We start from the raw sequence: 72,089 nt of genomic DNA on the forward strand, positions 1-72,089 counted from the left end.
GAGTGGGAGGCTGAGGCAGGAGAACTGCAAGTTCAAAGCCAGCATCAGCAACTTAACAAGGCACTAAGTAACTCCGCAAGACCTTGTCTCTAAATAAAATATGAAAAAAGGCTGGGAATGTGGCTCAGTGGTTAAGCACCCCAGGATTCACTCCCCAGCACAATCACTCCCCCCACAAAATTAAAGTGTTGTTTTATGAAGAGGACACAAAAGTCTTGAACAATGATGGAAATAACAAGATAACTTCAAAATACATGAAGGAAAAACAACAGAAATGCAAGGAAAAATAGACAAAGCCATAATTATAGTAAGAGATTTTGGTACCCTTTTCTCAAAAGTTGATGCAGTATGTAGAAAATATATGAGAAATACAAAATAGATAATTTGATCTATTTAACACTTGCAGAAGTATTCACTCAAAAGCAATTAAAAATTGTTTTATTGAAGTACATATTTATCAAGATAAACCTTAGGGCTGAGGATGTGGCTCAAGAGGTAGTGCGCTCACCTGGCATGTGAGGGGCACTGGGTTCAATCCTCAGCACCACATAAAAATAAAATAAAGATGTTGTGTCCACCAAACACTAAAAAATAAATATTAAAAAAAATTCTCTCTCTTTAAGAAAAAAAAAGATAAACCTTATTCAGGGACATAAGATAATCCTATATGAATTTAAAGGATTCAAAGAATACAAAAAATATTTCCTAAACCAAATGTAATTAAATTAAAGGTTATTAATAGAGAGGGGTGTGGAGTATCCCCCCCAAATATATGTGTGTGTGTGTGTTTATATATATATATATATATATATATATATATATATATATATATATATAGAGAGAGAGAGAGAGAGAGAGAGAGAGAGAGAGAGAGGAACTCAACACTCAACATTAATGGATTAAAGGGAATCAAAAGAAAAATAGATATTATCTGAAATGAATAGGAAAGGAAAGAGCAAAAGTAAAATGTCTGAGCTTCTACTTATTAAAATGTCACATTTGGGAGGAATTATTGTGAATTGATCTATAAACATTGATGTGGCTGCATTACTATACTATGCTGATTTTATAGTCTGTTGGGTATAAATCGAGGAGTGGGATAACTAGGTCAAAGGTGGCTCCATTCAGTTTTCCAAGGAATCTCCATAATCCTTTCCATATTGGCTGCACAATTTTGCAGTCCCAACAGCAGTGCATAAGTGTGCCTTTTTCCTCACATCCTCACCAATACTTATTGTTATTTATATTCTTAATAGCTGCGTTCTGACTGGAGTGAAATGAAACGTTAGAGTAGTTTTAATTTGCATTTCTCTAATTGCTAGAGATGTTGAACATTTTTTCATATATTTGTTGATAGATTGTATATCCTCTTTGGAGAAGTGTCTGTTCAGTTCCTTGGTCCATTTATTGATTGGGTTTTTGTTTGTTTATTTATTTGGAGTTTAGCTTTTTGAGTTCTTTATATACTCAAGAGATTAATGCTCTGTTTCCCCCAATTCATTAAATACTATCATTATCAAAATACTTTATTCTCAAATGCATTTAAAAATGCAAAACATATAAAATAACCCCCCCAAAAATTGGAAAAAGGAACAATAAAGCTAGCCTATTAAGAGGTTTCATATATTTGCATTATTCAAAGACAATTTGATATTGGTATAAAGAGTGACACTTAGAACATTGGAACGGAAAAAAAATAATAATAATAATCCAAGAAAAAAAAAAAAACAAATCTATGTACAACTAATTTTCATGAGAGAATCTGAAACATTTTAGTGCAGAAAGAACAGTCTTTACAACATCCTATGCTAGAATAATCAATATCCATATGCAAAAATGAATATTTAAATCATATACAAAAATGAAGTCAGAGGAATCATAGATCCAAATGCTACCTTTTCTTCACACTATATATGAATATTTTGCCATGTTGCAAACTATTCCTTTAATCAGTTAATTATTTATAAAGAACTCTCACCCGATGCCCACATGTGGACAGTGGTGCTCAAAGAATTCCTTTGATTTTGGTGTCCTTTAACAACAAAGAAGGATCTTCTCAGTGATCTGGAAGCACCTGGTGCATTTACATCTTCACACTGCATTGGTCCCAGGAGCAGAGGTAGAGCTGCCACAGTTACCCACCTGGATGCATCCCACTTGTTCCCCTTGACACAGTTGCATCACATCAACTCTGTCATTTAACATTGCTCTGCACCACTGGGAACATCCACCCTACTGTGGGGCCACCTGGGACCCTGCAAAACAGATGGATGTGTAGAGCAACCTGGAGGTAAGATGATTCCAAGTGACTGACATGCCACAGCCCACGGTGCCTCAGAAAGTATGTGCAGGTAGGATGAGAAAAGAACCCCCAATCTCCACGTTGAAGAATCCTTCACTGCTTTGCATTTATTCCTTACATACTTTTTAAAAAAAATTAATATATTTTTAGCTGTAGATGGGCACAATATACTTATTTTATTTATTTATTTTTATGTGGTGCTGAGGATTGAACCCAGGGCCTTGTACATGCTAGGTGAGTGGTCTACTGCTGAGCCACAACCCCAGCCCCTCCTTACCTAATCTTAAAGAACCCACCAAAGTGAAGATCCAAAGATGACTTATATATATCCAATGTCTTCAGGAGACCTGCAGGAACATTTCCTGGAAACTCATACTGGGCCGAAATTTCTTCTAGAAGAGATTGTGGGCATTAGTCTTCATGTCTGTCCAAACTCCTCTCAGAACCCCCACCTCTGGAGTCTACTCTTCATGCCCAGAATCTGCATGCTCCCCATCTCTTCCAAACCCCTTTGAATACCTATAGTCCATCTCTGCGTTCTCACACCAGCTGCCTTTCCTGAAAAAAACACAGGATGCTCTTTTGCACTGAAGAAAAACTGTCTCCTTTATTTGGACAGCTAGAAGACTATTGTGTCTCTACTTAAAATTAATTAATTCTATTAATTTCCCTTTAATTGTAGCATCAGTCCAAGTCCTGTAATGGATCATTTGAAAACTTCCACTGCCTGATTTACCCAACCCCATCAATCTGGTCTCCCAAGTTCATGCACCAATCAACCTCTACTATTCCCAAAAGGCAACTGTAAAACTTTGCAAAAACAAACAAACAAACAAAAAAGATGCTAGGTATTCTGTATGTGGATGTTCCTCACATCATGCCTAGATCAGTGCTTACAAACCCTGCACCCAGGTTAAGTGACCTACCCTTTTGACAAATCATGTTCATTATATAGTAAATTTGAGCCTGTGCCCCTGTACCCAATACCAGGTAGGGAAAGGTTTCTTTCTTTGTTTCGAGGAGATTTTCACTTCTTCCCCTAGGATATTTTACATTTTAATCATATAATCTACTTCAAGGAAGAGCGATAATAAGGCTTAGAATTAAAGTAGTTTATACTTTACATATTTTACCTTATTTCAATTATTTGAAACTTGACAACTCTTGCCTTTCCCATTTTACAGACTGAAAAGAAATTAAAAATACATTATTAATTTTGAAGTACATATCAGGCAGTATATAAGATGTATTATAAAGATGACTCAATAAACATATAAATATGTTACTTAGTAGCATGTTACTTAGTAGACAGTCAAGAATAAACTAAATATACTGACTATAATTATCTTAGCATAAAATATACTAGTAGCCTAGATGTGCTTATAAATATATTTATACCTATTTATGTATTGATAACTAAGCATTCCGATCGATTATGTAAGATCTATCCTTATGACATGCTTTATATTGGTTTACCACTCTTACTCTAGAATAGTGTCTCCCTGAATAAAGCTATTTCTATTTAGCATTGAATTTATATGTAAGAATTGTAAAAAACAATGCTTGAAAATTCAATTAAGAACATAATGCCTAAAAATTTTCCATCAAGAGAACACTATATTTTGGAGATAAAAAGTAGGAGAAGGAACAGCAGAAATAAAGATTACTGGTACCAACACTGAGCACCTGTGGCTAAACACCAGACTTGATAGCTGGGTGGCACTGTCACCAAACCCCTTGGAAATTAATCCCTCTTTATCTTTTCTCATTATGAGCCTGGAAGAGAAACACTGAATGAGATCTCTGCCACAGGAGGAGGTATATGCAGGAAGCCCCGGTGGGATAACCCAGGGCTCAGCGTCAGGGGCTGCCAGGCAAGTAGCTTAACTTCTCTAAACAGACCTTCCCAGATTGTAAAATGGATATCGCTTTTACCTAGCATTCAGGGCTTTGGTGAAAATCAAATGACAAATGTAAAGTAATACAGTGTATCATAGATTTTTCAGCAAAAATTTTTATTCTGTTTGGATAGAATAAAAAATAAAACTCTTAAAAATCATATTAGATTAAATAATAATACATTTTTGTGTGTTTGTTGCAGTGCTGGGATTGAACCCAGGTCTCGGGCACATTAAACACACATGCTTCCACTGAGTTGTGTCCTTCAACCTGCAAATTAATTAACTGAATAAATACTAATCAAGTATCCTCAAGTATCTGAGCAGTAATCACAAGACTTTTGAGCAAGCCTTGCTTAATGATATCTGGGTCAGAAAGTTGGGTTGCCTATGTGTGTGGGTTTGCTAGTGCTATTCTAACAAAATGGCAGAGTGGGTGACATAAGCAACACACATTTATTTTCCAGAGCTCCAAGGCTGAAAGTTCAAGGTCAAGGTGGCAGCACATTAGGTTCCTGGTGTGGGCTCTCTTTCTGGCTTGCAGATGGTACCTTTGGGCTATGTCCTCACAAAATTCTCTCTTTTTGTGCATGAAGAGAGAGATGGATCTCAGAGATAAAACATGCCTATTGCTCTTCTTCAAATTTTATTTTTTAATTTAGATTATTTTAATTGCCACGTAAAAACATAAAATTATATGCATTAGTGAGGTACCATGTAATGTTTTGATACATGCATGCATTGTGTAATCCGGTTAATCAGACTGACTTCCTCAGACATTTATCACTTTTTCAGTGGTGAAAACACTGGAGACCCTCCCTTCTAGGCTGTTGAGATACTAGCCCCAGTGGCTGGCTGCAGTCCCCCACAGTGCAGCACCTGTTGATCAACCTTCTCCCATCCTGCCCTGCCCTCTACTCCCCCAGCCTCTGGTAACCAGCGTTCTACTCTCTGTTTCATAAGATCAACTTTATCATGTTCAACATGAGTGGGGTTCTGTGGATCTTGTCTGTCTGTGCCTGGCTTATTCCACGTTATAGAGCCATCTCCAGTTCCATCCATGTTGCCATGAAGGACTGTGTTTCATTCTCTTCTATAGCTGAACAGTAATTAACTGCGTAACACACCACATTTTCCCTTATCCATGCATCACTTAAGGGGCATTAGGTTGTTTCCATTTATTGGCTATTGTGAATAGCACCCCAATAAACACAGTGGTGTGGGTGTCTCTTTCACATACTAATCCATGCCCCTTGGATACATACCCAGGGGTGTGATTGCTGCTCAGAGGGTTCTCTATCTTTCATGCTTTTAGACCCCGCCACACTGTTTTCCATGAGAGCTGTCCTGTCTTCTTGTAGGACATTAGTCTTTTATTGAATTAGGGTCCTCTTGTGAACTCATTCAACTTTAACTCCCTAAAGGCCATATCTCCTCAAAACTCAGTCTCATCAGGAGCTTCATTTTCAACATGTCAGTTGGGGGCGGGCACAGTTCAGTTCCTCACAGCAGGTGTCCCAACAAGGCAGTGGCAAGGAGCTTGCTTAGAAAGAACTCTGAAACTCCAGAGCGCCACAAGGACCAAGGATTCACTCCACGGTGCTCACTCTCACCAAGACCTGGAGGATAAATTAGTGCCAGAGCCTTCTCCCAGAGTTGTGAAACAGGTTTTGTGTTAGCCATTTCATAATTCTGTGGTCAAAATTAAGTGATGTAGTACATACATGTTATTTCTTCATAGCGGGTGTGTTCGATTACTATTAATTTTCTTCTGAAGCACAGCTCTGTCAAGCATAACTGCCTTTTGAAATTGCCATTTCTTCATCGGATGTGATGTGTTTCACATATCACTCTCACATTACATTATTTTAATCTGAAATTTGAATAAAGAGGGGTTGTGTTTCTCTGTCAACATTAAGAAGTCTGAGTACATGCTCTGAAAGTGTAAAGTAGAATTTGAAAAATAAGTTCTAGAAGCAGGGGGAGAAACTTGTAGTCTTTGGAAATGTTCTTAAAAAATTAAGTCCATTACAACCTATTAATTGTGTTATTCATGGCACATCCTCCTGGTATTTTTTCCAAGTAACAGGTAGGAAAGAGCTAATCCATTCAAGTAGATGGAACGTAGACTTCTCCCCTGTGTTCCAGTTGCAAAGTCCTTTGTTAATTTCCATGTCCGTGAAACTGAGTAATATTCTCTTGGTCAAAACTGAACTACTGTTAATTTCAAGGAACAAAGAACCACTGAAATGGCTACTCTTCCAAATCCAAAGTAAAATATAATCCTGAAGTTAACCTTAGGTGAATGCTTTCAAAGACACATAATAAATCACATGGGACAAGGTGTGTAGGCTGGGCTGGGGTGGTGGCAAAAACAGTCCTACGATTTAAGGTCAAGTTAAAAGTGAAAGGCAAAGATACAAGAGATACAGAGGAGAGGATAAACCCCTAGCAGTTTGTTAGGTAACTGGGAGCATTTCTGCTTTTATCTGAAGACACGTCCAGGTCTAGCCTGCTTCATTTCAGAACCTTCACACAGCTGCTCTGAGTCTGCTCGACAGCTTTATCATGGGTTGGTTCTGCTCACAGTAACGTTGACACGCGTGCTCTTACCCCATCTGTGCAGCAGTCGGGGTGTGGACGATCATGAGTGTGGAGGGACACCCAGACTGCCCCTCTCTCTGCAGGGGGAAGGCTAAGTCCTTCTGCCTTTCTACTTGGATTGCATAAAGTAAATTAAGACTCAAATATTTTTAAAATGTTTTTATATGGATTGAAATATCACGAGTATCCAGTTTTCTTATTATAGTAATGTGTAAGCAGTAAGCACACATAGAGGTTTTCGCAATTAAACAGAAATCCATCAGGTTTCCTTGTGAAAACTCACCTGCCTGTGTAGGTGAGTTTGTGGACAAGAAGGCAGCAGGGCTGTTTCTCTGTGACTCCAGCTGCCCAGAGCCTGTGGGCCATTTCTGCTGCCTTTACGATAGCATCCCCCTAAGAGGTGGGTATTGGGCTCTCCCAGCCTCTTCCCACTCAGGATATTTCGTTGAAGCAATTTCCCACAGACCTCAAAGAACTGTGACTTTGATGGTAGAATTGTAATCATTTATGCAGAAAGTTGCTGGGAATATTTTGAGAGAAATCAATACTTAAATTCATTTATATCTTTATTAACCTCCTTTTCTGAGCCCATATATGCTTAGACCGTGCATACACAAGGAAAGCCATATTATAAAACATTCCCGATTCTTCTTACCCATCACACACATCCATAAGAAGCATGCGGGAAACTTCTCCCTAATCAGGCACTTTCTGTGGACCTCAAATTTAACCTGTTCCACGAAGTTTCATTTAATCATCAGAATAACTAGAAAAGGTGTATCGCCCTTATTTTGCAAATGAGAGGACATTTGCTGAGATGTTTAAGGACTTGCCCCAACCTCACAGGCATCATCCACGGTGGATATGAAATGCAAGCACAGGTTCTTGAGCCCAGATGATAAGAATCACATCCTTTTCACTATGGTGCCCGTCTCCAAAGGAGGAACTTGAAAGTGGAAGGGACCTCAGAAGCAGCGCCACTTCCTGTGGTGAACTGAAGTTCAGAGCTGTGAAGTGGTCTTTTTTTTTTCACCCTGAAGACACTTGGACAAAAAGCAGCAAAGCCAGGATCAGAACTCTCCTGTCCCCGGTGCCACCCTCAATGGCTCCACTGCAGGCTCCCTCACTGTGGGGCACGGCTCTCCTTTAGAGCCAGGTTATGCCCTGCTTGCCCGCTCCTGTAAGCTCATTACTGCACTCAGGCTGCCACGGCCTCTCTTTGATCTCTGGAACCCAGGAATCACTGAAGAAACTGCTGTGAAGTTGTGTTTCCACCTTCTTTTGAAAGAGCTGATCTGAGTAGAGCCACCTGAAGCAAGGAGGTCAGAAGGAAGACTTGAAACAGGACAAACAGGACGGCACAGCTGGAGAGGGCGGAGTCCTGGGTGGAAAGCAATGAAAGGCTCTGCAGGAAACAGGGTGTGGCAAGGGCCTGGTAGGTGGGAGGCACACTCGGGAGGTGTGGGGTGCTCCTCCAGGGGAGGGTGTAGCAGTCTGGGCCTCCCTAGGATGCCTTGGACGTGGGAGCCCCCTCCTGGGCACTTCCTGACCGCCTGCCACTCTCATCTTGATTTTCAGTAGCCAGGCCAATCTGCCTCTCAAGTCTTGATATCCAGTTCCTCCACTTTGCTCAAGTCACTGCTCCCACAATCACCCCAGGATCTTGCCTCCACACCTAGGTTAGCACAGACTTCTCCTCTCTTCCAACATTTCACCCCCTTCCTTCACTGTGCTGCCCACCAAAACACGCACACTTCACTTTGAAGATATGCCTCACCTGAACCTTCTGAAGAGCGGTAGACAGTCTTGCAGGGATACAACCTTCAATCTCTGCCATCAACCTCATGACTCTAACTGTTGGGTTTGAATTTGCATCATTCAAAGTGACTTGGAATGGAACTACCATTTGATCCAGTTATCCCACTCTTTGGCATATACCCAAAGGACTTAAAATCAGCAGACTGTAGTGACACAAACACATTAATGTTTATAACAGCTCAATTCACAATAGCTAAGCTATGGAACCAATCTAGGCGCCCTTTACAGATGAATGGATAAAGAAAAAGTGGTATTTATACACAATGGAATATTACTCAGCCATAAAGAAGAATGAAATTATGCCATTTGCTGGTAAACGGATAAAACTGGAGACTACCAAGCTGAGTAAAATAAGCCAGTCCCCAAAAATGAAAGGCTGAATGTTCTCTCTGATATGTGGATGCAAGCATGCAATAGGGGAAGAGGGACAGAAGAATAGAACTTCATTGTATTAGACAAGGGAGAATGAGGGGAAGGGAAGGGACTGGGAATAGGAAAGACAGTAGAATGAATCAGACATAACTTCCTACGTTCAGATATGATACACGACTGGAGTAACCACAGCATGTACAACCACAAGAATAGGAAGTTACACACCATGTCTGAATAATAGGTCAAAACATGTTCTACAGACGTGTAACTAATAAATAAATAAATAAATAAATAAATAAATTTAAAATTTTTTTAAAAGATACTTGAATCCTTTATAAACTCCTTTTTAAAAAAGATACTTGTTCTCTTCTGCCCTCTTGTAGAGGTGGGAAAGTTGTTCAGGCTCTATCCATTGATTCTTCTTCTCTGAGCAGACACTCTACTAAATGAACTACCAGGCATTAAGTAGCTCAACTGAGAACCCTAAAGATCCTCTTAAGGTGACTTTCCTCTCTGTCCCCCCCAAACCCAATCTGTTACCAAGTCCAGCAAATTAATTTTGGAAAACAAAAGGGAGACTTGGCATCCTTTACAGATCTAGGTGATTGGGGGAGGTGTAACCCTCAGTGCAAATGTGTTCCGACTGGAATATTAGGATGAGGAATGGGAACAAGTCTTCCAGAGCCTAATACACCAAGTCAGCATCGTGAGCCCAGGCCTCAAAGGGTTACAGCCTCTTGATCCTTAAAAGAATCATTTCTTCCCCATTTCAATTCCAGAGTCATTTCTGAAATTGCTGAAGTATTAGCTGTTCCCTCATCTCCGCTCTTAGGCATAAAGGAATGAGCATCTTATCTACGCCCAGTGACCACCAAAACTGACAGGTGTTGAACATTTATTGTCCCAGGTGGCATGATAAGCATTTTATGTGTTTTGATTCATTCAGCTTTCACACCAAATCTAGGAAATGGACACAGGTGAAGAGACTGAGACTCACCAATTAAATATTCTGCTCCAGGTCAGAATTAATAAGTGACATTTCACAGGGAAGTAGAGTGAGCTCAGCGTACTTAAGTGACTTGTTCAAATGCAAAAAAAAAAGTAGTCAAGGCAAGATTCAACCCATATAAGGGTGGTTCAAATGCCCCAACTCTCTGGAAGATTAACAAAATTCAGGAGGGCCTGGGTGTCTTGTGCCCATCTGAGATGAAGTCCATTTTGATCATTTCCTCCAGGAAGTTAGTGTTGAGGTGGGGAGGTCAGTGTGTGTGAAGAGCAAAGCCAAGGCAGGAGCAGGGCTGTAACTGGGATAAGAAGCTCCAGATCAGGAACCACAGAGGGTGAGGAGAGGAGGGGTGGGTGCAGGAACCTCTGGACAGTCCGAACACACTCCTTCACTTTCCACATACAGCAACATGTTCCTGATGATCACTTTAATTGCTTCAGTGGAGAAAAGCCAATAGCTGTGTTCAACTAGTTGAAAGGACAGTGGGGTTGGACACTGGCACCAAGGACAATTTGGAAATCATAAGACTCTAAAGACCTCGGCTTTGTCCACAGACATTGCAGAGCAAAGTTCGTTTTATAAGCAGTCTAATTCCTGGACCCCACACTTAAATCTTCCAGCTGTGCTTCTTTACTGAAAACAAGCAGTGTCTTACTCACCATGACAAAGGACAGCAGAAACCCTTGCGCATGAGCCAGACCCCACAGGTCTGGCACTTGCTCTGTGGGCCCTGGCAGCCCACCTCAGATGGAATAATGAGAGTGTTAATAAGATGGGCGTGTGCTGGGGGCTGAGAGGGTGGGCGCTGAGCGATTCAATACAGACACCAGGGTCAGCTAGTGACCACAACCAGCTGGAGCTCCCACTGTGAGGTGGGAAAGGAATGCATTTCTTCCCCTGAAACCAATCAGAAGGAAAGGAACAGAGACCCCATTCTTTCTACAGTAAGAGATGCAGGAGGGAATGGGAGGGGTAACTGTGCATATGGATCCGAGGGATTCCGATGCTTAGGTGAGGACAAAAGTGAACCAACTGTGGCTTGATGTTAGGAGAGCTGCCACTGCCCTCCAGACGCTGAAGGAGGACAGGCCACTGGAGAAGACAGACCCAAGTGACTTGCAGAGCGCCTCTCCAGGGTTTCCAGGTAGCAAAACTGCACTCAGCAGTTGCTAATCTGAGTTGCAGAACACCACAGAAGTCCATGAATTGGAATCCAAACTTCAGAAAAAATATAAGTGATATATCAAGTATGTGCTTATTAATACATACATTTTATGGGGGAGACAAGTTCAGGGATTTCATGAATTTCTGAAAGAAAATAGAGTCCCCAAATCTTGAAGAAATACTCATCCTAAAAGTATTCAGACATTGGTTTCTATTTCTTTTCCCCTCTGTCTGATTTCACCCTCAGGAACTGGGCATTTTATTTATTTATTTAGTTAGTTAGTTCTTCTTAATTATTCGTGATAGTAGAATGTATTTTGACATATTATACATATGTTATGCTGAGAGAAATACACCAATCTCAAGAAACCAAAGTCTGAATGTTTTCTTTGCTCTGTGGATGCTAACTCACAGTAAGGACCTGGACATTCTCATCCCAGCAAGATTCCTGCAGCTCAGAACTCTTTGTGCCAGCCCTTGGGCCTACTGGGACGGGCGGGGCTTGTAGAATAGAGGTCTCAGGAGCACAACCCGGGGGTCTCTCGGACTCCTGCTGCCTGCCTGCACCCCCTTCCTCTAAATGTTCTATATCCTTTGCCTTTAAACAAAGCCTCACATGAAGGTGCTTTATGGAGTCTGGTGAAGCCTTTCAAATTTCTAAACTGAGAAATCCTTTCCGAGTGCAGCTCCTGACCCTTGGGTCTGACCTGCTTTGGCCATGGGTATGGCCATGGGCTATTCATGGCTGTAATGCCGAGTCCTGAAAGCTACCTGAACACCATGGCTTGGCAGCCCCTATTTTGAGGTCACTCGTTGCCATGAGGACATTCTGGGAGTAGCATGGTGAGGGGAAAATGGCAGGAGTAGAGTTGGCTCAAGCCCTTGCCTCAGCCAGGGGGAGCCTCATCCAGTGCCAGCAACCAACCCTGCTCCTCCAAGACTGCTCAGTCAATCAAACGAGCCCCAGTCCAACCCAGCAGCCCCCAGACAGATGAGCAAACACTCCTATTGCCAAGTGCCCTGAGGGTCTGGAGTTGTTTCTTATAGCAATAAATAAGAAATGCAGAGGGTCTACACCAGCCTGTGGGGTCGGGATGTTACAGGAGGGTGGTTGCTAATCCACAGCATCATCTAAAGCCCTGCAGTGAGGGGCCTCAATTAAATCTAGATTTGTGCATGTGAAAGTGGACCTTAGACTTGAGAAATCCCCGGCCATGGGTACTCCCACTTTAGCAGCCACTTTCATACATAGAAGCCATTTTTTTTCTCAAAATAATTTATAATAATATTGTGTACTCACACAATAGATAATGATTCATATACGAGGAAAGCAATTTCAATACTAAAATAAATTGAGTGAAAAAATAACTTTCCTCCCCACCTGGTAAATAAGTTTCTTGCTTTTAAGGCAATCAGTTTTGCCAGTTTCTTTGTATTTTTACTCTTTAACAAGGCGATTAGCAACCAGCTTCCACTCTAAGAAATGCCACACGGCTCTTCCACAAACGCACCCTCTAGGTATATAAAATTACAAAAGCTGGAACACGGCGACTTCTGAAACCACTTGCAGTGTCTTTCTCTATGGTGTCTTTTTAATCTCAGCCCAAAATGATTAAACTACTCTCTTAGAAAGCCACCCAAGTTGAGAGGAACTGGGTCTCTCAGCCTCTCCTTGCTCATCTGGCTGAAATGCAATGGTGGGGGTGGGCAGCCCTTTGTACCCTGCAGGTCTCCTTTCCAGTTTGTGACAGGCACTATGCCATGGCACATCAGGGAAGCAACAAAGCCAAACTGCCGAGGTTCCCAACACTGGTCGGCTTGTGGAAAGGCAGTTGCAGCGTGCAGTCCATCCTGACTCTCCAGAGGAGTCTCCAGGAGCAAGGGCATCCTGGTCCTCGGCAGGGTGACCACTGGGCCTCCATGGCGCTGGGCCCTGCTTCTCACAATATATGATCATGCTCACGTGGTTACACGTGTATTACCCCCACCCACATAGATACAGCTTGACAAATTACCTGATCCACCTTGAGAACAGAGCAGAATCAACTTGACAGGATCATTTTGGTGCGATGCACAGGTGTCAAAGGATTTCTCTCCTCCTTCTCTCAGTTACCTGCTGTGAGATTTGGGCTCTGACGCCTGACTCCCCTGGGTATTGGGTTTTCCATCAATACAGTGGAGAGAGCATGGTAGTCCCTTAACACGTCTCTACTGAACAGTAATGATGCTGATCCCTGAGGACACGATGGCTATAAATATGGACACTGGTTGCTCCCTTCCAGGATCAGCAAAGGACACAGAATTTCATGAAGTCAGCCACCACAATAAAACAGATGGGGGCTGCGATGGTGGAAGTGCGTGGGGCTCCAGGAGCAGAGAGGGTTCTAACTACACTCCCCCGGAGAAAGGAACAGAGTCCTGCAGCACGGTTCACAGGTTCACCTGCAATGGGGAGTGTGGAACTGCTTCGAGGCTCCGGAAAGGGAACTTTTTAAGAGAGTCAGTTACAACTCTTCCCGGGCTCCATCTTTCCTATTAAAAATAGAGTCTCCAAGGAAGAAGCCAGAGTCTGTGATGAAACGTCCCAGGAGAGATCCCGTAAGGAAGCAAGGCTTCCCCAGCACGCTCTCTGGTCTACAGTGGCAGGGTACACCTGACATCCGGCTCCTCCTTGCTTGTGTAATTCTGCTCCCTCCAGGTGCCCTCAGAAACCTACCAACTCCGAGCTTCAGGTCCTGTCCTGGGAAAAGGAGAACTGAGAGCCAACTGGGGAGCCGGCAGCGCTGCTCCTAGGAATCGCCCCAGGGCCTCCAGCAGGGCCTGTTCCCCACGCGACCCCTCCACCACCACCGCACTTTGTTGCCCATCCTTGCTCCTCCTGGCCGTACTTACCAATCTCAATCCTGTGCTTAAAACGGAGCAAGAACAGAGGGCTTTCTAAAAATACTTGTGTAATATGCAGCTGCCCTCGGAGGTTCCTGAGCACATTTCAAAATGGAAACTGGTGAGGGATGAGAAGGGCTGGCACATCCAGGAAAGGACTCCAGCCTCCTGAGTCCTTGCACTGGGCCCAGTGAGGGTGGGACAGGTGAGAGCAGTTGTCTTAGAAAGGAGAGTCTGCTAAAATTCGTAGACAATTTGTCCCTTGTTTAGAAGAGAGGTAAGTGATTGGTGCCACTATACGGCCATCTTCATCTTACATACAATCTCACTTAGAAAATCCCTAAAGGCAACCAGGTACAGCCAAACCACCATGTTTTGCCTTTGTCATAGGAGCAGATGAGACTTAGTGACTGATCCCATCATACCTGTGTAAGGTGGACACAGCCAGTGTTCCTTTTCTGGATGTACAGTGCACATCCTTTCTGATAAGGCTAGGACTACCTGCCACGTCCAACTCCTGTGTACTTTATTATTTACATGTGTTGTTCTTGGTTCTACATCTCCAGTTCTTTTTATTTACTTATTTATTTTTATTTTGAGACAAGGTCTCACTAAGTTGCCCATGCTGACCTTGAACTTGATGATTCTCCCGTCTCACTCGCCTCCTGAGTTGCTGGGAATCCAGGTAGTGCCCTCATACCTGGAGTCTATAGACATGTGTTTATGTATATGGAACTCTACGTGTTCACTTGTTGTTGTTGTTCCACATCTCTTGAATAGGTGAGAGAAGGGTCATGAGCAAGGCACAGGAGAGTTCCAAGTGGACATCACCACAGGCCACGAGTCTCATCCTAGCCAGTAAATGATGCTAAAAGAAGGATCAGAAATGTCTTCTGCTTGCAAATATGCACACTAGTTGGGACCCGCAGGAAATCTGGATTCTAGTCCAGGTACAGATCCCTCTCCCTCACCCTCCATCTCTAAAGAATCAGACAGTCTCTGGAATCAGGGCTCCCGTGTGGCGGCCAAGTCCACCAGTGGTAGACGGCTGTCTACCTATCTACTGAAGGGCACCACCTTTTCCAGGAAATCGAGTACTTTGGTCAGCTTCTGTCCCTTGGCTATGCTGAAATTTCCATCTTGTTCCAATCAAAGAAACCAGAGCATGGTCCATCTTTCAGGAGAGGTGACAGTCTTAATTTGGGGATCTTTTAAAGTAACTCTTTCATTTTCCCCTGAGCTGGGTAGAGGGTAATTTGTCTTTTCTTTAGGGAAGTTCAGAGGCAAAAAGGTATTTCATCTCTCCAGCTCATATTTTTCCCCTCTGCTCTCTGGTCTAAAACTCCCCTCACTTTTCCTGAGGCAGTCATGCAAAGGGCCTGTTATGGTGGGCATAAGGCCCCCCTCGAAATTGAAATGAATGCTGAACCTGAAGCATGTAGGCAGTTAATTTAGGATGGAAAATTCCTGCTAGTTAGATCATTTGGAGCTCATCTTTGAGAGAGCAGGTTGTTTTTTAATGTTTAATTGGGAAGCTGAAGCCTGTCATTTATGTTAAAATGTGAAGGGTTTGGGGATGGGAGGGGCTCCGGATATGTCACCTGCGGAAAGACCACCTTGCTTGCTCATTTCCCTGCCATTTGGGAAAGCTATTATAGGCTCTCCTGTGAGACATTTAAAACCTCTTCAGTAATCTTTCTGCAAGTTCCAAAATTTGCCCCAATTAAATTGTCAGGCGGGGAGACATGGTGACAAATGCCTCCTAGTGGGTGCGCCTCCGACACCCAGCCCCCGGCCTCACCACGTGCTGTGGCCCCAGGAAGAAAGGCGAGGACACGGGGTCCTAGCCTGACCCCAGAGTCTGGAGAGGAACGTTGCCAGCCACCTCAGCAGCACCCCACAAACACAGACTTGGTCTCATCAGGCCCCTCACTGCAGGCACGTCAGGGAGGTGAGGGTCCAGGCCACCTTTGGTTACCCACAAATCCACAGTGACCTTGGTCAATGGAAGACAAGACTTGGCATTCCTGAGAGGGCTTCTGGGACGATCTAGGGAGCAGTCCGCCTCAGCCCCTCGCAGTGGCCCTGCTCTACCCAGAGTTCCCAGTCTTGGACGGGCGGCACGGCCCTGGCTCATGCTCCTGTCACCCTCCACTCTGGGGGTGGCCCCTTTGGGAAGCAGGTGAGTCTGCCCTGTTGGACTGTGGGCCTGGGTCTCTCCACAGGCACGTGTGTCTTCTTTTCAAGCTCCAGTACAACCTATCCAAAAAACGCTTCTATTTTAGCCCTTCCAGTCAGTGAGGCTGAACCAACTTCCCAGCTCTAAGAAGGACAGGCAGGTAGGGTCTCCAGTGGCTCAAAGCAGCTGCTCAGTACCTCCTCGCACCTTACTTCTCCATGCCGTAAGTCAGAGATTCGCTGTCTTCACTCCTCCCTAAAGGTGACACTTTCCACTATTATTACAGCTAAATTTAACTTCATTTCATTAGATATCTATTTTTCCCAACCATGAAGTTACTGAAATCAATACAAAACAGAATATGGTGCAGTCTCTTGCCAGAAATAAGGTGTAAACAACCCATTTAATAGTCTGAATTAAAAATTTCGACTTTAACGTGAACCACCCTGGAGGAGCCCTTACCAGCCCTGCAGCCTGGGCAATCCAACCCACTCATTGATATTTTGGTTCTCCTGAAAAATGGATATACCGCCCACTTCCATGACAGAGTTGGAGGCAATAGAGGCTGGTGAGTAGCAATGCTGGTAACGACTCTACCTTGTGGGGTTGGAGGCCCTCTGAAGGAGGTGGATGGGGCTGCCGGTCCACATGTCAATCTAACCAGTATGTACACCCAGAACTAGACAAAAGTTTACACACCCAGGATTTCTGATTTGGGCTGAAAATATTTAGTGAAAACTAATAATGTAGAGGGTCTTATAACAATGGGACTTGGATCAGAGATACATAAAAAGAAAGAGACTTTGAATGTTCTTAAAGAGTAGCTGCCATTTCTCGTGGGATGAGAACATCAACAGTAGAGAAGGGCTAGATATCACCAACATCCACTGTTGCAGGTGTGAGACCTCAAATAAGGCTCAACCTGACATGCTGCCCCAACACCTGCTGAAATGACCTCATGAACCCTCTGCCCCGATGCTCTGTTCCAAGGGAAGGCTCCCTTGCCAAACACCCTCTGTATAAAGGGACAGGCATGTGTTTGTTTAGGATTGAATAACTGGTTCCTTCCCCTGCCATCCTATGGGATGATGGAAACGAGCCAACCCGTCCTCCCCTGGGAAGAGGGGACATCCCCCTCTAGCAAGGATACCAAACCTGTCTCCTGCAGCTACCGGGGGTGCACCCTGTTCTCAATTGTACCTGCCCTTTGGTCCTCCTCCCCTGGGCTGTGAGTGTAGGTGACCCACAGATGGCTATGACCCCATGCACATGGGTTTGGCCACCTCTCGGACCTGGGTGGAAACCCTGGCTTACCAAGAGAGTGCACAGAAAGGGACTAAAATGACTGTTCTCTGATGGTTTTACACGTGCACATTTAATGTCATTTCCTGACTACCTGGATATTTTTCTTTCAAAACTGCTTGTTTTAAAGAGAACCTTAATATAATTTGCAGACAGAAAATTCAGCAATAGAAAGTTGGACTCCAACATGGGTACATGGATATCCCCCATGACAATTAAACCTATTTGTATAGGTGAACCCAAATGGGGGTATTTTCAGATTTCAAATATTGCATTGCTAATAATCCCCTCTTTTCATTAAAAAAATGATGAAAAAGACACAAATTATTGGGCTAATGCAGTTAAAATAATGTATTTTCTATGTCCTAACTTATTTCACATAGCATCATGCTGAATCCTGGATCTGAAATCATTACTAGCTGATTCTCTTTTTTTTGGTGGGGGGGGGGAGGAGTGATAATAGTCAAATCATCTACCTATGGCTGAGGGTCTTCTTCCCCAAACATAAAGTAGTGTTTAAACTGAAAACAGGCTTTTCAGCTTGGTATTCTGGTGAACACTGACATGTCATCTAACTAAAAAGTTCATCTGAAGTTTCAAGTACAGTGTGACCCTGGTGACCCTAGGACAACCTCAGGAAGATGGAGAGGGGTTGTGTGCTTTGCTCTGACCACCTTACACTGCCCAGAGGTTTTCTCTACTTGGCAGATCATGCCAGATAGAGTCCTGGATGTGCTAAACCTGGATGTGCCGATGGATTAAACAAGAACAAAGAGTAGGAAGGACAATCAGAAAGTACAGGAGAAGCAGAGTCCTGATTGAACCCCTGCTGGCCACCCTGTTGGTGGAGCACCTCTGTGACTGCCCATGCCATTCTGCAGGGCTGGCCCTCCCTCACAGAGGGGCACCTTTGTTTTGGTGGCTAGATTCGGTGGCTGCCACACTTCCAACACTTTTTGAGTCAAGCAAAATGACAGGCATAATCAGAGAGGCCATCTTCACCAGAGTCTGGTTCAAAATCAAAGCCCCATTTCCCTCACTTATTCCTTTGTAAGGATCCTCGTCTCCGTTCCACTGATGGTTGGAAGACACATGTTCTTCTTATTTGGTCTCCTCCTCAGATACACCCCAGGGCTCAATGGTGCTTTTCTAATTCAAAGGTCACATTTCTTCTTACACTTATCTCAAAACAAACACATATACAAAGCAGTTTTGGTCACTCCGTATAGAAGTACCCCATTTCTAGCATCACAGGTCCTCCTCACAGACACTTCTGAGCTCCGCTTCAGGGGAGTGCTGCCCCTGCTGGTTTTCCCTTCTCCATGTGGACATGAGTGGACAAGCTGCCTCCCCTGCCCTGACCTGCTCCACGGGGAGATTCACTTAGGGCAGAAATAAAAATGGCCCATGACCCACATGTGAAAGATTAGTCCGCATTAGTGGAGAGAAAGGCAAATTATTATTATTATTTTTTTTGCTTATGGGATCTTCCTTGCTGATGCCTGTGAAATCTTAGCTCTGTCCATCACTAATTCAAACATTGGCATCTCTGGACCCAGAGACAGCTCCTTTGCAACTTGACCTTTGGGATCCTAGATGAGAAAGGTCACAGAAGGAATGGTCAGCGTCGTTTCCCTCCTCAGCAAGAATGAACAGACACATCCTCACTGGATCATGGACATTGAAATCCGTCGGTTTTGACTTGAATGGTCTCTGAGTTCTAGAACCTGGGTGCTTAGCGTGGTCTCTATCCCCTGCGGGTGAGGGACACCGCGCCTGCGCCTGCCCTGCTCTCAGTGACGCATGTCAAACTTGGCGGCCCACATGGAACAGCACACAGGGAAAGATCTGCCAGAGTCTGAGACATCCCACAGAGAAGGCCTGGAAGAGCTGTCCTGGAGAAGATGTCTGACCCCAAAGAGACAAACCATCAGCAGCATCCTAACAGCCCCCTTCCTGAACATTTTTGGCTCTGATAAGAATCCCTCCCCCAATGGCACATGTCTGTCACTTATAATGGAAATCCACAGCAAAATCATATCCACCTCATATAGATTAACTAGAACCTTTGAAATCTATAGACTAACATCGGGGTTCTTTTTCATGTTTTACATACAGTCAATACTTTCAACTAAGATATATATTCTTTGCACTGCCTTTATTTTGGGCTCCAATTAGACTGCAAGCTATTAAAAGCCAAAAAGCCCAACCTCTCATCTCCAGTGTTCTTCTCTGTGGAGTCCACTATATTAAATGCATTAACCTGACTGACCTTTGGTAAATATATTGATTGAATCAAATTAAATTGAAGGACAACCTCTCTCGGTGTGTGTGATTTCAGAATTAAAAACATAGTGCCTATGGGGTGAACTTGGGGGCATATTTCCAGAGACTGGAGCATGGGATTGAGAAGAGTGAATTGTATCCCCTGTAAGTTCAGCAGCTGAGGAGCTTTACCTCCAGTGCAAGTAAAGGGATAAAACAGGACAGTCATCCCGCAAATACCGAGCTCTGGTCAGCCAGGTCCTGAGTGGTCGTCATCTCTGACCTCACTCCCTTACAACTTCCATACAGTTGGGGTCCTGAGATCTCCATGTGGAAAGAGACATGGCCCCAAGTGTGTTCAGAACTCAAACTCTCATCTATCCCCCAAATCTGCAGCCCCTTCCCTCACCCACCCTACCTTGGTCCACTCCCAGTCCCTCCACTGTAGACTGTCCTCGATCCTCATCCTCTGTACTCCTCACTCGGATCTCAATATCTGAAACCTGTGCAGCGTCTCCCCATTGTCATTGAGATGATTGTGCCATGACCTCTAGACTTCTAGATCCCCCCAAAAGCAGGGTCAGCCTGTCCCCATCCCCTTGGCTACAGCAAGTCCCATGCTAACTCCGGCCATCCCCCAATGCGGCAGGTCCCTCCCACCCCTGGGTGCTTGCGTGTGCTGATCCCATACGTGGGTTGCCTGTGCCCTTCAGCTCCCCGTCAGTCAGTCACTGCTCTTCTTCTATAACCACCAGCATGACCTCAGGAAGGTGTCCATCCCACACCCCAGGCGGCAGCCAGCCGCCCACTAGAGACCGTGGAGGCTCCGCCACTGTCACCGTGCCTGGTTGCTGTCCTTCTTCACTAGAGGTCACCTTTATTGCTTGTCTTTTCACTTTCAGTTTTCTGCAAGTGTTCTGGCGACGGGTTAGGTGGTCTCTTAGTGGTTCATAGTCTCTCTTCAGCTTTGATTCCACCCAGGGCTCCCTGTGGTTTGCATCAAGTGTGCCTCAGGGATCCGCCAATGTTCTCCTAATCTTCATCTCTATCATCTACTGATTGAAACCATGAAGCCATCTTGAACTGTAGTTTGTCACTCTGCAAGGAGCTCACTAGTGTCCTTCAAAATATTATAGTAAAAATAGAAATAAATGTAATAATGTTAATTAATTAAGCATCTAATTAACTTAATTTTGTTATGGTTAATGTTCAATAGGCCATTCAGTCATTTGTCATTCTTCAGTACCTACTCTGGAATAAGTATGTGAAAAGTCAGGCCCAGCTGTGACCTCAGTGGGCACACAGCTACCTGGGACAAATAAACACACATCCAGAAGAGCTGGGGGGTGGCACACTCCTTCAGCAGCCTCCCCTTGACTCCCACTCCTCGTGAAGCCTCACGACTTCTCACCCAGAGCTTCAAGTGCAGCCACAGGCTCTCCACTAAATCAGCATTTAACAGTAACTAGCTCTCCTCCTCCTGCTCAGGATGTGCAGGAACTTACTCAATTGACATTTGAGGACTGCTGTCCACTGACAGGGTTCTGGGGAGACTCTGAGGATGAAAAACAAGGAAGGCAATGTCTGTGTCCTTGGAGAGCTTCACATTGCCATGGGGGACCAAGATGTGCAATTAGGCCAGAGCGTGGCTGTGCTGGTCGGGAGTCCTCTGGGTGATTACCTGAAGTGCTCTCTGGAGGACAAAGCAGCTCGCCAATCACAGGCAGGATTGTGGGACTTGCCCTGATGAGCTCTCAGCATTCTCCTGTTCCTTGGGGGAGCTCAGCCCTGCACACTGCCGGCTACCTTCTCACTCAGAAAAGTATACCATGGATCCCCTTCTGCACACACCTCGCACACTCAGGCTGCGGCATGTACCAACTAGCCGCACTTGGATTTCCTAGGGAATCCCAAACCAAGGCAGAGAAAAGAGGAGAGTTAAAAATGCAATTTCACAGGCTGATAAATCAAGCAGTGGCAATATATCATTGGATTTTTTTTTTTGCCTTATTTTTTCAATCTTATACTAGGATAGTTAAAGAACAGGATAATATGATCAACAAATAAAAGAGTTTGTCAAAGAAAATAAAACTTTCTCACTCCTCTAAAAAAAGGAAGGAAGAAAGAAAAAAGGAAGAAAGAAAGAAAAAGAGAAAGGAACAAGAAAAAAAGTTAAAAGATGGAAATAACCCAGTATCAGTGGAGGAATCAATAATTTTCAAAAGGTCCAAATGGACCTGCCTGTGTCCTTTACTGTGGACCAGTTAGAACCACCGTTTGTCCAGGGGACTGTGCTTAGAACAACTGAAGCAGAAAAGGAAGTGTGTCTGTGCGGGGTGGAGAAGACCTTGGGGAGCCGGAGGAAGCCCTTTCATCTGCAAGAACACAAAGTGCCTCAAGGGCTGAAGGGGCTTCAGGGGTCCTTAGGTGGTGGGTGCTGGGTCTGAAGACCAGAATGGTGTGGCTGAGAGAAAGGAACAATCCAAGAGCTGTTCAGAAGCAACAGGGTTAGGTATTGTAAAGTCAGAAGGAGGAGTCTAAGATGATGTTGCCCAAGTTTCTATTTTGGGTGATGGATGGATAATAATGTTGTTGTAAAGAATATATTATATGACAGAAAAAGATTTAGAGGAAAATATAATGAGTGCCTGGGGAACTATCGAATTGAAATATTTAACTCTGCAGGGAACTCCGTGTGTGTGTGTGTGGGGGGGTGTTTCTGTGTGTGTGTAAAGGGAGAAAGACAGAAAGAGAGAGTCTAAAGTTCTCTATAGAACAGAGGTTCTCCATTGTGTGTTCTCCAACAGGAGCAACTTGATTCCCCCAAATCAGGGGATTCTCAACAGTGTCTAGAGATGACTTGGTTGCAGGTTGCTACTGGCATCTAGTAGGAATAGGACAGAGGACCAAGATGCTTCAAAACATCCATTTGGTCCAATAAATAATTATCCAGGGTTGAATGTCACTAGTGCAGAGGTAGAAAAAGTTAAATTAAATTAAACAATTAAAAGAAGAGGGCTGAAAGAATACCAACCTTGGGTAAGGTATACCTAGATTCAAATCTCAGATTGCTAATGACTTGTTCTGTGACCTTGAGAATGAGATTTATCTTCCTGGAGACTAAATTTCTGTATATAGGAGCACGGAGATAATGCCATTGTTTTAAATAATGCTTGAAATCGTGTCTATTAAATGGTTGGATGCATAATAAATCCCTAAAATACCTCCTTTTTTTTCCTTATATCTAAAATTCATAAAGGGTTAATAAAGCAGGTCTTCAAATGGTATTGACAGCTTACATTTGCCTTTCTGTTAAGTAGCTGTGTCCATGCCAATTGCTGTGGCATGGAAAGTCTACAGAAGAGCTGAGGTGGCACTTCCCCACCTCCATGAGTGATAAGCACCATCCTGGCTTGCATGGCCCCCTCCCTGGAGCCCCACTTGACCTCTCGCAGTAGCAAGGTGGGCTGGTCACTCCGGTCAGTCTCCCAAACTGAACTGTGGGCCCACGGAGCACCGTGTACTTTATGCAAACTTACATCCCACAAGTCTTACTCCATATCAAAACTCCACCCAAGTCCACATATGGCCAGACATCTGGACCCAAACCAAATGTGCATCTCATCCTCGGGCCCCTCTGGTCTTCGCGTGCTGCTCTCAGGGCCAGATGGACCTTGTGCCTTCACTCCCTGCGATGTCCCCCTCCAGGTCTTTGACAGCTCATTTCAAGCCTCAGAAGAGCTCCCCTCATCCCTTCAGCAGAATGTCACTCCCATTCGGTTGCAGGGACCTTTCCCACCTCCTCTAATCAGGGCTCGCCCTGCGGTTGCCACTGGCCTGCGTTCCTAAGATGCTGTTGGCTTCTCTAATCAGACTGCGAGCTCTCTGAGGCAGAGGAGGTGGTCACCCAATTCTATACCCTGTCTCCTGGAGAAATTTCTGTCACATGTTCTCCACATCCTTTTGTTGAACATTGTTGGATGATTATAGTTTGGTTATATCCTTTTTATAGTTTTTCATTGAAATAGTGGCACTTTGATAAAAGTCTGTTTTCAATGATCCTCTTAAGAGTCCCTCATTTCCCCAAGTCTTTCCTTCTCTCCTCTCTATTCTCCTGATAACTGGTTTGGGGAGGCTTCATTTCCAGACCAAGGGTGCAGAGCAGTAGGAAGGAGCACACTGCACTTTCTCTTCTTTTACCTTAACCCTCAGAATTACTGTGAGATGATTCCAGGGGATTCAGAAGAGAAAACTAGTGACATGGGGTGGGAGGTAGCTTGGTTGCATAGTATGTGGGAGGGCCTGGTTCAATCCTCAGAACCAGGAAGGAAGGAAAGAAGAAAGAAAGGGAGGGAGGGAGGAAGGAAGGGAGGGAGGAAGGAAGGAAAACAATCACAGGTGTTTCATAGAAAGTGCTCCATCATTTCCAGCAGGTAAACATGGAGCTGGGGCTTGCCATCACTGGCTGGACCAATGTCTGCCTCAGGGACAGCTGCCCTCCTGGAGGACACTCAGCCTCAGCCAACCCTGCAGAGCTAGAACCCCCAGCCCCCATTTTAACATCAGAAGGAGAAGCCAAGGTCCCTTAGCCTAATCCTTTCCTGAGGAGGAAGGTTCCCCAAAGCAGGAGGGAGAACCGTGGGTGTTGTGTGTGAGTAAACTGCTCAGCACCCAGGATTCAGTTCAATGTCTCCCCCAGTGCCCTGTCTACTGCTCCAGGCTACTGACGAGGACTTTCTAATAAACACATCTCTCCGTGGCCCCCTTACTTCCCTAACCATCAGCCTAACTGAGCCTATCTTTTGGAGTGTGTTATTCCTGAATTCTGTCTTCCATGCTATACCATAAACCATAAGAATGGAAAACACGTTTCCTCCTCACGTACACTCTTCCAGTGCGCTCCGTGCCTCCTGCAGATTCTCCATGACTACTTGTCTTCCTCTCAGAGAGGGCTCAGCTCTCCTCCTGAAGTATCCATACAGAAGAGTGTGTGAGAGCGTGTGCATCCTGGGGCTATCCAACTTCATCAGCAAGAACTCCGTATTTAACAAGGACCTTCATTATCATTACTGATTTGCAGTTTGCCTGGGGACCTAGAGGCAGAGAGCTACTGTTTGAAAATCAGATGCCACCTGAGATAATATATAATCATTTTGGTAAATTTTCTCCAAATGGTCCCAAAGTCCCTGTCTCCTGCCCTGTGGGATTTTTTTTTTTCTTCTTCTTCTTAGGCAATATTAATAGATTAAGACTACTGTTCATGAGCAAGGCAGACTAACTTCACAATGACCTTTCTCTTAAAATATGTGCATATTTGAATTAAAGAAAAATGAGTGTTGCTCTAACTCTTTAGTTAGTTCCCTTGCTTGAAGTCCATATTTCTATATAGTTTAGGGACAGATCTGTGTCTTTAACTCCAAAAACGGCAAAAGGAAATTAAACCAGGAATTCTCCACAACCCCACCGTCTCCTCTGGTGATAAGTAGAAGTAGGGTCCCCTGGAGACATCAGGGTCTCAATCCCTAGACCCTGTGGCCTTCCTGCCTTATGTAGAAGGAACTTCACAGACGTTAAGAACTTGACTTGGGGGACTATCCTGGAGTGTCCAGGTTGCCCCAATCTAGTCCCATGAATCTTTAAAACAGAAGAACTTTCATGTATGTGGGCAGAGGTAAAGGCGGTCAGGGATAATGGTTGGAGAGGTGAAATGCTGCTGGCTTTGGGAAGGATGGCATGAACCAAGGAATACAGGTGGCCTCCAAAGCTGGAAAAGACAAAGCAACCTGTTTTCTCCGGAGCCTCCATGAGGGAATACAGTCCGTCTGACACTGTGATTTCAGCTCTGTGATCCCATGCCAGGTTTCTGGCCTAAAGAACTCCTAAATAACCTGCAGTGTTGTTTTAAACTCCAAGTGTGTGGCAATCTGTTACAGTCATAACTGAACACTAATCCAGGTGAGCGATGAAAGCCGCCAAGGGAGCTCTTCCCAGTCCGCCCAGACACGGTTGGTGTGCAGCGCCGGGCTGTCGGGCTGAGGACGAGCTCTGCCACCATCTGCCTCTGAGCACCAGGCCTGGCCCAGAACCAAGGGGCTGTGTCAGCAAGCTCCCTGTCCCACAGAAGCCCGAATGCAGGCACTGAGACCTGACCAGGTGCATGGAGAGCGCTTGCGCACACTGCCTTCCAGAGCCCGGAGGGAGACCTCAGTCACCTGCCTCCACTCCCCAGTTTAGTGCCAGTTGGAGGAAACATTTTTCTTTTTTATTTATTTTATTTTTTATTAACATGCATTAATTGCACGTATTAATGAGTTTTGGTGTGGTATTCCCACCCCTGTGTATAGTATGCCTAGTCAAAGTTTTTGAATGAATAAAGTCTGTGGACACTCCCGTGGACCTCTAGTGGAGGGATGATAAACACTTTGAGCGCTGTGTCACGGGATGTCCTGACAAAGTGGTCTGTTTATTTTTAAGAAAAAGCAAAACGTATAATGTCCAGAAAAAAAGCAATCTTCCCACCAGCCTAACTACTCAGATGTCAAAAAATCGAGACTCCAAGGAGGTGACGTTTTATCTGGGGTCGCCTAACACATTTGGGAGAAAAAGAGGCCGTGGCACAACCTCTGGGGCTAGCAGGCCTTTGCTTGCAAGGAACCGGCCTGCAGGAAACTAATGGCTCCCTTAAAGAGGTGGTCCCTCTGCTGTGCACGGCACAGGAGCTGCTCAGAGCACACAGCAGCAGGTGCTAGGTAAGGAAGCTGTGATGGCAGCTCCCAGAAGTTCTAGACAGATTCATGGAGGGCCAACCTGTGTGTGTGATGCCATCATCCACTTCCCTTAGGGACAGCACCTCTTTACAGGAAAGGAACACTATAGCCAGGTACAGGTGGGAGGGACATTCAAGTCACACTGTCAGTTCATGAAACGGGAGGGCACGGGATTTCAGTTGAGATCATGTTGACATGAAAATCAATGCAGACTGAGAATTTAGGAGAAGCACATTCGAATCCGCACTTGACAGGCTTAAGAGAATGTTCGAGGTGGGCTTTGGCCACAAACTCAACCTCCTGGATCCTTGGTTTGCCCTTGATAAAACAGGAATAGCAGTGCATGCTTTGCAAAGAGACTAACTATAAGTAGTATTCATTACTTAACAAAACATCAAATGAGAAGACATAAATGCACAGAAGATCTTATGGTTATTCAATCAAAAATGTTTCTTTATGGATTTTTCCTAATATCTGAAAAGAAGACTTGATTGACAATAAGAGCACAGTGTAGAGGGAAAAATGGTTGAGCAGTGTACGTTCCAATGCCAGGCCCCAGGAGAAGAGCTCTACGAAGCCTAGAGCAGGGTCTCAGGTGTCCCCAAGCAGCCGGTGTCACTGGCACAGTCTTCCAGGGCTCCATTAGCCTGCACTCCCCTCCTCTGTGGAGAGTCACTGTTCACTGTGACCGTGGACTTGTAGCTCCATCTTGTGGCCGTCTTCAGAGTTCCCGTCCTTTCTTCTCTCTCTCCTTCCTTCCTTTTTTCTTCTATATTATAAAATTCAAACAAAATATCTCCTGTCTGCTAGTCACAGAAGATTAAAAAAAAAAAACCTTTCCTGACTTCAACAAGTAAAGCATTTCCTTGGAGAGATGTGCAAGGCCACAACTAAATGAAAAGCAAGGCGAGGCCCGGTGAGTCTTCCAGGACAGCCTCCGGGAGGCAGAGCCTGGGCAGCCTTCCCATAGGAAGTCAGATCCCAGTAACAGCAGGTGGCCAGCTCTGCACGCTGGGGTGGGGGTGGGGGGCTGGCGTCCTTCTAACTCCTCTGGGTGTTCACTGGTCTCTTCTTCACAGAAACACGTGCACCTGTGGAAAGCTGGCCTTCACATCCAGGGCCTGCGTCCCAAACTCTCACTCAGCCGCAGGTGGTAGAGGCTACTAGGGGAATGGTGGTTTCAAATGAGAGAACCAAAGCGCCTACTAAAGACTAGAATCTAAATTCCCTGATTCCAAATCCCATGGTCCCATATGAGGAAGCTCCTTTCATTCAACAGAGACTTGGTCACTGGACAGAACTTTTAAAGACCAAGTTGAAGCAGCGGTGGGTGCAGTGGTGCCCTCTGTGTCTAGGGGGCTGGGCGTTCCCCTGACAATGGGCCAACTGTGGCTGTAGAAATGGAGGTCAACAGAGAGAAAGGGAGGCTGTCAGAAAGGGGCTTGTGCCACTAGCTTTCAAGGAGGGAGTGCAGGGGAGCAGGGAAGGGGGAGGTTTAGTAGAGTGTCAAGTGCCCGGGACACAGGACAGGCACAGGGAGGACAAGAGCTCTCATTAGGAGAGACTTAGGCTGGACACGGGCTGGACCTTTTACTGAGTTCAGTGAAGGAAGTCAAGTCACACTTAGAAACTGAGCATCACCAGAAACTCAGCCTCGGGACTTCACATGCCAGATGCCTTCTGAGTACAGCCTCAAAGGAGCAAGAGAGGGAGACAAGTAGGGCAGGCCCTGGAAGAGGTGAGCACCTGGCACCAAGGGCAGAATCTGATAGACAGCGGGAGAGAAGCTGAGCAGGGAGTAACCTGGCCTGAGTATGTTTCCTAAAGAACCTCACGTACTACAGTATTCACCAATCTCACAACACAATGGAGAGGGAGAAAAGCCAGGCACAAAAGAAAACATAGAGTGCTCCATGGTTACAGAGCAGAAAAGAGGGTGAACCTGCCTGTGCCTGCAGAAATCATGCCGGGCTGCTGTGAGACAGGGCCTGACTCTGCCTCTGCACTCTGGTTACACTGAGGGTGCAGTATGTAAAACTGCGTCGGGCTGTGTGTTTAACGCAGGAGGACTTTATCATCTGCTGATAGAAAGTTCACAGTGAATCACTCCTGTGCCCTGTGTGGGCAAGAGATGGCAGAGGAAGGGGACAGAAGACCAGTTAAGAGGACTCAGCTATTCATGAGAGAAAATGGGGGTGGAGGACTGTGGTGAGGTGACAAGGATTGAACTTTCACAGGTCTGTCCCCTCCTGACTCCAAGCCACTGCCACCTGTCTCCTCCCTTGCCTCCTGCCTCTGTGGCAGCCAATGAGTGAGGACGCAGTGCCCTCTCCTGTTAGGAGGTTCCAGCAATCTCCTGCACCTCCCTCTTCCTGACCCACTGTGACTGCCGCCCTGGGGTGCTGGGCTCGGCTCGCCAGCTCCACGCTCGTTTCCACCTCCCTCTTACCTTTCCCTTCTCCGCAGAAAGTTCCTCCCCACAGATCTCTGTCTTCCTGTTGGCGTAGTGTTCAAATTGTAATCCTGAAAGACATTTCCTGAGCCTCCCACCTCCGTAAGCAGCCTCCCCCTTCCCTTCCTCCACATCCCTTGGTCCTCTTTGGCCTGCTTTAAAGGCCCCAGTGTTTCTGAAAATCCTTTGCAGTCTCTGCTTTTATTCGCCACCCTTGCCGACAGGAGCACCAGCTCTGCACGAGAAGGGACTGTACTTTCCCCAGCCATATCCCCAAATGCAGGAGTGATATATGGCCCACATTAACTGCTCCATGAATTTTTGTCATGCACCTAGACGTGGATTATAGGAAGGAACAAGATGTGCCACCAATAAGCAGATGGCACCATAGGAAGAAAGTGGCTCAGACATAAATAAGATTGTGATTCAGTCTCTGAGGATGATGAGTGAGATGCCGCTGCTGGAGTGATCTTGGGTTGCTTTAGAAAGGAGGCGCACCCTGAGCCAGGTCTGGAGCACTGGGCAAGGCTTAGACATTTGTGAGCAGAAGGAATCCCCCTGGGCTGTTGGAAGGGTGTGCACAACAGCAGGATGCACCCCACACTGAAACAGCCTGAGAAGGTCCTTAGACACATGGACTTTCCTGCTGACCATGGGTCACTATCTGGCACCAGAATAATCCAAACGCTTCCTCAGTGACCAGGTCTCAGGCACACAGAGGTATGGTGCTGATGCCACCAACACAATGAAAGCCCCTGTCTCCTCTATGCACCCTGCTCTGTTGACAGGAAAAATACTAAAATTGCTTCTGTACACTTTTTAGAACATTTTCCCAGCATATGCATGAGCCAAAGCCACCAGAAATGATACACTATTTATTTCCAGGACAGCAGGAGCTTGAAGAGTTGCACATCATCCTGGCTCTCAGCGCCCCCACTCGCCATGCCAAAGACAGATGCAGACCACGGTGGTAGTGTCAATGAAGCTGGTGTACTTCTACTAATGTGAAAGCACCTAAGTAGTTCCCGTGTCAGAGTCGACAAAAAAGTTCATGTTCTGAAGCTAGAAAGGAGGCCCGCGTGTTATACTTCTTAAATGAATGTGTCTGTGGTTCACTCACTCCAGTTTTTATTTGCATTTGGCTCTGCCTGTAGTATGTTTCCATAGAAGATCTCATTCACTGAAACAGAATGAAGCACATTCTGATGGAAGGTCAGAAGGGGTCCCTAGTTGATGGCCATCCATTACCCAGAGGATGGGCGTCTCCTCCCATGAAGGGAAGGAGCTGGCACGAGGCAGCCGCCCAGCAGCGCTGCCCCTCATGTCTTCCTTAGAGAACAGGTGAAGCCAGCACATCTCCAGGCCACAGCATCCCAACTAGGTAAAGCTACTTCAAGACTTCTCAAAGTGTAGGAGGGTACAAATATTGTAAAAAATGGACTCCAGTGTGGATTAATGCTGATAGAAGCAGATTGCTATTTCCAGGATGCTGTGAGTGGGCCGCTTTGAATCTCCAAAGGGGACCGATGTCTACAGGGGCACTGACAGCAAGACCCCTCCCTACTCCTATCTACAAAATATTTTCGGTGGTTACTTTTCCTGGAACCCACTAGTGACCCTTACATAAGAGCCTAACTGGATTTTATCACCTAAACTTTAAAATATCTCTATTGTATTTTTATAACTAATATGTGCTACCACCATTTATCTCATAGTTCCTGAGCTCATATTGCCATTTTAGATAAGGTTGAGGCCCAGATTGGTGCAAAGATGTGTCTGAACCTGAGTTATCTCTGTCTCCTGGCCCAGTAGCATTTAGTCTTTAGCCATTGTCCCAGCACCCTCAAATGGGTTTATATGGAAAGCAGCAATAGAAAATAACTAAGATCCTATACTTGAAAAACATTTTTATCAATGTTTTGCATTGATATTGCACGTACTTATGATGCACAATATGATGTTTTAAAACATGTTCACATGTGTAATGATCACATTAAGGTAAATGAATCCATACAGAGAACGAATGGCATCTCAACACCAACATTCAGTTGTGTAACTTTAGGTAAAACATTTAAAGTCTCCAAACCCAAGCTTCCACATCATAAAAATTGCAAAAAAACTACATTAATAGTCATCTCTATGGATGACATAATAATGTCAATAGCTACTTAGTGGAATGGATATGAGGATTATTGGGAAAACCTTTGGTACCAAAAATACAAGTTGTCACCTAAAATATTGTTTAAATGTAATAGAGATATGGTTTAAGATAATTATACCATAAAAGTGGATTGATAATAGAACCTATTATAGAACCTAAATAGTGGTAAAGTTTCTATACTCCACTCAAAATGGTAAAAGAGTGATAGAAATAGCCTGGTAAGTTCTATATGTGTAAGAAATACTTGGTGAAACAACCAAAATAGATAAATAAAATACTCTAGAACATTACATAAACCAAAACAGAAAACTAAAAAAACAAAAACAAAAACAAAATATGAAATTACCGTAAAAATGGCAGAAAAATAGGAAGGAGACACACACACACACACACACACACAAAAAAAAAAAAAAAAAACAGAAAAGAAAAAGGAAATAATCAAATGACACACTTAAAGCCCAGCAGGTCAGTGTCCGCATTACATGTAAAAGCTAAACCAACCAACTGAAGGGAAAGATGGTCAATATGAAGAATTAAAGGGCATGATTTATTTATGCAATGTCTCAAGAAACTAATTTCAAAGATAATATCAGAGTTAAAGTTACAAAAGTAGCAAAGACATGCCCTATAAATATTAACCTAAGGAAATATGTATAAAGGATATTAGTATCACATAAAGTTTTCATCAGATCAAAAATGATTACCAAGGCAATGAGCACATCACATACTGATCCCAAATCTGTATTCTGAATATGTTCATACCACTCAATAAAACTAATAATGAAACAAAAACAGAAGGTGCAGAAAGGGAAAACAGAAAAATCTAAAGTCATAACCTGGGACTTTCAACCACCCTTTCGGCAATCAAAATCATGTGAAACAGAAAAGTAGCAGAAATATAGAAAGACTGAACAAAAACAGCAACCAATGGGACCTCACTGCTTTTATATATATATATATATATATATATATATATATATATATATATGAAATTCATTACAATTCTTATTGCATATATAGAGCTCAATTTTTCATATCTCTGGTTGTATACATAGTATATTCACACCAATTTGTGTCCTCATACATGTACTTTGGATAATAATGATCATCACATTCAACCATCATTAATTACCCCATGCCCCCTCTTTTCTCTCCCACCCCTCTGCCCTATCTAGAGTTCTTCTATTCCTCCCATGCTCCCCCTTCCTATCCCACTATGAATCAGCTTCCTGATATTAAAAAAAATATATTCGGCATTCAAGAATCAATGAATGGGATGGACTCAAACTAAAAAGTTTCTTCTCAGCAAAAGAAACAATCTGTGAGGTAAATAGAGAGCCTACATCTTGGGAGCAAATCTTTACCCCTCATACCTCAGATAGAACACTAATCACTAAGGTATATAAAGAACTCAAAAAGCTAGACACCAAAAAAAAAAAAAAAAAAAAAAAAAAAAACAAATAACCCAATCAATAAATGAATCAAGGACCTGAAGAGACACTTCTCAGAAGATGATGACAATCAATCAACAAACACATGAAAAAAAAATTCATCATCACTAGCAATTAGAGAAATGCAAATCAAAACTAAGATTTCATCTCACTCCAGTCAGAATGGCAGCTGTCATGAAGACAAACAATAAGTGTTGGTGAGGATGTGGGGAAAAGGTACACTCATACATTGCTGGTGGGACTGCAAATTGGTGCAACCAATATGGAAAACAGCATGGAGATTTCTTAGAAAATTGGGAATGGAATCACCATTTGACCCAGCTGTCCCTCTCCTGGGTCTATACACAAAGAATTTTAAACAGCATACTACAGAGACATTGATAAACATCAATGTTTATAACAGCACAATTCACAATAGCTAAATTGTGGAACCCACCTAGATGCCCTTAGATAGATGAATGGATAAAAAAAATGTGGCATATATTCACAATGGAATATTACTCAGCAATAAAAGAAAATAAAATCATGGCATTTGCAGGTAAATGGATGGAGTTAGAGAAGATAATGCTAAGTGAAGTTAGCCAATTCCAAAAAAAAATGCTTTTTTAAACAGCATTACTAAGTATATTTCGCGAACCATAGAGTCACATTCTCAAGATGTAAAATCCAAAGTTGTTCAGTGTATTTAATGCACTATGAGAACTTTGCCTTTCTAAGTTTAGAACACTTCTATCACTTAAAAGACAACAAAAAACAAAACCTGAGAATATAATGTTTACTCCCAAACTAGCTCCTTCACACCACTGCTGGCCTTTGACAACAGTAATTTTGCCAGTTCTCTGTAGTTTTTCCAATTCTGGGAATTTGATTGAAATGAAATAAAGCAACATGAAGCCTTCTGTTACTTGTTTCATTTATGATAATGTTTCCAAGATCCATGCACATTGTAGCATGCACTCAAACTTTATTCCTTTTTAATGCCAAGTAGTGTTCAAACATAGGGATGGAGCATATTTCATTTTTTCAGTGCTGTATTAGTGTGCATAATAATGCCATAAACACTTATGAACGAGAGACTTTGTGTGGACATGTGTTCATATTTCTAGTGAGCATAGACCTAAGAGTTAAATGGGTGGGTCATATGGTAATTCTATTTTTTTTAATATTTTTTGAAACTGCTAACATATTTCCCAAAGTGGCTGTGCCATTTTACATTTACACCAGCAATATGTGAAGATTCAAATTTCTCAGTGTTCATGCCAGTGCTTGTTATTTATTATAGCTACTTGGTGAGTACGATGGTATCTATTTCTAGGCTATACCCCCTCCCTGGCTGAGAGAGAGAGAGTGGGAAAGGACAGAGGAACCAGCAAGAGGGGTCCAGCCACAGTGGATAGCCTGGCCGAGGATGCACCTTTATCCTGAAGGCCTGAGACTCCTTTCTCTGCCCAGGGGCAGCAGGGCCGCACAGTGGAGGGGCCCCTCACATCAAGCACCTGGCTGCAAAGGTGTTCTATGTGCTCACAGACAGGTGCATCCTACCAAAGCAAATGTTGGGCTAGGAATTATTATTATTTCTGGAATTTTCCTTAACTCCCTGGAGACATAGCAATAAGAGAGTTGAGCATCTAAGGAACCCAGTTACAGCAAATGGCTTTTTGGTCCTCATAAGCCTGAGAATTTCCTCATCAGAGACATCTCGTCTCCTGACTGGAGAATAAATCTTCCCAGCCCTTCGGCAACACCAGAGAGAACCACTGGCCACCCCACGAATGTCAAATAGATGAAGAAGAACAAAATAAGCATCAAAACTGCAAATTAAACTATTGGTACCACAGATCGCCTGATTCCTAACCCTAAACATAATCACTGCCAAAATAAATGAATATTGATTCATAATCGTAAATGGGAAAACATTAAAAAGTCCATGCAAGACTCCCAACTTAGATCAATAGAGAGTAGACCCACTGCTCCAAGGGCTTCCCTCTCAAGCCAAAACCCTGTACCTCACATCATCATAGGGGGACTGAAATGTGCAAGAAGGTAGACTTTCAGTGACCTTGGAACTTGAGAAACCATGCAATGGTGGTTTCTCTGTGGATAGGCCCACCACGTACCCTAGATAGGGCCCAACAGAAGACTCTCACTAGAAGCAACTGGTACAGGCGATGAAAGATCCCCCTCCCCATTCCCCTGACACACAAAGGACTGAAAGAAAACATGGTCCTAACAAAGCAGAAAACCTTTTTGGCAACCAGAAATCAATAGACCACTGAACACCCATGTGGCTGCAGGAGTAGACAGATAGCAACACCCCATTCTTCCACAAAAGGTACTGAGAAGAACCAGCAGAGAGCAAATCTTACAGAGCAGGCGTATTTCTCTTCTGTTGGTATGTTGGTATGGAGTCCATGACTGAGCGTGGACTTTAACCCATAACCTCCACCTAGCAAGAGCAGGAAGTGCCCCCGGTTCCTCTGCTGGGGTGTTTCAAGCTACTGGGGCACTGATCTCTGTTTCCTGCCTAGGAGAAGCCAATCAGGCTCTGAGTGCCCTGCCAGGGTAGTATCAGCATGGCACAGTAGGGAGCTGTGCCTTGACCCCCACCCAGGAGCAGCAAGACGGACGGAGGAATGTGGGACAGGCCTGGTTGCAGACCCGCTGGATGTCCTATTAAGCATCAAGAGATCCAAGGTAGCTGGGCCTGCACCTGCACCAACAGGAAGGTAATTCAGCTTCGCACTCTTCCATCCCCTTCCCTGGCACTAATTGGGACCAGAGGAGAACCAGGCCACCTGCCCCACCCTTCAGCACAGTGGTACCAATGCTCCTTTTTCTTCCCTTCCCTTGTCAGCAGGCCCAGGGGAGATAGAGCTTACCCTATCACTCAGAGGCAAGGTGGGGCCACCAGCTGTGAATGGCAAGGTGTGAGGGGAGAACAGGGAGGGGCTGAAGGTCCACCCTACCAGTCTGCCATGAACAAGGATGAGTCAGCACTCCAGTTCTGAGATGCTAGGGTCCTGTTAAAAGCAAAACTGAGACAAGTTAAATTTGACAAAGGTTACCTGAACAGGAAAAATACCGCAGAAATGGGCAGCATTCCTGACCAAACAAAGGTTCAGAATGCCCACCCCAACCACCTGTGCAGGTTGTATTTATAGCCAAAGTAAGTGATCTACAGAAACCACCTGATTGACTCTTCCAGCAGCTGCCATATATGGACATGATCTGATCAGTGGCAGCCTTTGATTGAAGGAAGTTTAATTGCTATGATTGGCTTAGACTCAGTTGCTTAGTGACAAGGATGCTCCCACATGGAGTTCTGTTAGGGTTTCCTATGTATGGAAGCAGCTTTGAGTCAAAATACATCACCCAGGTACAGAGGCAGGCTTACCTTATTTCAGCTTAACAATACCAAGGGGAAGTTGAGTCTGTACCTAGACTTCACGCCTCATATCAACATGAGAAATATTTGCCAAAAAAGATTAAATGAGCTCTAGAGTCTCCTAATGTAAAGCCCTAAATGCCAAGAACACAATTAGAAAGTCACTTATACAAAAAATCTGAAAAATTCAACTTGAATAAGAAAAGATCATCAACAGACGTACTGAGATCAATCTGTTATTAGAATTATCTGATAAATATTTCAAAAAAGATATCAGAAAAATGTTTCAACACGTAATTACAAAAATCTCTTGAAACAAATGAAAAATAGAAAATTTCAGCACAGACACAGAATGTTTTAGAAAGAATAAGATAGAAATTGTAGGATAGAAATGTGTATTTTTAAAAAAGAAACTAAAAATTTGCTGAGTGAGCTCTAGGATAGGGTGGAGATGACAAGAGTTTAGAATCAGTGAACTTGAAGACAGATTAGTAGACTCCACAAAATCTGCACAATAGAGAGAAAATAAACTGTGAAAACAATTGAGCAATCTCAAGGTGTGTAAAACAGTTGCAAAAGAGCTAACATTTGTGTGATTGGAGTGTCATCATGTTAGGGGACATAGAGATGAGGATGGTGGGACGTGAGGTTCAGAGAATAATTCTTTAAGATGGGCCACTGTGCTGACCCCCACATGCTTCCTTTTCCAAAAAGCAATATACCTGAAGCCCTGCCTGGCCTAAGTGGACAGGATATGTCACATTCCTTAGCAAACTACCTGCTATCTGCAAGGAAACTCAGGCAGAAAATCACATTGAAAAGAGGAGCCCGAGTTACTTTGAAGGGAGAGACATTTGTGACCCTTTTCACAGACCAGATCGCAGAAGATAAAGATAATTCCTCTTAATCATAAAACCTGTAAAAATGATTAAGAATCCAATTAGTACAAGTCAGCAGGAGCCAAGGTGACACAGAATTTTTATTTCAATGGGGACTTAAAAAACTGTCAACGTGCTGTCAGTCAAAAGTCAATAGGTGGGGATCCCCAATAAAACTGGGTGGGGATCCCCAATAAAACTGGCCTGCAGGAGAGGCACATGGTCCCTCTCCTCTCTGAGAGGACCCACTATTTCCCTTGAGAGTAGCCCCATTTCCTTTTCCCACCCCTTCACTAAATTACTCCTGTTACCCTGAGCAATACTTCTGAGATCTTTCTGACTTGATTGCAAGAACAGGAGTTTGAAGAGAGGGTCTTTGTGCTGCCTCAGTTTCTTAGAAGCCCCAGCCCCATAACAATCAGAGGAGAGAATGACCAAGGCATTGAGCACACAGGGGCTTCACACTTCCCAAACTTGACAAGAGACACCCACATACAGACTCAAAAAGCTGGGAAATCCCAAACAAAAAAACATAAAGACATGCATGCCAACATACATCATAATCAAACTTCTGAAACGAAAACAAAGAAAGCAAAACTGAAAGCAGCCAGAGATAAATGAAGCATTTACAAAGGATGCAAAACAGATGTCAGCAGATTCCTCATATGAACTGCTCCCCCCAGCCAGAGAGAAATGGCCTGATGTTTTTCCAAGTGCCAACATAAAACATAAAAGAACTATCAACTGTGAATTCTACCATCCAGGAAGGAAAATGAAACAAAGACATTCTTTGATAAAATAAACTCAGAACAATTTGTGTGCAAGTATACTCTTAGAGAAAACCCAATGGAAACTTTCTAAACAGAAGGGAAATGTTAAGAGAAAAATATTTGAAATGTTTTGTTTGGAAGGACATTGGAATGGTAAAAACAATTGAGCACTTTTCTCCTCATGAGGTTCTTAAATAATACATTACAGCTAAAGCAGAAATCATGCCACTATTGGCATGATTTAAAAGTTGGGATGGTAAAATGAGAGTAAGTTTCCTGCAATCAAAGTGTTAAGATGCCAAAGTATTGGTAGACTCCAATAAGCTCAGCATTCCTGTGGTAAAAACACTAAATGACTAATCACAGCAATACACTCAGAGTACTGTGAATAAATCAAGGTGCAATCCCATTACACACTCTACGTAGCCGTAATTACCTTAAAATTAATAGTTCTGAACATGACAGGTACAGGCAGTTAGCAGAGCAAAAGGACCTGAGCAGGAGGAAGCAGGAAGAGCATGGGATGAACTGCAGGGGGCGCTGTGTTGACAGGTGAAGGGACAGGGGCCGCCGAAGACTAGGGAGACCACAGGGAGGGAGACCCCAGGGTGGTTTTGTCAGGTTGTGTTTTGAGCTACATCTTAAAGCTGAGGAGAAGTTAGTGAAGGAGAAAGTCCTATAGTGTTTACATTTGCAAAGGTACCTGGAGGATGGATGGAGGGGTCAAGAATGAAATAAGAAAGAACAATTGTGCAGCTATTCAGACACTTCAGTTTTCTTTCTTTCTTTCTTTCTTTCTTTCTTTCTTTCTTTCTTTCTTCCTTTTCTTTCTTTTTTTTTTTTTTTTTTTTTTTTTTTAAGTATGAGGTTCGGATTAGAAGGTGGCCAGGGCTAAGGGAAAGCAGTAGGGTTATAGAGAATGGGATCTGTTTAGGGACTACTCAAAGCAGAGAATGGGCGAAACCCAATGATGGAGTATGTGCTCCTGATACGGACACCACTGCACATTCTTGGGTGTGGACACCCCCAACCATAGGTTTCTGTAACCTTATTATACAACCAATTCCTATCTTTTAAATCATGAATAATGTGATCCTTCTTAATTTTTAAATATATTGGCCAAAACCCTCATAATATTGTATAACATTATCAGTAACAAAATATTTTGGTTTAGACGCACATGTGCACACATACACATTAACACACACACACACCAGAAATAAAAATATAGGAAATGATATTCAACCTTCTTAACTTGGAAGTGTTCTGAATTGTATATGCTCATGTTAATCTAAACGTTTATGTCATGGCGTTTTGGTCTCCTGCATTCAAAGCAGCCTTTCCAACTTATTAAACACACAAGGAAGGAATGCTAATGTGTTTTTGCTCTTCATTTGAATAATCCTGCCGAATACACTACACATATGCTTTATACCTACATCAGCATGCGAGATTGAGAGAGCCTGCCAAATGTTCTCTTGCTAATCCACTCCCACTTCCAGAATAAATTGCTTCAGTCCCTGAGAGTTTTGATATATTTATATGATGACAGGTGAAGATCTGAACGTAGTCCAGCCTCCATTGTATTGAAGCAAATTTTCCTCCAACGATTTTAATATGATAAACATAATGAGGAGAAACCCTGTGTCAGCATCAGTCCCACACAGCCCCTTTCTGTATGTACCAAGGAAAATTTCTTTTCTTTAAAAAAAAATCAGCAGTGAATTTTCAAGACATATAATTACATCTCTATTCTATGATTTATCTGCCAGCATATCTCAAAATATATCCTCAAAATATATCATAAAAGATCAAATTTCTTAGGGAAGTTGCTTTGGGAATCTCTGGTCTAAGTAATGATTTAGCAGTTTGTTTGGCTGCACAACTTCTTAGGCTTTAAACAAGCTAGCAATAAATTGTATATGGATGATATTCTCTATAAATTATGAGTCTGTATCAAACTCAATATCTCTTTTAAATATTTAATAAGATCTCAGGTGTAACACAAAACAACATAACTTTTGATTCTGTCTTCTCTGATGCTTGATCTAACCTTGTCTTCCTAATTAGCAACAACATTTCCCAGGGACTCAGGGCAAAATGTTTGTTTTATCCTCAACTGACCTTTTCAAAAATATACACTTACACTCCAGCAATCATCAAATCCTGCCATTCCATACATGCAAAATAGATTCCCAGTCCATTCTTCCTCCTGCAACTGCACTGGCCAACTTACCAACAGTCTAGTCTGTGTTATTAAAGTGACTTCTAAACAGTCCACCTTCTTCTGGTTCTGGGGCACAATGGGGATGAACCCAGGACCTGGTGCATTCTAAAAAAGGGTTGTACAAGTGAGCCACACCCCCAGCCCTGGTCTTTACCCAATTTCACATGTTTTTTACCTGGAACTCAGACTTTTCTAAAATGTAAGACAGAGCAGAACCTTCCTTCACTGATGAAACTCTTCAATTGTCTAGTTTGTTGTTGTTGTTGTTGTTGTTTTTGTTATTTATATTTGTAATGGTATCTAAAATTCTCACCCTGGACTTCAAAGACCAATATTGTTTGGCCCCTTGCTACCCTCCCACTGAATTCCCTATCAATGATCTCCCAGCTCTTCCTCCTTCCTCTTTCTCAGAGGTACCAAGTGCTCTCCTATCCCAGGGTTGTTTATTTTTGCCTAAATACCTGCCTGTAATGCTCCTTTCCTTGATATTTTAGTATTTTGCTCTCCATGCCATTCCAGGGGTTGTACGGGTACTGGCCTTCCTGCCCTCCATGTCTAGAAGGGCACCATCCCTCGCTGTATCCCCATTCCCTGCTGTCGCTCTGTTCTCAAGGGACCTGTCACGATGGTAGAATATTATCACCATTGCAGGTTGGTCTGCTGTGTCTTCACAACCAGGGGGGTGCTCCACCAGGGCCAGGGCCTTATTTTTCTTAACAGCCACCTTCTCAAGGCCTGGAAGTATCATATGGCAACCACATATTAGACCCCCAAAAATAGATACTTAAAAATAAATGAATGAATGTGCTAATTTGAATTATTTAACGTAGGATTTTCTCAACAAATCTGTAATTTTTGTAAAATTACATTTTTCCCCACAGGACAGCTCCCTGACACTGCACATCCTTCTTTCAACTCTTCTCCCACAAAGTCCTCACCTTCTACTTCAAATGAAAAACAGATGAGTGTTTGGAAAGGAAATCAATTTAGGACTTCCTCCGGAGTGACCACAAGCCTCAGTCCAGCTCTGCCTGTGCATACCAATGTTTGCTTATGCCGTTACCAAATGACGCACAATATCTTGCCATGGTCAGACCCAGCCACTTTGCCTTTGATGGCCTTATTTAGGAATAGGGCTGAGAACGAGGTGGTGGTTGGACGTAGCTCCTTTTTTGTGGGAAATGCTTTCTTACCTTGAGTGACACTATTTGGGAATAAGGCTGGACTCAGTTTTTCTCTGTCCTAGGTCATGGACAGGGTCACAATGAACACTCAACTGTGTGGGAAAACAATGAGGAGGGGAAGGCAAGGAGCAAAAGGTGAGAGGAGGGGAGGGAAGAAGCAAGAAGATGCTCCTCTCCTAGTCCACGTGGAACCACCTTGGTTTGTCCTTCTGTCCTGCTTCACATAGCATTATGTCTTCCATTTCATCACTGTTGTCTCTGATGGTTGGAAGTGTTTGTGTTTAAAGCCTCAATAAAAACGAGAGTAAAAATATTAACAAATACTTCATATACTTTTGTATACTTCCTTGATACACATCATCTGTATCAATTGAATTTTACCCATTCATCAGTCATTTGCATGCTTAGACTGTTCCCATATCTTGGCCGCTGTGAACAGTGCTGCAGTGAATCTGGGAGTCAAGTATCTCTTTGAAGCATTGCTTTCATTCCCTTTGGGGATATAAGCAGAGGGGGACTACTGGTCATTCTATTTGTAAATTCTGGGGAACCTCCATAATGTTTCATAATGTCTATGCCAATTTATATTCACGCCGCCAGCAGCACATAAGAGTTCCCATCTCTTCCTACCCTCACAACCCCTTGCTATTCTTTTCTTTTTAATAATTACCACCCTAATAAGTAGGAGATGATACTTAGGAGTAGAATGGTCATCAAGATGGGTAAGAGAGGTAACCGGTGAATGTTGGTCAGAGGATGCCATATTTAGGTCATGGAGGGAGATGTGTTACCCACCAGGAAGGCTACAGTTAGTAGCACCGTATTGTATATTAGAAATTACTAAAGCAGCAGGTTTCATGGGCTCACAACACACAGACCAAAGGTTACCATATGAGGAGATGAATATGCTAATTAGCTTGCCTGGAGTAATTATTTCACTATGTCTATGGATAGAAAAACATCAGGTGGTACATCTGAAACATGCATTTTTTTATATTAACAAATAAAAAAATAAATAATTAAAAATTTTAAAAAATTTTAAAGGGAGAAGTAAGGAAGCAGGAAGGAAAAAAGTAAAGAAGGAAGAAGGGAGGAGGAGAAGGAAGGGGTAGGAAAGTCAGAAGGTGGAGGAGGAAGACAGGCAGAAGCCCTGAGGGGAGGGTGGAACACCGTGGTGGGGTGAAGTGCAGGGCACCCAGAGGCAGCAGGAGGGACTGGGTGACTCAGGAAGTGGGGACAAGAAGGTTCAGGGATCAGGAGACCTCATTTCACCAGTCTCAGCTTCTTTGAAAACCATTTCAGAGGTTCCAATGGACTCTTGAGTGCTTTTGAGAAAGAAAACAAGTGGGAGGAGGATGGTGATCATCCCTGTCTGGCAGGAGAAAACTAGGCTCAGAGATGCTACTGTGGTGTCTCTGTGGGCAGCCTAGAGACAGGACGGGCAGCAGGGTCCCCCCAGACTCCTGCTCCTAGCACTGCTGTATTCCACGGCTTCCTTCCTGTTTCATTCACAAACAAATATTGACCTGGATTTCCAGAGGCAGCATCTCTTGTATAATTAGTAGGAAAAACCAACACAATAACAACCTTCCAGGGAGGACATAAAAAGTGGAGTCACACCTGGTGGGATAGAGGAGGGAGAGAAAGGATCAACAATTCCAGACCCAGGAAGAGATGCCTGCATCATGAGGAGGGGTGACAGAAAAGCCCAGAACACCTAGAAACCAAGCAGGCAGACAGACTCCTTACCCAACCTGTGCTTTAGGGAAAGATGAGCGTGCAGTATTTTCACTACAAGTGAAGAGTGAAGACTTAAGATTGAGTCCTTGCCATGTGCTTATCTGTAAGAGCCGACAGTACTGCCCCTCGGGAAGTCACCGTCTCACCTGGGGAGGTTCCTACACAAGTCCTGGCTGTGATACCTCTTTCTCTCCAGCCGCCTCTTCCTTCCTGGAAATGCTGGTTGTGAACACTAGCGGTGGAACAGAGATGAATTTTCTGCATGGATACAGGAGAAATGTGGGATAATGTTGAAAAAGAAGACTTGGATTCAGATGGCCCACCTAGCACCTGCAAAGAAGTGGGAACTGTTTTCAACATACCAACGTTTGTTCTCTCATCATTAAAAAAGAGAACGTACTTCCTCCCATCCTGCACTTAACAACACTCTACTTTCCCTGATCCTCCCTGCTAATTATGGAGCCTCCCTCAATCCCTAGTCTCACTTTCTGTGGCTTCAGTTCCCCCAAAGCCTGAAAATATTAAATGGAAAATTCCAGAAATACACTATTCATGTGTATTAAATCATTTGCCATTCTGAGCGGTGTCATAAAATTTTACACCATCCTGCCCTCACCTTCACCCCACCTGGGACATGAATCACCCCTTTGTGTCCTGAATCCACACAGGTCACGGTATCTGCATGTCAATCGCTCAGCAGCTGCTTTGTTATTGGACTGAGGGCACAGCATGCTTGTGTCCAAGTAACTCTTATTTTACTTAATAATATGGCCATAGAGCCCAAGAGTCATGATGCATGCAAATTTAAGGTGCATGGTTATAATTGTTCTGTTTTCTTATTAGTTATTATTCTTAATAGTTTGCTGTGCCTAATTTATAAATTATAATTTATTATCAGTGTGTTTATATTAGAAAAAAGTATATAAGATCTGCTACTCTCTGAAGTTTCAGATGTCCACAGGGGCTCTTGGAAAGTCTCTGCTGTAGAAAAGGAGAACTACTCTCTACCCTGAAAGGAATAAAAGCAGCAGCCAAAGGAGAATTAGGAAAGGTGCTAAGGAGAAGACGAGCAAGTTTGGCATCCCATGAGCCACATCCCAGGATGAAACAACAACATAAAAATGGGGTTCTTTAAATACAAATACAAAATTGATAAACCTCTACCAAGAATGGCAAAAATAAAAATACAAAAGACACAAATCTCCAATGTGTATATTTAAACAGAGTATACCACTTCAAAGACTAATTAAAGATAGAAGAATGGAAAACTACTACAGTAAGCTGAATGGTGTCCCAAAAGAAGTGTTCAAGTCCTAAACCCAGTTTCTGGGAATATAATCTTACTTGAAAATAAGCTGTGTCTAAGCCAAGGATATTTAAACACAGTTGTCATCATAAAAGAAAAAAACTTTAATCAAGATATGGAGAAACGCTGAGTTGCGAGGTGAAGATGAAGCAGAGATTGAAGTCATGTAGCCTCATGTCAAAGAATGACAAGGTTGCTCATGACTGCCCAAACCTGGGGGATGCAAGGGGCAAATACTCCAGTGGGAATCAATATTCCAGAGAGAATCACCTCTTCTTAGCACCTTAATTAGGATCCCTGGCCTCCAGAACTACCAGAAAATAAATGCACCATGTTTCAAGCCCCAAGTTTATGGAAATTTATTATGGCAAACCTTGGAAACTTAAACAATTATGAATATATTTATGCTTATATATTCAACAGCCTAAAATAAATGGAACAATTTCTCATAAAACTTAAGAAACCAAAATTCAATTAACATAAAATATCCAATCTGAGTATTCCCATAACATTAAATAAATCATATCTTAATTGATCTAGCAATGTATAAAATGTATTAGATGATATTCTTGACTGAAATTTATTTCAGATATACAAGAATGGTTAAACATTTAAAAATCCATTGATGCACTCCAGTATATTTTCAAGTTAAAGAGAGTATAGTCTTAGGATAACTTAATTGATACAGAAAGGAATTTGATAGAATCCAACTCCATGATAAAAATTTTCAAAGAGTTAGAATAGAGATGAGTCACCTCAATTCCTTTAAAAAAACTTAAAAATCTACATTTAATATAATGGTGAAAGACAGAATCCTTTCTGTAATATCAGTAATGCACAGATGTCCACTATCACAATTTTATTCAACATATCACTGAGAGTTCTAGCTGCAGGAAAAAAAAAGAGAGAGAGAGAGAGAGAGAGAGAGAGAGAGAGAGAGAGAGAGAGAGAGAGAGAGAGGGAGAGAGGGAGAGAGAAGAAAGGCAGATTGCACAGGAAGAAAGAAATAGGATTGTCCCTGTTTGCGGATGAGTTCCATAAAAATCTCAGATCTTACAACAGCATCAAGTCAGAATCCATCACATACTCCAAGGTAAAACATAAATTACCAAACTTTCATAAAATACCTACAAGAACGTCTTTGAGTTCTTGGGCTAGACAAACAGTTCTTCACCTTGGTACAAGCACAGTTGGGAAAGGAACTTGATAAACTAGAACTCATCAGACTCACGATGAAAGGACAAACTTTAAACAGGTGTGAACATTTACACACCACCTAATAAAAACACTAGGATATATGATTTGAAGGGGGAAAAACTCTCAAGACTTCAAGATAATAAAATGAATAAAGAAACTTTAACAGACACTTTACAGAAGAGAATGAACAGGTGGGACATAACTACATGGAAATAAATCCAATACTGTTCCTTATCAGGAAAACACGAATTAAAGTCACAAGGGGCTACCTCTACATACCCATCAGGAAGCCTGAAGTGAAAAGGAAAAGTTTCAATATCAAATATGGGCAAAGGCTGGCAAAAACACAGGAAAAGTGGGTCCCTCCTACACTGCTGGAGAGAACCCGACATGTCTAGAATGCAGCTTGGCACACTCAAGCAAAGTGCACAATGACCTTTAAGTTGATAGCTCCAATCTTGGACGTTTATCCTAAAAAATAAAAGTATATGATCACACAAAAATCTACATATGATCCTTCAGAGCAATTTTATTTAATAACCCCCAACTGGAAATAGCCAGGTGTCTTTCAGCAGGTAAATGATTCAATAAACCATCAAATAAACTTTAGTATTTATACCATGGAATTCTATGTATCTATAAGAAGAAACAAACTATTGATAGGTGCAAAAAGTTGGATGAGACATTAGGAATTTGTTGAGTTAAAAAAAATCTCTTAACATCCCATACTGAGTGATTTCACTTGTGATTTTTTGAAATGTCAAGATATCAAAAATGGAGACAATGTTATGGGCTGTCAGGGATAAGCAAACTGGTGAGTAGAGGGATGTGTGTGATCATAAAAATGTAAGCCACGGGTTCTTGTGGCAAAGTTACTGTTCTGTATCTTTAATGTAGCAGTAAATACATGCACCTACCTGTGTGGTGCAACTGTAGTTACTAAATACACACACGTACACAGACACACAAATAATGCAAGTGGGACCCGGGAAATCTGATTAAGATTGATGGGTGATGTGAATGTCATGGAGAATCTTCCACACCTAGATCCTGCCTTTTGAATGACTGGCTGAGTCTCTGATGGTGTGACATTACACTCTAGTTTTGTGAAATGTTACCATTGGGGAAACTCTATAAGGGGTACACAGGATGACTTTCATTGGTGTCTTATCTAATCCAAACTATTGTGAGATTTATATTAGACTATAAATCAATTTTGCAAACTTCAAAATATTTCAGCTGTATGAGACACACTGAGATCCAATCCTTGTATGCTCACTCCCTTTGAATTTGGTTGGACCAGTGGTCTTCATGAATTTCTCTGCTCCCTTCCTACTTGCTGATAAGGCACAGCAGAGAAAACTCAGAGAGGCTGAAGGGGAATTTCACACAACTCTCCAATCTAGGCATGGAGAATCTTCCACACCTAGAGTCTGCCCTTTAAATGACTGGCTGAGTCTCTAGTGGTCTTTAAAGTTTGCTAGATCGTAAGGATTTGTTGTGGGGACTGCAAGAGAGTTGGATGTTACTCTGATCTGAATCTCACTCCACATCAGAAACTTGAGACTCTTGCTTTGTTCAGCCTAGAACACAGGTTAGAGAAGTCCAGTCTCTGGAAAAGGAGAAATCTCTCAAGTTCTCCACTGCTTCTCAGGAGAAGAATGCTCATCCCACTGTGTCAGAGCCAAGTTCTCTGTGCATGCACCACAGTGAGTGTCGGGTGAGCCTACACCCTGGCAGGGAGCAGACCCAGCCATTTTCCCTTTCTGCCTTTTAAGATCTCAAATTTCTACCTGTTTAGATGTCTCCTGTTTCACCACTGTGCACAGTGATTGATCTTTGAAGCACCAAAGTTTTCTATCCCAGCGCAGTGCCAGAGATGTCATGCACTTCCCAAGAAGAAATGGATGATAACGTTTAAAGAAGCATCGAGTAAAACATGGAAAAGTCTTTAGAGAAGATCTCCGATTTTAAGAATTTCTCCTTTAAATATTGGCCAAGTATTGACTAGAATATTTTCTCTCAAATTCCCATGTATATATTCAGAAGGAAATTAGAAAAATTCTTATCCTATAGTTAAACTTGTAGTGCCTGGTGAAGAGAATAAATCAGGGTTAAACTGCAGGTCTGACCTGGGGATCCCAGGGACCTGTAGGGCCAGATAGTCATGGGGAAGAGTCTCTGGGCCTTGTTTCCAGGGGTGCTACTGTCTTCTCGCCCAACCTCTCACTCAGTTCTTGCCAAAGAAGGGGAGAAAAGTAGCTGTTTGGGGGCTGGCGGTCACTGGTCACAGGACTCCTGTGTGCCTGTTTTCTGACCCAGGCTTCTCCTAGGATGGGAGCCCTTCCTTCTAAACTCTGTCACTCAGGGACAGGGGAGGGATCATGGAGGGGGTTGTGCTGAGACCTTTTGGTCCCACACATGGAACCTATTGTCCAAATAGCCTGTTGCTAAGGAAGCTGCCTACTATTCCCCTGGCTTTTGTCCATCTCTTTCTCTCAATTGCCTCTGCGTTTGGAAGTGGAGGTGTGTCAACACCAAGCCCAACACCATGTGGTGAGGTGATGGAGCAGTTCTGCCTGAGCTTCCATTTCTCAGAGGTAAGAGAAGGGGCAATCCCAGGAATGGACAGGAGGGTTCAGAGGACGGTGGAGAAATGGAGTTGAGAGGCTGCCCTGGGAGGAAGCCCTGGCTGCAGCTGGGAGTCAGGGAGCAGGCTGTCAGTCGGCTTGAGAGGGAGTTCTGACAATTGTGCCCGCCATTGGCTAATACTCATCCCAACGCCTTGTTGGAACTATCGTAATCAAGAGTCTAAGCTCGTCTTTTAAACTACTTGTCACCTTGGAAATTTTTTTTTTCCAATTCCCCTGGACCACTCTTCTGTCTCCTGTGAGGAGGATGAGGGGGCTGCAGGAGTGTTGGAGAGCCCCCAACTAGAGAGCAATGATTCACCCAAAATCCCCTTCTTCAGAGTGTCCCCGACACCAGCAGGCCACCATCCCTTATCTCAGTCCCAGCCACATCCAGCCAGATGGGTTCAGACCTGGAAAGTGTACGTGCGACTCCACTACCAGCACCAACTCTGTCCCATGAGGACACCTGAAATAGGACTGTTCCCTTTCTCATAGGGTCCCTTTTAATATCCTGCAGTGCAGAATCAGTCTCTGACTTCAGAGGCTGACTTGGGTTAACAAGCCCATTCTTAAGAATAAAGAATAAAAGAAGATATATATGCAAATACCACTGTTAAGAGGAGCTTGCACGTCACCAGATGGCTTTCTCTGCTTCCTGAGCAGGAAGAATGGAAGTTTTGACAGTGAACTATTTTAGGAAGTAGGAAATGTGTGTTCTGTCCCATCTGCCAGACGGTACACTGTGCCTTTCTGGAGACTGTGGCACAGGAAAAAAAAAAATGGTTTGTTGAATGAAGGAAGAATAAAAATGTATGTAATAGAAGTTCACGGAATGGTATTCAACAGAGCTTCCAAATTGAAGCCTTTATTCAGCCACTTGGATGACCCAGGCCAGGTCACAGAGTCTCACTCATTCTGTCCTTTGTGAACAGGAAATGTCTACCTTTTTAGGGGTGGAGTGAAGGAGCCGTATCAATTAAATTCAACAAGTCTGGCAAGTTTACTGCCTAACATGGACACTGAAAGTATAGAAGTTGAAATTTGCATTATTTTAAAAATCATGCAATCTGTTTTAAATTAGGGACAGGTGAGTTTTAGAGAAACCAAATCAGAGGTGACCTAAGAGTCTCATCCCATGTAAATCAGGAGTGAAGACAAGGGGCAAAGGCTGGCAGGTTCATAGCCAGCACTGCTGGTGCTGGGGGAGAAGCTGCAGTGCTGCCTTCACACATGAGGACTTTCTGGTGCACTGAGGTCCAAGGGCACTTAACCTGATTTGGCAAACCTCTGTGCTAAACTCAGTTCTTCTGACTCAAAGTCCCTTCATCCATGCACTCAAATTGGGTCAGCCTTTGCTATTTGATGTGACTATTTAAGAAAGATAGCACTTAGACCTAAATTCAGCTCTTTGCCTTCTTAGTTAATAAATCTTTAAAGAAACAGACAAATGTTTTTGTGGTGTATTTCCTGGCCCAGAGATTACCCATGCATTTTTGAAAGTTGGTTTCTTTCTATGCAACTGGGCATGAGAAATTGCTTTAAGAAAGTTTCCCTGGCAGCATTTCCCCTGAGCAGCTTCCCTGTACATCCTGGTAGAGACTCCTGGTCATGCCCACGCCTATAGGAAGAGTTTTCCAGCTGCCCATAGGACATTATCAGGAAAGTCAAAGAGACAGCACCTACTGCTTCCAGGAGAGCACCACAAACCTCCCTGCAGAACCAGCTCAGTCGCTGCCACCGCTCATTGGAGGACCCGAAGCCTGGGATCAGAAGGTGGCCTGCAAGTGGGGGAGCCTGCCACAGTACCAGACGCAGAGCTGGACCATGACCGGCATATGACAAATAGGTGCCTTCTGCCTTACCTCAGTATTCAGAGGAAACACCCCCTGAGAGTGCTCTCCATCACTTCTCAAAAACAAGTCAAATCTTCAGTTCACAACTTCTGTGAGACGAGAGTGCACACAAGAAGGACGCTGGACTATGAGCTGATCCAGGCTGCAGAAGTCACTACACAGGGCTTTTGTTCTCGCCCCAGATAACTCCCAAATTAAAAGAAAAAAAGGCAAGAAGACATTATTTACCCTTCTGTCTTTTTATCATCAACATTTCCTTAGGGAACCATTAAAACATGCAATAATGTATAAACAAGGAAGCAAAACACTCATCTATCTACAGGGACCTCTTCCTGCTAATCTTGGGGAGTGTCGGTGCTCTTCATGCTGAACGTTCATACATCCAGTGCAACAAAACCACAGCCACGGGCTAGAGGGCAGCTCTGAGGGAAATGAGGGGGTGCCCCTTTACCCCTCGACTGTGCAAATGTAAGTGCATCACAGGAGAGGGACGAGAAGGTGCTGCTGGAACAGGGGTCCTCTGACATTCAGAGCTCCCACATCAGGTTCAGCGGCTCCACAACGGCCATTATGTGCGACTTTCAATTATGGTTTAGAGAGTACAGACGCTTAGCCCTTCCCCCAAATCTCACAGGGTGGTTACTTTTTCAGCATTGCTCCAGCAGTGTGTCATTATTTGCCCAGCTTTTCTCTGGGATGATGAGGTGATATGCATTTGCCAATCCAGCATGCTGCCTGTGAGTGAAGTGTCAAATGAGCTCACAGGAAAGCCAATCCTGGACTTCTGTGCGCCACTCCATAATACCCTCTTTCAAAGAGATGAAAACAAATTAGGGGTACAGAAAATCATAAAAACTTATTTGTTCTAGGAAATTATCTAGAAGAGTTTACTGTGGTTCACAGAGAAAATTATGAAGTTGTTATCAAAGTGCCACCTAAACCAGCAGCTATGGGGTTATGTCAGAAGAAAACTATCTTTCCAGTGAGTAGGAACCATTGTTCATTCCTTGCATGATTCCCTGTGGAGGGTCATTTAGTGTAACATCCTCTCCCCATCCCCCCTCTGCCCATTGTAAAAGTGCAAAATGCCGTTGACCAGCGTAAGAAAACCCAAACACTTAGTCAACAATCGAGGCTTAAGAGAAGTCTGTACACTAGGATTACAGTATCCAAGTGCCCTTCAACAGACAATTGAGTTTGGGTTTGGAAAATGGAAGTATTTTGAGATATATTGGCTGGCGGCTGAAAGGTTTTATGCATGATGAGCAGTGACCTGGAGGGACTGGCTCAGAGCCAGGGCTGGCCAGCCCTGCCCTGCACAGACTTGGGAGAGCAGGAGGGATGAAAGAAAGGGGAGCCAGGCCGTGTGTGTGCACCAGGTACTGTGCTGTTGTGCATCACTTGCCCTCACTCTGGTGAGAGTGTGTCAGGGTCGTCTACACACTGGGAGTAGGGAGACTCACTTGCTAGTTCAGAATTTGAGCTTTGTACACTGTGCCTTTGGACAAGTCACTGCACATCCCTGAGCTTTTGTCTTTCCCAGCAGAAAGGGTGAGAACTGTCAGTGTATATGAAGGTTCTTCCATAGCTGGAAAGTCCTAGAGAAGGGATGAGATTCTTTTTTTTTTAAAGAGAGAGAGAGAGAGAGAGAGAGAGAGAATTTTAATATTTATTTTTTAGTTTTCGGTGGACACAACATCTTTGTATGTGGTGCTGAGGATCGAACCCGGGCCGCATGCATGCCAGGCGAGCATGCTACCGCTTGAGCCACATCCCCAGCCCCGGGATGAGATTCTTTATGTTGCAAATAAATTATAAGAAAAAAAATCTGATTTGAAGTGACATAGCAAGAAGGTGCGATTGCTCATGTGACTGGAAAATACACGACATAGATCTGGATGCAGAAATAAACTAGGTGTGTGGATCTCACTTTGGCTTTGCTTCCTCCTAGTGACTTCATGCTCTGGAAGGACAGACTCCACATCGTCAAAGTAGTTGTGGAAATTAAACCCTACGTTGCCATTGTATTTACACTCTTTTTGCTGGATTGGATGAAATCAAGACTCACTCATGAATTGATCACAGTATAATAAGATACGGTTAGTCATCTACCACGCCATTAGATCAGGAGTGAGTTCGCAAATAAAAAACAGAGATGCCGCCTGAAGAAGAACAACAACTGTCTAGAACAGCAACCTACAAAGAAAGATAACATGAGTCACATACGTAATTTAAACTTCTCTAGTAGCCACGTTTAAAAAAAAAAATGAAAAAGTAAATTTGATTCCAATCATATATTTATTTAACTCAACATATCTAAAACATTATTTTCAACATGTGATCAATATAAAAATTATGGTTTTTTGACACTATGCCTTTGAAACCCAGTGCACTGCACACTCACAGAGTAGCCCAACCTCAACATACAGATGTGCAAACATTACACATTGCCGCCATATTTTACAGTTCAGAGTTGAGCAAATTGTAACTACGGCTCAGTCTCTCCTCCTGAACACCACACTGGGTCCATACAACCACAGGATGAGCATGGAGCGTTCTACATACTGAATGGCTACTTAAGAAATGGGGGGGATCAGGCATCTAAAGCGGATCTTCCAAATCCAAATACAAGTTTTTAGGTCAGTGAGAAATGACTTCGGTGTTCTCCAGAAGGGGGATGAGTGGACTTTTTTCCTTTACATTGTCATCTTACCAGAGACTTCTGGGTCAGGCCTGGCTTGTAGCACAAACCTCCTGGGCCCATTGACATAGACCACAGGAGGTGCCATCAGTTCTACTGGAATTCAGCTCCCCATCTCCTTGGCTGTTCACCCAGCCCTGAGCATGTATCCTGTCCTGACAAGGGAACTCGTTGAGGGGGAGACCCTTCTGAGATTCCCGTGATGGATGTCAGCATTTCCTTTTTTTTTTGTTTTGTTTTTTTCCTGTACAATAGTTTCTCTGGGAAATTGATTAACAGGGCAGCAGACCTCTCCCTCCAACTCATTGCTGGTTTTATTCTAGTGCTTATTCATCGCCTAGTGGCTGCAATCTTCCCTTAAACTCAACCTTTGTACCAGGGACCCTGCTATCTGCCACCAGACTACTAAAGTTCTTTGTGCCTTGATGACAGATCAAAACCCAGAAGCACCCAGAGGAGGGGCAGCAGCTGCCTACCATGACCTGGGTTTTGATCCACCATCTACCGATATAAAAAGAAAAAACTGAGGAGTAAGAATTCATAGTGTTTGTGTCATACATGTTCCATCTTTCAATATTCTTTATACTTGGGGGTAGAGAAAGAATAGCACAAGGTAAAAATGAATGTGACTTTTGAAAAATTCAGTTGGCAAATTTGGAATTCCCTCTAAACAATTTGTGAGGAGTTTATGGAGAACCATGCTTCTCCCATTTCTTTCAACATTAATCACCGCAATGTTCCAGTACGGGATGGCCTCCAGCCAGAGTTCTCTCTCTGGTCTTTAAACTTCACAAAGACTTCAGGCTCCCTTTTAAGAGAGCAGCACAGAGCAAAGCAACAGACGATATTCAAACAGAAGAGCTTCCGGAGTCAGCATAAGATATTCCTCTTTGCATCTTGAAAACCATTGTTCATTTTTCCTCCCACTAAATAGAGTCCTGGATACTCTGTAAAAACAGACTATCCAATTCTCTCGCAGAACAATGACATCCATCTGGTGGTCACCCCCTCCTGCGATCACATGCAGCAGGACCTGCTGCTCCTGGGGAGGGAGGGTTTGCTTCTCAGCCCGCCTCCTCCTTGGGATCCAGGAATAGGAGATGGGATGAAGTCATCTGTGACAGTCGCTGGCCCGCGGTGTGTATTGGATACATTTCAGGTTGTTTCCTTCCTGCTAACACTTGTAAGGCAGCATACAGTTTTCCATTTTTGGAAATAATCTCCACGTTTGGGTGGCGCATTCTTAAATATCTGTACAAAGTGCAGATATTGGTTGCTGTTTCCAAAGGACATTAACATGCAGCCTCTCATTCTCACCACCGCCCTGGGTGGAAAGCAGCACAGGATTAAGATCTAACTTTAGACAAGGAGACGAAGGCTAAGAGGAGCCAAGAGATTTGTCAAAAGCAAATTCGTTCCTCAGAATACAGAGGCGCGGTGCAGGGACTCAGTGTTCATCCCGAAGCTCGCCTGGTTTTCAAAGGGAGAAAAGTTGAAAACTGGATTCCCAGATGTTCTAGTTGTGATGCTGAATCTCATCTTCAACTCAGGGACACCAGTGTCTGTGTGAGGCTTGACTTAGAATCTCCTCGTGGAGAGAGGGGCAGGACTTACAAGGATCATCTACCATGCCAGGATGGTGACCAGTTTAGTTCTGGAGCCTGAGGGTGAGATGGGGCTTCTTGGTTCAGCAACGTCTGCTCTTGGTTTTCGATGGCTGCCAGTACCTCGCTGGGGTAATTTCTCCTGCCCAGGAGGAGATAAGCCACCTGAGAACACAGAGTCTGAAATAATTGGTGAAGAAATAAAAGAGTCAAAGAATAGGTTTTAAAGCAGAGTGTCTGGTAGGTCCACCCACCCTGGTGGTTTATTGAAGGGGGTACATCAAAGGCAAGGATAAGGTTTCAGGGGTGGAGTCTTGCTTTGTGATATCTTGCAGTCAACAGATTGATTGGCATCTTAGCAGGCTACACCCATCTCAGAGAGACTGTGTGACAACAGCAGGTCACTTGTATCTGGATAGTCTTTACCTGCGAGAAGTTCCTAAATACCAGATTTTCCTATTCAATGGGCTCCCATGCCAATTTGTTCCATACACAGTCCACGGTGGCTCTTGATAAAGTCCACGGTGACACTTGATAAAGGCAGTGGCCCTGGAGGGCACTCCAGAAGGCTCAGACCACAGCCGGCTCCTGCAGCCTTCCTCAGGTTGAAGGTCTCCCACAGATTTCCCCTCCTTCCCACTCGCTCCTCTAGAGGGGACTCTCAGCAGCAGAAGCTCAAAGCACTGAGAGGTGCTCACTGTTCACCAACCATCAAGCGCAGGTTTGATTGATTCCAGAGGAAAGTTAAACGTTTTTTTTCTAATGGCAAAACTGAAAGAGATTGGATAATACGAATGGAAAGGAACAAAATGGCCTTTGAGCCACCAGTATGTGAACTCATCCTTTGACCCTTAACTCAGGGACACGGATAGGGTCACAAATATGGCAATAAGTGAAAGCTGCTGGAGGTTTTCTTAAAGATGAGACATGCCCTTGGTGGTAGATAAGGTCAGAGGCCAAAGTTATGCAAAGAGGGTGTGGTTATTGACACCAGCTGGAGGCAGGGTCTTAGTGGAATGAAACCAAGTGAGTAGCTCTCCTGTGGCTGAGGGTGCTGGGTTAGTAATTACGATGGAAGCAAGATCTACTTTGCTGTGACTTCCAGGGCCTGAGGATGTGGCTGAGAGGCACTGAAGGTTGTTTTCTTGTCACTTGCTGAAGCTCTGTCCTTCAGGGGAGGGATGCTGCTCTCATAAGCAGAGGAGTAAAGACCAGCAGAGCAGCTCTGGGCACCCTGCAGGGACAGAGGGCACAGCCTTGTGTGGGTTTCCCCGCCACCTGTCTTTTTGGGGTTTTGGGTTCCTTTGGCCATTTACACCACGAGACCACGTTTTCCCACCTGAGAGCTATCCTCAAAGCTGAAAACAGTCAACTTGACAATTACAGCTTAACTTTCTCAGGTAAATTTTTACAATTCCTTAAAAGTTTCCTTGATGAAGCATATTGATGAATTCCTCTACTTCTTTGTCCTTCGGTTGGTTTTCACTTATAACTCTCTCAAAATGGTTTCTATGGATTTTCCTGGGCCAGGCTAGAACATGCTCCTTAATCTACCAGCAGGATAGAGTTTCTACCCTGCCCCTGGGTGGGAAGAAATGTGCTCTCAAGTCAGGCCTGCCCGCCGTTCCCCACACTGCCTGCCTAGACTTCCAGGGTTCTGGAAATACTGCTATATGTCCTCCCCTCTTAAGCTCAAGTTTACCCCTAAAGACAACCACTTGTCTCAGCTGAGTTTCTAAACTTTATCCCCATTTGCATGATAACCTTTCCTGCTGGGTGTTGGAGGAGGCACTGGGGTGATACACACACCTGAGCAAAGTCTGCTTGAGATGCTGCCAGCTTTGACTCAGCCCTAAAGAACCACTGAGTGTGGTCCTGGGCGCTGGGCTCTTGGCAGAAGCAGCAGATATTCTTCCAGGACTTCTTTGCATGTGGGAGCTTACTGGATCCTCCTCCGTGCTCTCTCTCCCTCTGGCCACCTGTTACGAATATATAGGACAACACCAAAGTCGAACAAGGACAGTGAGATAGCTGCTATCATCGCAGCTCCTGAATGGCTGAAGGCCATCCTTGCCACCATGAACCAGAACTGTCCATACTGTCACAGGAGGAGCAAGAACAGGATAAATGACAGAAATGGGGTATTCCATGTGTTTGAATGGAATTGAATTTTGGTGTTGGAAGGAAAGGTATCTTTTGTGTATGTGTCTGCTTGTTTTTCTTCACCTATTTTATCCGAGGGTGCATATGGAAAACCACCATGATAGGAATGTGTCCCCTCCAAAAAACATGTGTTGGAAACTTCACCGCAAAGCAATAGTGAATTTAACATGGGGATCACAAACCTTCCCTCATTCTAGCTCTGAAGTACTACTGGAATGACTTTCCCACTCCCTTTAGAACAATCTCTTTGTTAAGAAAACCATATGTTGTATGAGGTTTTATTTCAATAAATTTGAGATTCATTGAGCAAATCACAGTGGTGTTCAGTGCTCTCCATCAGGTTCCTTTGAGAGACCCTGTTCTGGAGTTGTTACAAATGGTCAGTCATTTACAAGAGCCCAGTCAAGGCAAAGAGCTATCTGAAGAAAGCCCAGCTGATTGCCCCATTAGTAAAAGCCTTGGTAAAACAAAGACGTGTGCATTGAGCATGCACCATTTCCCTGAAGATGAACTTTCAGAGATATATAAGGGTTTATAGTGGGGAATGCCCTTTAATCACCGAAGGGGCAACCGTCTTTCAGGACCGTCCACTTAGTATGCCCCGTTGTTGTAAATCCGTGCTCACTCATGGCACGTGAGCTTAGCAGCATGCACACACACAGAAGCCTTGGTAATCAGGAGTTTTATGAAATGATAAAGGACATGTGTCCTGAGAAGATACATAGACCTAAATCTATATCCTTCTGCCATCGCAGCTTCAAAATACATGAATCGAAGTAACAGCTCTAAACTTAAAAACAGACAGATCCATGATTATCGGAGCTTGCAGCCCCCACTTTCATGATGAATAGAACAAAACAGAAAATCAGTAAGCACACAGAATAACACAGCACGCAGTCATCCAATTTGACCTACTTGAGATTCATGGATCCAGGAACGCAGATGTTTTCCTTGTGCGCTGGAATCATTCACCAAAAAAGACCATCTCTGGGGTGGGAGTGGGGAAATAAAGAGGACACTTTTGACAACATGATGTTGAATAAGAAAATGATCACATAAATATATCGGGAAGAAAATCCCTCAAATATTTGGGAATTGAACAATTCTTGCTAATAGTTCAAGGATTGAATATAAGGTGAAAAGGAAAGTTAGAAAATACATTAAATTGAAATTGAAATACGACATAATAAAATGTGTGAGATGCAGCTGAAACAGAATGTAAAGGAAACTTTATAGCATTAACTACTTACCTTCAAAAGGAAAAATGTTTCCACATCAGCGATCTAAGCATCCAACTTATGGAACTAGAAAAAAAAGAGAGAGAGAGAGAAAGAAAATAAACAATATAAAGCAGAAAAAAATAATAAAAAGTAGAAGTCAATGAAATTATAAAGGTGAAAACATGGAAAATCATTGAGGAAAAGTTGTTCCTTTTGAAAATCAGTAAAGCCATTGTCTACTACGTAGACTGAAGAAAAACACGGGAGGAAAGAGACATGGTAAAGGTTCCCATGTCCCAAATGAGAGAGGCCACAACCCTGTAGATCCTTCAGGTACAGGGATGATAATAAGGAACTGACAAAGTTATCTTTTTTTTTTTTTTTTTTTTTTTGATACCAGGAATTAAATCTAGGGTTGCTCTGCCATTGAGCCACATCCACAGCCAGTTTTATGTTCTATTTCGAGGAAGGGCCTCACTAAGTTGTTTAAGTTCTGAGGCTGGCTTTGAACTTGCAATCCTCCTGCTTCAGCCTGCCAAGCAGCTGGGATTAAAGGTTTTTGCTATGGTTCCAGACAAAAAAAATTATCTCTTAAACGACATAGGCAAAATACACAAAATTCTTTAAAGGCCATAAACTTCAAGAACAAGAAATGATAGATTATGGAATAGACCCATATCTATCAATATAATTGAATTTGTAATTAAATGTGTGTCAAAAAGGAATATTAAAAATCACTGATTTAAATATCCATTTCCAGAATTTAGAAAAAGAATTGCATTCCATCCCATTTATTGCTTCTTGATTTTACTTCTTGCACTTTAGGAGTCTTGTTATGGAAGTGAGTTCCTAAGCTGACATAGTGGAGATTTTCTTCTATTAGGTGCAGGGTCTCTGTTCTAATGCCTAAGTCCCTGATCCATGTTGAGTTGATTTTTTGCATAAGGTGAGAGATAGGGGTTTAAGACACTTAAAGCATAAGAAGTAAAATCAAGAATCAATACATGGGATGAAATCGAACTAAAAAGCTTCTTCACAGAAAAGTAAACAATAACGTGAAGAGAGAGCCTGTAAAATGAAAGAAAATCATTACCACACGTACATCAGATAGAGCATTAATCTCCAGGATATATAACGAACTCAAAAAACTTAACAACCAAAAAACAAATGAACCAATCAATAAATGTGCTAAGGAATCAAACAGACACTTCACAGGAGAAGAAATACAATTGACTGACAAATATATGAAAAAATGTCCAACATCTCTAGCAACTAGAGAAGTGTAAATCAAAACTACACTGAGCTTCCATCTTACTCCAGACAAAATGGCAATTATCAAGATCATAAGCAACTGCCGCAGTCAGACTGCAGCAAACTAAAGGGGGTGTGGGGGGGGGTGACGAACAACTTGTGTACATTGATACAGCAGGAGTAGGAGCTGTTTATTGTAGGACGGGAGCGGTATTCATACATTTCACACAGCTTATCTAATTAACATAAACTAGATACAGCAGTCAACCAATAAGGAACCTCCACACTTAATGGCTCGCTGGCGTTACTTCACAAACCACTCCCTCTGGCAAAATGCCTGGCGTCATCCAGACTTGTTTACAGACTCTAACAAGCAACACTAAATTTGGTGAGGTTATGGGGAGAAGGGTACACTCATACATTGCTGGAGGGACTGGAAAGTGGTGCTATCACTCTTGAAAGCAGTATGGAGATTCCTCAGAAAACTTAGAGTGGAACCACCATTTGACCCAGCTATCCCACTCCTAGGTTTATACACAAAGGACTTAAAATCAGCATACTGTAGTGAAGCAGCCACATCAATGTTTATAGTAGCTCAATTCATGATAGCTAAACTATGGAACCAACTTCAGTGTCCTTCCTTCAACAGATGAATGGTTAAAAAATGTAGTATATATACACAATGGAATATTACTCAGCTTTAAAGAAAAATGGGATATGGCATTTGCTGGATGGAACTGGAGAATAGTATGTTAAGTGAGATAAGCCAATCCCAAAGAACCAAAGGCCAAATGTTTTCTCTGACATGCATATGCTAATTCACATGAAGTGGGTGGCTAGGGAAAAATAGAGGTACTTTGCATTAGGCAGAGGAGATGAAGGGAAGGGATGGGGAATGGAGGTAGGAAAGAAACCAGAAAAATGAGAAGTTATATTCCATTTATGTATGATGTGTCAAAATGCACTCTACTGTCATATATAACTAATGAGAACAAATACAACATTTTAAAAAACAAACTGAAAAAAAAGAATAGCAGATTATACCCAAAGAACATGAAGGAAAGAAAATTATTGACATGAGACCACAATTTAATAAAATAGGGAACAACATTTCCAACAAAAGTGAATAGTTGGTTATTTTAAAAGATTATTATAAGTAAAATAGGAATAAGCTTACTTAATTAAATATTATTGAATGTGAGACACAGGTATGCAAAGAATATCAAGAAAAATAAAAGGGGGAAACATTTAAAATTCTATAGATCTCAAAATAGATGTGAATAAAGTTTTCATGGTTTTTATTGTTGTATTATAATTCTACATAATAGACAGTCATCGTGACATGTTTGTACCTGCCTATCACATAATTTGATCAGCCTCCTTCCCCACAATCTCCCCTTCCCCTCCTCACTCTATCCACTGTGACCCCTTCCTTTACTGGTCTCTCTACTGTCATCATTTCATTAAATTAGTGCATTATAACTATAGACACTACATGTTGACAAGGGTACAGGAGGAAAAATCACACTTCCACAGGCTGGAGTACTGCAAATTAGTACAACCACCTTGAAATCAGTGTGGAGTTTCCTTAAAAGAGTAGGAATGAAATCCCATATGTCCTGACTATAACATTCCCTGGTATTTAATCAAAAGAATGAAATCAGCATAGTATAGTGATAGATGGATATCAACCTCTATAGCAGCACAATTCACAGTAGCCAAGTTATGGAACCAGCTTAGGTGTCCATCAAGAGATGGATGGATAAAGAAAATGGGGTATATTTGCACAATGGAGTTTACTCAGGCATAAAGAATGAAATCAAGCCATCTGCTGGTAAATGGCTGGGGCTGGAGAACATCCTGCTAAATTATAAATAGTTCAGGCTCCGAAAGGAAAGAATTCAATGTTTTCTATCATATGTGGAAGCTAAAGAAAAAAAAAAAAGGATCTCATGAAAGTAGAAGGAAGACCACTAGGGTTCAGAAAATAGGGAGGGAGGGTGAAGGTGGGGAGGGAGGAAAGGGGGGTATGGGAAGCCCTGGGGAATGAAGTCAACCAAATCCTGCTCTGTCTATACACAATCTTATAACAATGGATGCTTGAGCCGTCTTTTCTGCTGCTGTGACCAAAAGATCTGACAAGAACAATTTCAGAAAAAGAAAAGTTTGCTTGGTAATCACAGATTCAAAGGTCTCAGTCCATAGATGGCTGACTCCATTGATCCGGGCCCAAGGGGAGGCAGAACTTCAGGGAAGAAGGGTGTGGAGGAGAAAAGGGCTCAAGACATGGCACCAGAGAGGGCTTCTACTCTCACCAAGGACAAAATATAAACCCCAAAAGCACACCCCAATAGCCCACCTCATCCAGCCACACCATACCTTCAGTTAGGACCCGGTTAATCCCTATTAGGAGATAAATGCACTGACTTTGTTAATGCTTTCATAACACAATCATTTCATCTCTGAACTTCCCTGCATTGTCTCACGCATAGATTTTGGGAGACAATTCATAGCTAAACCCCACAATGCATAAGCTGATAACATATATAAGTCGAACATTTGAAAATTTTATTAAGTGGACAAATCCCTACAAAAAACTTCTTTCCAAAGACTGAAACAAAGGGAAATAGAATCTGCATGATCATATATGAAATACCTCAAACATGCACCCAGATGATTTGGGGGAACAGATGGCTTCATCAGTAAACTCTTCCAAGTATTTGAAAAAAGAAATAACATGATGTTATAAACTTTTTTGTTTGATATTTCTCCATAGAATAGGAAAATAGAAAAATAATTCTCCAGCTTGTTTGATGAGGCATAAGCAAAACCTTGATACAGAAAACTTGAAAATATAATTATCAAAAGTGAAATTGACCATTATCTCTCACAAACAAAATGCAATTTAACTAATATTAAATTGATATCTGATTGACATGTAATAAAATGGGGATATGTAATTTTTAATCAATTTAGGATTATTTAAGGAATGGCTTACTAATTGCAAATTAATCCATATTATTTATAATATTAACAAAATAAAGGAGAGTCATCAAATCAATATCAGAATAAATGAAGTAAAATTATTTTATGAATGTCAACATCACTACACTATGAAAAAGAAAGTATTTAACAAAGAATAGGAATAAGCTTACTTAATTAAATATTATTGAAGTGCTATTATCTGTAGTCGGTACAAATGGTACAAATAACAAAAGGAAAAGACATAACCAATTGTTCAGTCTCCCTTTAGAATTAATAATTGAATTTAGTGAAACTGCTGAATGCAGATCAATACATAAAATTCAGTGGTATTTCCATATTCTGTTATTTTTACATCAATAATACATTTTAAAACACATTTAAGAGTAATATTAAAATATCAGATATTTAGCAATACATACTACATGTATATTAACACTACAAGTCACAAAGGAGAAAAATTGAATAAAACCTATATAAAAGGAGGCCTATGTCCTAATAATAGACCAGAAGATCAACTATTATAAGTACATACAGGTTTCACCTAAATTGAGTCATAGATTCATGGCAATTCTAATCAAATCTGGTTTTGTTTGTTAATAGAAATTGATAAGCTAATTCTAAAATGTGTATGGAAATACAAAGGGAAAACAAAATCAATATACACGTGAACAAGAGCAAAGTTGTTTGACATCAGCAGATGGTTAATCTCAATCATTGCAATACTGGGTTATTGGCACAGTTTAACCTAGAGAACAACACGGAGTTTAGAGACTAGCACATGCATGACTATTCGAGTCATAAAAATCTGGCACAATGAACGGTGGGTGTGTTTTTTCATAAATCATACTGTACAAAGTTATCCAAAAGGAAAAAAAATTTAAAAAATTTACTTTAATCTCATGACCCACATAAATTAATTTAAAACAAGTTTAAAGTTCTCTGTGAAAGTGAATACGATTTAGAAGAAAACAACAAAATAACTTCATATTATTGGGATAAGATAAAGATTTCTCAAACAGGACACCATAAATGATAGCCATAAAATATAAGTTGGATTTCACCAAATGGTTTCATGAGAATGTGGACACAGTTTAAAATGGATAATAAACTCCTGAAAAATTATATTTACATTATAAATTATATTTATAAAGTATAAAACCCATTCAAATCCATGAGGAAAAAAGTCAACACAATTTTAAAGATGCAAACTAGAAAAGAGAATGTTAAAGTAAGTGACCTATAAATCCATGAAAAGATGGTCAACATCACTGGTCACCAGATCAAGTCAAATCGAAACCATAATGAGACAGCATTATTAACACTAGAGTACCTAAAGTAAGAACAAAGAAACAACAACAACAACATTGACACCACCAAGTGTCAGTGAAGTGATAATTAGGACCTTCAGGTACTCCTAGAGAGTGCAAATTGGTACAAGCAAATTGTAAATCTATTGGCAGTGTCTGCCAGCGTTGGAAACACTTGCCCTTTACCCAGGGTGTGCCCACAGAAAAACACACATATGGGCACCAAAAGACAGTGAAGAAATGTCTATAGCAACATTTTGTTGTTGTTGTTGTTGTTGTTGCAGTACTGAGGTGGAGTCCAGGGCCTCCCGAATGCTGGCCAAGCTCTCTATCCCTGAGTGAACTGGACCTTGAGCCCCACGATGCTGTTGTTAATATTTAAAATGGCAGAAAGCATAGTGTAAGTCTAAAGACATGTAGAATTTCCAGATTCCATGCAGTGTAGTGTGATAAAATGATTAGTTTTTCAAATTACACCATAGGGATGCATTTCATAAATGTCACCCAGCACAAAGGCAGTCGAATCAGGAGTAAGTAAGAGCCTCACCTTTCATTTATGTAAAGGACAAAAGCAAGGAAAGCTGATCAATGGAGATAGTCCAGCCATTACTTCAGGAACAGTGATGGCGAAGAGATAAGATTTTCTCTTCTGTTTCCTGGTCTGAGTTTACGGCAGAGGTGTAAAACTCATAAAAAGTTTTTGCAAAAAATATAAAATGTAAACTTTCGTTGCACTCATGATGTGGATCTTTGTGTACGTTTGTTAGTGCTGCATCAAAACACACAAGCCTTTTCCTTCAGCCTCGGAGGTTTATTAGCACAGGATTTTATGTAAAAAGACTAGACTTTGAAGTTTTAATTTCAGTCTTCATGGTTGTGACTCGGGGAAAATCATTTAACACCTCCAAGCCTGGATTTTGTCTGTACATAGGGTGTGGCAATATTTACATTATGTAACTATTGAAATAATTAAATTAAGTAACGTATTTAAGGTTTATAGCAACACAGTGTGTGACATGAAATATATCCCAAGTTACTAAATATTAGCTAATGCATATTAAATAGCTATGACAATAACTAGCATGTGGAAAGGAATCGATGTTAATATTCATTATTATATTAATATCACTAAAAAAACTAAATCAGACATCATTTTATCCCAAAGCCTAGCTCATATTGATCACTTTTTAAAAATGCATGCACATAAATATTTAAGAAAGGCACTAAAATTCTGAAGAAAATCTGAACTGGTTCTGATCTATTGGCTCCAAATATCCTGGTTTTCTAAAAGACCTGGAGATTGCAGAGAAAAGTGAACCCAGATCTCTGGCAGTTATCCCTGAAGCATGGGGACCATGTTGATAATAACTAAAAATTACAATTAGAGGAATTTTCTCACAGCGCCTCTGGGTACCATCACCCTGGTTCATGACAAGAGTCTTTAGCCATTTTCAATCTGTGCCTCATTAGATAGTTGCAGTATGTGCATCCTATGGAGACATTTGGAAAAATAAAGCTTTGTAAAAATGAGTCCTCTTTTTCCCTCCCAACCTTTTTCACTCTCTAAATGTCTGTTCTACAGATGCTGGGGTATGTCAAAGGGTGCTTTGAGACCCTGAGCCATTCCACAAAAGTACTTTTCCCCAATTATGTGTGAGCAAAAAATCATAAGAGATTTTTGCTATGTTATTACATCATAAATCATTTAGCTCTTGTGGGGTCACCTCACATTTCTGTTACCTGGCTAGACACTCACTTGATGCAGGAGCTCATGTGTTCCAGTCAAATGCAACTATTCTGTTCCCAAACACAAGAGACACTAGAGAAGCCCACTGTTACCTCTATGCCTTAGGAGAGGCACATCTCTTCTACTCACCATGGTTTGTTTTTGAGAACTTGGAAGATAAAATCTATCATGTTGCAGTTATGAGGACCAAATGAAATTCAGAGTCATAGACTTTATATTTCTGCCTCATGTTTGGACCCAGGGATCCCCACAGCTGCACCAGCTTCTGTATACCTCTCTGCACAAACCCTTCACCCACCAGGCTCTTCCCCAATAGACCATCCCTCCCAGATGTGCTCTTCCCTTCTGGATGTACCTGCAGAGGCTTTCTAGATCCAGTTCAAATCTAGTATTCTATATCAGTTGGAATTAGTCTCCTCTGAGCCCCGTGCTTCCTCCTACCCTGCTCTGCTAGGACATTCAGCATTGGCTGGAGACGTTCCTGGTTGTCACACTGGGGCAGGTTTTCTTATGGTTTGAGGCCCAAGATGTTTTCAAACATTTTATAATGTTCAAGGCAGCCCCCACAGTAAAGAACTGTCTAGCGCAAAATCTTCATAGTGCTGAGGTTGGGAAATTTGCCCCAAATGTCACCTGCAGCTTAATCAAGGACATCTGTGGCCTCTCTGTCACCACCATGGTCTGCCATGCCTCTTTTCAACTAGGGGGTGTCCCACTGTTCTACCCATTCACTGTGCTGCCAGCTTGAGGCCTGCCACAGTGCTCTGCACAGAGGAGGTGTACAGAGAGTTGTTGGTGGATTTGAATCGTTTGTTTTAATCTTTAATGTTATACCCCCCCAGTTTCTCTTCCTCCCAGCATATCCTGAAACCCAGAGTTGAAGGACTCAAAGAAGTGATACTTTTGTAAATTTCAACAAGTAGAGAAAAATCTCCACCTGATCTCAGCCCTTTCTGCAATACCCACCCATGATCCCGATGAAGCAATTGAAGGAGCAAGAATGTGAACCCTTCCTGGTGTTGCTAAGAGCATGGTAACTTGCAATTGGGGCTTCAGTTGTATTGGAGTGGGAGACAGCTAACACTTGGGCACCCTTGGGATGCAATAGGTAGGGACCTGGGTAGTCCCATCCCCATCACAGGAAGATCAGGATAAAATACATGGGAACGTCATGACTTACTAGCAGGTATGTCCATCCTTCTCCAACTCTGCCCTCATAAACCTCTACAAGGCTTTGAACAACACTTTCTATCCACACCTGGTATAAGTTTTACCTTGAGGGGCTGGGGATGTGGCTCAGTAATTGAGTACCCCTGAGTTTAATCCCTGGTATGCCCCCCAAAAAATGGGAGGTAAGCTTCAACCTTTCTGTAGGTAGAAAGCGGGTCAAGAATATGGACCCTGGGGCTGGGGATGTGACTCAAGCGTTAGCACGCTCGCCTGGCATGCGTGCGGCCCGGGTTCGATCCTCAGCACCACATACAAACAAGGATGTTGTGTCTGCTGAAAACTAAAAAATAAATATTAAAATTTCTTTCTCTCTCTCTCTTTAAAAAAAAAAAAAAGTTTTACCTTGAGCTAGGGCTTGTGGAGGTCAAGCCTTTACTTTGTCCATGGTTCCTGGCATTTCTGGGACTCAAGAGGACATGTTTCTGTCCCCGGGTGCCATTCAAAACTTAGATTTTTAATGCACTTTTTATCTCTTTGAATGGATTTTCTCACCTGTTCTTCCATGTGGTCAGACAGCATGGGAGACTACAGGAGGACCTCGTTGTGGGGGCATGTGAAACACTGGTTTTCTTCCAGTTGAACCACGTTGTGACCAGAGGCCTCCCTGAGCACAGGTGGACCAGTCCAGTTAACAGGGTAAGATGGCTCTTGCAGGAGATGGGGCAGCAGCTTACATTGGAAAAACAGGTAGGCACAGGGGTATTCCTTAGACGTATACAGTTGATTCTCTTTATTCATGAAGTCAAAACATGGGGATCAAACATGTCTAGAAAATATTTTCATCTGCACTGAACATACACAGACATTTTCCTTATAATTATTTCCTAAATAATAAAGTATCATAATTTTTGCAGAGTGTTTCCATTGAACTAGGTATTATAAGTAGCCTAGAAATGCTATGTTATATGGGGGATGCACATAGTTCTAAGAGAGCACTATGCTGACTTACATGAGGGATTCAGGGGTCTGCAAATTGTGGTATCCTTCAGGACTCCTGAAACAAATACCCCATAGATAAACATCTGGTTGGCAACTTACTGAACATTGGAGCTCTAGACTCATTTCTCACTTTCCTTGCAACTTGAAGACATAACTAGGGTGCAGTTTGCCCTAGAGGGATGGGTTTGTGTTACACCTACTTGTTAATACCTATTGTCTTACCTGTGCCAAGCACTAGCTGGGCACTGAGAACTTAGTGGGCAGCCGAAGGTTGTAGGAAGCATGAATGTTGATTCAGGAGATGTGAAGAAGGCCGTAGCAGAGTCCTCGTGATGGAGAGGCACGGAGAGTACGAGGGAAGGGGCTGTCAAAGGTGATGCAAAGGTTTTCAGGTTCAGAACTGGATGGATCGCTGACCGTTACGGAGTCTGGGTAAGCTGCAAGAGGTAAACCAGACATGTGGGAACCAAGGAGAGAGCTAAGAATGCATGTAGTTGAAGCCACTTTGAAGCCCACCAGGGCAGTTGTGAATACAGTTTTCCCTTTGGGGCCCGCATTCTAGGCTGGGATGACTACGGGTTTGGTGGTGAGACCAGCTTAGTAACTTGGGGGGTGCACTGGAGTTGTCTGCTTTCCAACTGGCTTCATTATTCATGATGAAGGAGATGACCCTAAAGAGGGCTCCCAGTGGAACGTTATGGGATGTTGCAAGGCACACAAGCTGATTGGCATGCGGTGATATCCGAGAGACTAAAGAATCTGGGAGAAAGCCTTACTCATCACTAATCACATTAGTAAGGAAACCTGAAAGCTGTGGATAAATTCACACCACGTTAAACTTTTATGTTTTAACCTTTCTTGCTGATGCTGTATTTTCCACTTCTGTGGAAATAAAGTCACAGTGATGAGTGTTTGTTGTAGTTTTTATAGACCTTTGAAAGGATCCTGATGGAGGCTAGGCTTTCAAAGACCCATGAATGTGTCTACAAAGTGCTTTTGGTTTTCATTTTTTACATATATATTTTCATCTTCACCTGTGAGATTCCATCCAGAAGGCAACGAAGAGCCATGTTTTCTGACAAGGGGCTCAGAACTTGCCTCTCTCACCCTTATTCAGAGCAGAGGAATGGCCTTGGTTGAAGCAAGGCCCCCATTTTCTCTGCTCCTGGCCCCCTCCATGCCAGCCAACAGTGTAGCTTTCACTGAGTAAACCCTGACCTTGAAGGCACCTGTCCAGGAGAATCTGGCAGTTTTTCTGCATAAAATGTGGAAATGATGATGTGACTATTCCCTTTCTCAAAGGAAGATTTGAATGTTCTAGAATAGCTCCTGTCACATTTATTTAGAAACAAATAAATACATTAGTGTGCGTGTGGAGTGCTTTTACGTAAGCTCCCTGCACCGCAGAGGTTCTCCACGGGGGTGGTTTTGTTCCCTGCAGTACGTTGGTGAAGTCTAAGGATGATTTTGCTGTCACTACTGAGCAAGAGTGTGCACGGGCATGGGTTGAAGCCAAGGTTGCTGTGGACTGTCCCACATGGCACAGGTCAGCTCACACAGCGAAGAACTGGTTATCCAGCCAGGTTTGCTTATACTGGCAAGACTGAGGGTCCTGTTCTGCAGAATGGTACCAAGATTTCAAACTGTGACTCAAAACCTTCTGTGCTCTGGCTCTGGATGCAGAGCCCTATTTAACACCTTGGTCTTTTATGTTGTTCCTCCCTGGTCCGGCTCTGATGGTAATGCCCTGGATGTTATAAATATGCAAATTCCAGAAGGATGGGGTGTTTTTTTCCTGGACAGTGCACTGCTCTCTCCCCAGACGCTCAACACACAAGTACCAACTGCGTTCACAGGAGAGGCAGGGCTGGCGCAGGCCACCACGCCCCAGCAATGTATCCTTCTGTCTCTGTGAACACCCAGACCCTCCTTCTCAGTCACTCTTGGAGCTTCAGCTCTGAGACGCCCCTTGCTGCTGCAGACAGGGGTCCCACCCGCCCTGCTGCCTGCTTCCTGGCCTTGGACTGCCCTCACTGTACGGGTCACGTGCCAGGTAACTCTTCTTCCCCAGGTGGATCTTTGTGAGCCCCAGCCCAAGCCCCTTTAAGACCAGGCGCAGGGCTTATTTGTTTTGGTATCTCCGACACTTGTCCTAGCACTTGTCCACAAAGTGGCACTTACTAGGGACACTGGCAGCGGATAGGTGAGTGGGAGAGTGGACCACCGAGCGCTCGCTGTGTGAGGGGCAGGGGCACCTTGGAGGGTAGACTGAGGGGAGTCGCCTTGGCTGATCCCTGAATAGGGCCTGCCACTCTTGCAGTGGCCCATGATGTTTTTAGACATTTTATAATGTGCAAGGCAGCCCCCACAGCAAAGAACTGTCGCCCCTCCTCACTGGGTCCCTGTGCCCCTTGTGTCACCAAGAAGCAGGAAGGAGGCCCTGTGGGGTGTGTCAGCTGCTCACGGCTGGCTTTCGTGGGCGTAAGCTGAGGTGCATGACAAGAGAAATACCAGAGTCTGTGTGTCAAGGAGGATGCGAGGGCTACGAGGGCTACGTGGGAACAGCCTGGCACCATGGCTGTCCCTAGAGAAGACATCACTGGAGACCTGGGGGGAGACGTCTCTGCATTGAGGTGGACACTCAGAGGCCTCCTGAAGGAGGGCAGGTGGAGTCACGTGGCCTCTCTGGGCAGAACCCCACATGGGGCCAGATGAACTGGGGTCAAGTGGAAGGGGCCCTGTCAAGGAGAGGGCCAAGGAGGGCAGGGAAGTAGCCCAACGAGAGGACACAAAGGATGGCTGGTGAGAGCTCCTACCTCTGAGGTCTGTGAATAGCTAATGTGCCAATCCCTCAGAATACAGTGTGACAGGTCAGGAACACAGAGAAGACTGTGCACCCCCTCTCCCCAACCCTGGCAAGACTGCCTTCAGCAGTCAGTTACTGCAGGGTTAAGGAAAAGCTGACTTAACTCTAGCACAGGTTTAGAAGAAGAGACAGAGGGTCCCAAGAGTCATCATAGAAAATATTAACTGGAAGGTAAAAGAGACTTGGCAAAGGATAAGATCTGTGGTTGATAAATCCACAAATGCTGGTTTGAAATTATTCAAGGAAGTATTTCTGGGACATAAATATCCCAAATAAGAGAAATGCCAGGAAGTAGTCCCCTTGTGATGTGGCTACTGTGCACACTTAATTCAGCAAGGGAGTTTTGTGAGATAGTCAGGAGGCCACATGTTCCCATGAGCCAGATGTGGGAGGTCCTCCTACAGCGTGATACACAATTGTCCCTGCTGTTTGCTCTGAGCCCTTCCCTCTGGGTGCAGGATGCCCACTGAGGGGAGTGGCCTGCACATAGACGTGGCCATTTCTGCACATGGACGTACAGTGTGGGGCTAATATACTGGTGATACCTCTGCTATTCTTACAAACTAGCTCTGAGTTCCTGAGAGAATGTGTACTTCAAAGAGTTTACAGAACGGTGATCCACTGTCCTTAGGTGCCCACAGGGGTTTTGCCATGGTGTAATTTTTAAACTCTGCATCAACAGTTGGAAAATGAGAGGTTTTACGTAATGATCTATATCGATCATTTATTTTAAAATACCAACGATCTGGCCACCCTGAGCTCTTTTCCCCACAGTGGAGGAGTGGGAGCCTCCCTCTCCCCGGAGCCCCTCAGCCTTCATTTATACACCTTTACTGTGCTGGGGTCCTCGGTCAACTGCTGTCTCACCTCCTCTCTGCCCAATTCCCTCTGAGGGATGATCTGGGGGGGGTCTGTTTGGCTAGAGTTCTGCAACCCCAAGGCACATTCCCAGGGTTCCCTTGGTCCAATTACACCCCACCCGGGGCCTTGCATAGCAGCCCTGGCCATCTGGACAGGATCTGCACACACCAACCAATTTGATGATTGTCCTACACCTTGATGAGTAGAATCCTCCACGGGTCTGACTGGATCTCCCTTCAGCTGTAGTGAATGACATTTTCTGGGGGACACTGTTCCATCAGCAGCACATTTGAAGTTGCTGATGATCTGACTGAGGGACACATTCCTTGAGAATTGGTTACTAAAACTATAAAACCTAGCAGAGGTCCTGGCACCTAGAGGGTGCCCAGCGTGTTTTTTAGAATAAATCAATAATTTAATACACATCATTTATTGAGCATTTATTATTTATCAATTGCTTCTTACATGTTATATCAATTTACCCTCATGACAGCTTGGCATGTGGCTTTGTCCCCAAAGTGGACATAAGGCAGCTGAAATTCAGAGGTGCTCAGTTACTTGCCTGAGGTATCACAGTGTAAAGTCTGACTGAGAAGCATTTGGGATGAATGAGAATGAATGGCAGAAATCCCAGCGACCATCCTGAGGATCAGACGCACTCTCAGCCCCAGGTGTGGGCTGGAATCACTGTGGAGATTGAAAAACATAGTTCCATGGTGAATTCCAGTGGAAGTGATTTGAGATGAGGAAGGATCATAGCTCCCTGATGATTTTTAAGGTTTTTGAGCATCACTTGGTTGGAGACAGATATTTATATTTGGACCCAGTTGCTTTATACAGGAGACAATACTATAGACTTATGTGGGATATTTAAATAATTCAAGAAAGTTTATTAAAAAAAAAAACACCACCGGTTTATTCTGATCTTGCAGCAGGTTTGAGAACCACCGACCCACAGGAGAGGCAGCTGGTTCATTACCTCCTGCTGCAGGAGTAGGTTCCCCGGGGGGTAGCCACAGGCTGCATGTTTCCAGGGTGTTGAGGGAAGGAAGAACCCCGTGGCCCCACCCAGAGGTGCAGTGGAGAGGCGGGGCTGGACGGCATAAAGGAGGTTGTAGGGATTCTGACCATGGCAATACAGGGCAGCATTCCTCTGGTGAGCAAACTCCTGGGGGGTAACGGCACCCTGTTTCCCTCACTTAGAATGCTCTGCAGTTTCTCCTAGGAACTAGTAAGATAGCTAATACATGTGCGATGTCTAGCTGCTGTGGCAATGCCCTGCATGAGGAGGCTCTGTGCTAGAGTCTTACCAGCCTCCACCTTGATCTCAGGCACACAGCTCCTGGGAATAAAGGAACTTGCTTGGCAAATAACTACAGAGTTTCACCAAGACCCAGTGGTCCTGGACCTGCTTGCCT

This window comes from Callospermophilus lateralis, chromosome 16, assembly GCF_048772815.1.
Source record: "Callospermophilus lateralis isolate mCalLat2 chromosome 16, mCalLat2.hap1, whole genome shotgun sequence".
Classification (NCBI taxonomy): Eukaryota; Metazoa; Chordata; class Mammalia; order Rodentia; family Sciuridae; genus Callospermophilus; species Callospermophilus lateralis.